This window comes from Amblyraja radiata, chromosome 13 (assembly GCF_010909765.2).
Source record: "Amblyraja radiata isolate CabotCenter1 chromosome 13, sAmbRad1.1.pri, whole genome shotgun sequence".
Classification (NCBI taxonomy): Eukaryota; Metazoa; Chordata; class Chondrichthyes; order Rajiformes; family Rajidae; genus Amblyraja; species Amblyraja radiata.
The window spans coordinates 5,951,609-6,023,697 of record NC_045968.1 but is presented as its reverse complement, the minus strand read 5'-3'; the positions used below and the strand labels follow the sequence as shown (position 1 = coordinate 6,023,697).

The 72,089-nt window shown below is 43.3% G+C and overlaps 2 protein-coding genes across 2 annotated transcripts; both read left to right on the top strand.

The window, feature by feature from the left end:
- Positions 1-1,396: 1,396 nt before the first annotated feature.
- On the top strand, positions 1,397-5,191 carry LOC116980118 (glia-derived nexin-like). The gene is made up of 4 exons (XM_033032228.1): positions 1,397-1,610; positions 2,455-2,650; positions 3,382-3,482; positions 5,046-5,191. The coding sequence occupies exons 1-4, from the start codon at positions 1,397-1,399 to the stop codon at positions 5,189-5,191; spliced, it is 657 nt and encodes a 218-aa protein (XP_032888119.1).
- A 41,669-nt stretch (positions 5,192-46,860) lies between these two features.
- LOC116980116 (glia-derived nexin-like) lies at positions 46,861-59,818 on the top strand. The gene is made up of 6 exons (XM_033032226.1): positions 46,861-47,107; positions 48,640-48,867; positions 49,792-49,986; positions 56,794-56,989; positions 59,042-59,142; positions 59,679-59,818. Exons 1-6 carry the CDS (start codon positions 46,861-46,863, stop codon positions 59,816-59,818), a joined length of 1,107 nt encoding a protein of 368 aa, XP_032888117.1.
- Positions 59,819-72,089: the final 12,271 nt, after the last annotated feature.

The following is a 72,089-nucleotide window of genomic DNA, read 5'->3' as shown; positions in this document are numbered from 1 at the left end:
GGAAGGGGATTGGATAGTGGCATTCAAGAAGTTTTTAGAGACACGCGGATATGGAGGGATATGGATCACTTGTAGGCACATGAGATCAGTTTGGCTAGGCATCATGTTCAGCACAAACATTGTGGGCCAAAGGGGCCGTTTCTGTGCAGTACTGTTCTATGTAAATATTGGACATTTGTTTCTCTTTAGAAAACAAGTGCCTCAGATTTGAATGGTATATGATTTAGAAATGGGTACTGAAGTTTTCCAAGTTAACAGCTTTTCTATATGAATTTTCTTTTCAGGTACTTATACACGGCTCAAAAAGGTACATAAGTCATTAACTGCAGGCAAAAGGAAGAATGTCGTTGCTTTTGCTAATGGAATATTTGTACCACGTGACCTTGTATTAAAAAAAGGCTTTATTAAGCAGTGTTCTGAAACTTATCAAGCTGAGCCGACAAATGTGAATTATGCTGAACCTGAAGCAGCTGCTTCAATAATCAACAAATGGGCTGGTTCTCATACTAAAGGTACATCTTCCATAAATCTAATTATCGTACCAAAAGTGAAGTACTGGTATTTTTTAGTCAAGATCGTGCCGCGTTAAAACAGTCCAATTGGCCCAACTTGTGAATGCCGACCAATATGTCCCATCTAAGCTTGTCCCACTTGCCTGTGTTTGAGCCACACCCCTCAAATCTTAAAGTTCATAAGTGATAGTAGATATAGGCCATTCGGCCCATTGTCTACTCCGCCATTCAATCATGGCTGATCTATCTCTCCCTCCTAACCCCATTCTTCTGCCTTCTCCCCTCAACCCCTGGCACCCATCCTATCTACGTACCTGGCCAACTATAGTAGGAATGTCTGAAGATTGATATTTTTAATATATGGGTGCTTCTCGCCAAGGTTGCATGTATTTTTAATTTCTCAATTTTATCCAAGTTTTATTTGTGTATCTGGGTGCATTATTTTAACAATTATGATGCTGTTTGAAGATTTTCAGTATAATGCAGAGATTCTAAATTTTAGTTTAGAGACACAGCATGGAAAGAGGCCCTTCAGCCCACTGAATCCATGCTGACCATTGTTCACACGAGTTCTGTTATCCCACTTTTGCATCAACTCCAAACTCATGAGGCAATTTAGAGGCCAATTAACCTACAAACCTGCACATCCTTGGGATGTGGGAGGAAACTGGAGCACCCGGAGGAAACACACGCCGTCTTGGGGGAAAATGTGCAAACTCCAGCCAGGAGCCGAGGTCGGGATCAAACCTGGGTCTCTGGTACTGTGGTGCAGCTGGTGGAGCTGCTACCTCACAGTGCCACCTTTTCACCAAGAATATCTTTTGTAATCGTCATTTATTTTTAAAAAGGTGGAAAGCCCTGTGTTACCTGAAGTTCCCTTTACAATGTGGTTTGATTCTTTAGATATGATCACAGAGATAATTTCCCCAGACATTCTGGATGAAGCTACCAAGCTTGTAGTCACCAGCGCGATATATTTTAAGGGTGCGTGGAAATCTCAATTTGACGTAGCAAAGACACACGAAGGGGATTTCACTGGAGCCGATGGAGATGTGTCTCAAGTTCCCATGATGGTCCAAAATTCAAAATTCAAGTTTGGTAAGTCTAACAGAATGGTATAATGTTTAAGCTATCTAACAGAGCAGTACTTTGCCCAAGACATAAAATATACCCTCATGGGTTTTAATTTGCCAATTAAATTATCTTTTGAATTTCTGACTCTAGGATTTTGGTTTGTAACAAACTACAAATATTATTGATCTATAGTTTTCTCATGCTCATTGAAAATTCCAATATTGTTGCTGGCTGTCATTTCAGCACAGACCACCAATTGAACCTGGGGAATCATTTTGGTTTAGTTTAGAGATGCAGTGCGGAAACAGGCCCTTCGGCCAGAGGACATGGGTTTAAGGTGAAGGGGAAAAGATTTATTAGGAATCAGAGAGGTAACTTTTTCGCACAAAGGGTGGTGGGTGTACGGAACATGTTGCCGTAAGAGGAGGTAGATGAGGCTGTGACTATCCCAACGTTTAAGAAACAGTTAGCCAGGTACATGGATAGGACAGTTTTGGAGGGATATGGGCCAAACACAGGCAAATGGGACTAGTGTAGCTGGGACATGTTGGTCGGTGTGGGCAAGTTGGGCCGGTTTCCACGCTGTATCACTCTATGAGGGAATGGGCACTGAATTGTTTACGTAAGTGCAATTTTATTTAAGACTGCGTGTCTGTAGAGTTCTTGGTCTGTATACGCTGTTGTAGTATATGCCAGTATCTTTTTTCTGGGGGTGAGGGACTTATTGGACACTGATATTTAATTTAACCTTTGTTTCTATATTACTAATGATAGCACACAACTGTGTTCCATACTTTGAACAGGGAGATTTACTGCTGTACAAGAAACTGGTCTTCAATTTTTGCGATGATTTGCTTTTGTTTTATAGGTATGGCCAGTACGCCTAATAAAGTGGAATATAATGTTCTCCAGCTACCATACAATGAGGCAGTCAGTATGTTTATTATCCTTCCAGTGGATAGTAGCACCGCACTCACTGAAATAATTCCTCACATCAATGTAAATAGTATAAATGCGTGGAAGAAAATCTTGAAGAGTAATAAACTTGACATTTCTATACCTAGGTGAGCAAGAAATATTTGGCCCTATTTGAAATCTGTTATATATTGAGGCATACTCAAGATGTGCCGGAGAAAGCATTCTATCTGGATGCATCACAGCATGGTTTGGGAACAGCTCCATCCAAGTCCGCAAGCAATTGTGGACACAGCCCAGACCATCACACAAAACAACCTCCCTTCCATTGATTCCATCTACACTTCACACTGCCTCAGCTAGGCCACCAGAATAATCAAGGACGAGACACACCTTGGTCACTCCTTCTTCTCCCCTCTTCCATCAAACATGAGGTACAAAAGTGTGATAACGCACATCAGATTTGGGGACAGTTTCTCTTCGGCTGTTGTCAAACAACTGAACCATCCTATCATCAACTAGAGAGAAGTCCTAACCTACCATTTCCCTCATTGGAGACCCTTGGACTATCTTTAATCAAACGTTACTGGACTTTATCTTGCAGTAAATGTTATTCCCTTTATCCTGTATCTGCACACCGTGTGAACGGCTTGATAGTAATTATGTACAGGATTGTCTTTCCTCTGACTGGATTGCCCACGACAAAAAAGCTTTTCACTGTACATGGGACAATTAACTAAACTACTCTGTGAAATGCAAACCTGTGTAGAAATTGGATACATATAAAATATTTCCAATTGACCTTTCTGCATCCTCCAGTGGATTCAGCTGGCTCCAAATGCTGAACTAACTTTTTTTAATCTGCATGTTTTATTTGTAGATTCACTGCTGAGTCAGAGACTAAATTGGAGGAACTACTTGCGCCTCTTGGAATCACAAATATATTTGATAAAGCCAAAGCGAATTTCAAAAAGCTCTCTAGTAAGTTAATGTGATGGGAGCAGAATTAGGCCATTCGGCCCATCAAGTCTACTCCGTCATTCAATCATGGCTGATCTATCGCTCCCTCCTAACTGCATTCTCCTGCCTTTTCCCCATAACTTGTCCCATCCCCGACACCCGTACTAATCAAGAATGTATCTATTTCTTCCTTAAAAATATCCGTTGACTTCGCCTCTACAGCCTTCTATGGCAATGCATTCCACAGATTCACCACCTTCTGAAGAAATTCCTCATCTCCTTCCTAACGAACGTCCTTTAATTCTGAGGCTGACCACTGGTCCTAGACTCTCCCACTAGTGGAACCATCCTCTCCCCTCTATCCAGGCCTTTCACTATTCCCCCCCACAACCCCCCCCTCTCCCATATCAACTCCTGTTTGTCAGCTATAAAAACCTGGATGCAACATAATTTCCTCAAACTCAACAGCGATAAGACAGAATTCCTCCTCATAGGCTCCAAAGCCACACTCAGCAAAATCAATAACCCCACTCTCACCATCGACGGCACCACTGTCTCCCCATCTCCCCAGGCCCGCAACCTTGGCGTGATCTTTGATTCCACCCTCTCGCTTGAGCCTCACATCCGCCATGTCATTAAAACCTCCTTCTTTCATCTCCGCAACATCGCCAAACTCAGACCCTCTCTCACACCGCCCGCTGCGGAAAGACTCATCCATTGCCTCCATCTCTTCCCGACTGGACTATTGCAACTCACTTCTCCTTGGCATCAGCTCCACCTACATCAACCGACTCCAACTGGTCCAGAACGCAGCGGCCCGACTCATCACCCATACCAAATCCTGGCACCACATCACTCCAGTCCTCAAACAACTTCATTGGCTTCCCATCTCCCACCGGATCACCTACAAAATCCTGATCCTCACCTACAAAGCCCTCCACCATCTGGCCCCCCCATATCTCATTGACCTCCTCTCCCCCTACCAACCCTCACGGTCCCTCAGATCCACATCAGCCGGTCTCCTCTCCATCTACAAGTCCATCCTCCGCAGTTTTGGGGACAGAGCCTTCTCCAGGGCAGCTCCCAGGCTCTGGAACTCACTCCCCCAACTGATCCGCAATTCCGTGTCCCTCACCATCTTCCAGTCCCGCCTCAAGACCCATCTCTTCACCTCTGACAATCCTTAGCCCCACGTCCCCGTCCCTTTTCATCTGTGCATTAATTGCCTCATACTGTGTTTTGTATTGAATTCTGTCTTTACTTTGTGTACTAGTCATGTCTCTACTATTTATTTCATTACCCTTACATGTTTTTCCTCTACATGCTCAATTTTTGTAAGGTGTCCTTGAGACTCTTGAAAGACGCCCATAAATAAAATGTATTATTATTATTATTATTCTGTAAGTTTCAATGAAGTCCGCTCCCTCATCCTTCTAAATTCCAGCGAGTAGAGGCCCAGTGCTGTCAAATACTCATGTTAACCCACTGATTCCTGGAGACATTCCTAGTAAGTAGTATTTATTGTTTGAATAGCTTTGTAAAAACATATTTGCTTTGCAAATAAATTGTGACAATCTCTTGCAGAGGGTCGTGGTCTGTATGTTTCCCAAATCCTGCAGAAGGCTAAAATTGAAGTAAACGAGGAGGGTACGAAGGCCTCTGCAATTTCAGGCAAGTATGCCAGCATTGTAAACTTAGACCAGAGTAAAGTGCTATTCGAACAATTTTAATATATTTTCACATTGAATGATGATGATCAGTTTGGCTAACACCAACTCTCCAGATCAAAGCTGTTTTTTTGGCCAAGTTGATCTAAGATGTATACTATCTTGCAGAAAGAAGCAAGGATAACATTTATGAATGGCATTATATCCATATCACTCTGAATCTTTCCTATCCATGTAGCTGTCCAAATGCCTTTTTGAATTGAATTGAATACAATTTTATTAGCCAAGTATGTATACATACAATGAATTTGTCTTGGTGCTTTGCTCCCAAAAGGATAAAAACACGATATACAGCAGACAATTAAAAAAACATTATAATTTAAACATGTGGAAATAAAGTACCAGAGTAAAAAGAGGCTACGGACTTTTGGCTGTTGAGCAGATCTACTACTCATGGATAAAAGCTGTTTTAAATGTCGCACCTGTACCTACATCACCCACTTCCTCTGATAGTTCGTTCCCTCTGTGGTAAACCTTGCCACTTGGGTCCCTTTATAAATCTTTACCCCCCCCCCCCCCCCCACATCCATCACACCTTAAACTTATGCCCTCTAGTTTTAGACTCTCATATTTCAAGGATTTTTGAGCAGCTATTTGTTTTGACCAGTTGTCTAGGTGACAGCTTTTACTCTGTGATATGGCAGCATTTGGTGAATTGCAAAAGATCACCAGTAAACTACCACATGGGCCAAAAACTAGCACTTGTGAAAGCAGAGTGGGACTCTGTCGACAGCTTGGTTTTAAGTACTAACTGCAGGTATCTTTAAGAATATACAGTACCACAATTTAAGATTGCAATTTTACACATAAAAACAAATTTTAAAGTAAAACTGCAGGTAATATATAGCTTTGATCTGCTTTGCAATATATTATGACAGGATTGCTCCTAACTACTGTGAAACTGTTAATAGTGTTGTTTCTGTTACAGCTGCACTGCTTAAGCTTAAGTCGCGCTCTACTCAATTTGCAGTAAATAGACCCTTTCTTTATATCATCTGGCACCAATCTACAGGTAAAAAAAATCTTTGATTATAAATTGGTAAATATAATTGATTCTTTGGTTTAGTTTAGAGGTACAGCGTGAAAACGGGACATCAGCCCACGCCGACCAGCAATCCCCGCACATTGACGGTACCCTACAATAGGGACAATTTTCATTTATACCAAGCCAATTAACCTAAAAACTTTCACGTCTTTGAACTGTGTGAGGAAACCGAAGATCTCAGAGAAAACCCACGCGGTCACTGGGAGAACATACAAACTCCGTACAGGCAGCACCTGCAGCCGGGATTGAACCCGGGTCTCTGGCACTGTAAGCGCTGTTAGGCAGCAACTCTACTGCTGTGCCACCGTGCCGCCCTTGATTAATCGATTCATAAAAGTAAAATGCTGCATAAGATGGAAATCTAAAATAAAAATGTTATGCTAGAAATTATCAGCAGATGCAACAAAAACAGTGAGAAAAGGTTACTGCTCCTGTTTCTGGCAGATGGGACATTTTCACCGTTTGACTGAAATTTTTTTTAAATGTGCACGTATTCAATGTTAAAAGCAAAATGGTGTAAATACTTAGCCGGTCAGGAAGCATGTGGAAGGAGAAATAAATTAATACTTCAACCCAAAGACCCCAGACTAGGAACAAGTAGTTTTGTGGTGCAGAATATTTGGCGGGGGATGCAAAGGCAAATAAATGAACTTCAAGTGTATGGGTTCAGAGTCATAGAGTGTGGAAACAGGCCTTTTGGCCCAACTTGCCCACATCGGCCAACAATGTCGCAGCTCCACTAGTCCTACTTGCCTGCGCTTAGTCCATATCCCTCCAAACCAGTCTTATCCATGTACTGTCTGTTTCTTAAACGATGGGATAGTTCCAGCCTCAAATACCTCCTCTGGCAGCTTGTTCCATACACCCACCACCCTTTATGTGGAAAACGTTACCCCTATTCCTATTAAATCTTTTCCCCTTCACCTTGAACCTAAATCCTCTGGTCCTCGATTCCCCTACTCTGGGCAAGAGACTCTATTCCTCTCATGATTTTGTACACCTCTATAAGATCACCCCTCATCCTCCTGCGCTCTATGGAATAGAGACCCAGCCTAATCAACCTTTAGTCACATTACAGGGGTGGAAATCCCGGGGAAGGGACAGGGGACACACGTCCACCCCATGTGTTGAGAGGTGGGGGACGATTATCCACCCCATGTTTTGTAATCCGTATTTTAAAACTGTAAAAAAGCTATTAAAAATCTCCGCTTTCCCGAGACAGTGGGGGTGGGACTGATGATCAGGGGCGCCGACTGGACGAGAGAGACGTCAGTCAGCAGGCAATGGGGGGGGGGGGGGGAGCCCATGATGATTCAGTGCGATGATTGGAGGAGGGAGGTGTTGGTCAGAGGCGGAAGTAGGGGGAGCTGGGACTGAGGATAGAGCGCGGTGATTGAAAGAGGGAGACATCCTTGTGGAGCAAAGATCATAAAGCGGAGCTTGAACTGGCCCATTCACAGGGCTTTTCATCGCCCGGACTGACGCGGCCGGCCGCGGAATCTTCCTCCGCCCCGCGGTCAAATTGCTGCGTCGAGGCGATCGAGGCTCCCAATGTTGAAGCCCCGCGAATGGGCCTATTGAAGCCCCACGATTTGGGGCAGACAAAGCTGCTGTTGCTGGAGTTCGGAGTCGGTCTCCAACCAGGTCAGCTCCCGATGTTACCGTCCACAGGGCCCATGGCCAAAGCCTCGTGTGTGTGCGCATGCGAGCGTGGCCGCCAAGAAATTGTGTCCCTCCCATGTTTTGATAGCGATTTCCGTGCCTGGCTCACAACCTCTAGTCCTGGCAACATCCTCGTAAATATTTTCTGATCCATTTCAAGCTTAACAATATCTTTCCTAAAACTTGGTGCCCAGAACTTAACACAATATTCTAAATGTGGTCTCACCAACATCTTATACCACTGCGACATGACCTCCCAACTTCAATACTCAATACTGATGAAGGCCAATGTGCCAAAAGCCTTTTTGACCACCTTATCTACTTCTAGATCCCTCTGCTCTACAATACTACTCAGAGGCTTACCATTTACTGTGTAGGTCTTGTCCTTGTTCGATGTCCCAAAATGCAACACCTCAGACTTCTCTGTATTAAATTTCATCAACCATTCCTCCGCCCACCTGGCCAATCGATCCAGATCCTGCTGCATTCTTTCACAACCATCTTCACTATCTGCAAAACCACTAATGTTAATGTTTTAATCAGAGTTACAATAATGATAGCAGGTTAGTCTTGTGTAGAGATATGGGAGGCCCATGGCCCACCGAGTCCACGCTGACCAATGATCACCCGTGCACTGGTTCTATCCTACACACAAAGGACAACTTACTGAAGCCAATTAACTTACAAACCGGCATGTCTTTGGAATGTGGGATGAAACTGGAGTACCCGCAGAAAACTGACTGGGAGAACATACAAATTCTGCACAGACAGCACCTGTAGTCGGGATAGAATTCGGGTCTGTGTCACTGTGCTGCCATCATGTTGTGATGATGCTATCTGGTTCGCATTAACCTAACAATTGGATACAGTCTGAAGAAGGGTCTCGACCCGACGCATCATAATCATAGTGTGATGCAATGTGGAAATGGGCCCTTCAGCCCAACTTGCCCATGCCGCCCAACATGTCCCATCTGCCTGCGTTTGGGTCCATATCCCTCCAAACCTGTCCTATCCATGTACTTGTCTGTTTCTTAAATGTTGGGATAATTCCTGCCTCAACTACCTCCTCCAATGGCAGCTCGTTCCATATAGCCACACCCAGTATATTCTTGAGGCATTGGAATTACATAATGACCATCTTTAGAAGCACCAGCATTTCCTAACCTACTCTGCACTTAATTAAATGCTTCAAGAAAATTTGCTCATAATTTACATGAAATTCCTAACTAAATCCCAAGAATCTGTTCATACTTGATGGTATTCCAATTGTTATTTTTTAGTGGTTTCTAGCAATCGTTTTTCTGGAATTAATGACACCAATTTTGCTTGATTGTCTAGCAGGCCATATTTGCTATTCAGCCACAAAGTGCTGGAGTAACTCAGTGGGTCTTATAGAAACATATAAAATTATAAACGGATTGGACAGGCTAGAAGGGATGCATGGAAAATGTTCCCCATGTTGGGGGAGTCCAGAACCAGGGGTCACAGTTTAAAAAAAAAGTAGGCCATTTAGGACTGAGATGAAGAAAACCCTGTTTCACCCAGAGAGTTGTGAATCTATGGAATTCTCTACCACAGAAGGCAGTGGAGGCAAACTAACTGGATGTTTTCATGAGAGTTAGATATAGCTCTTGGGGCTAATGAAATCAAGGGATATGGGGAGAAAGCAGGAATGGAGTACTGATTTAGAATGATGAGACATGATCACATTGAATGGCGGTGCTGGCTCAAAGGGCTGAATGACCTCTTCCTGCACCTATTTTCGATGTTTTTATGGATCAGGAGTGTTGCCTATCCATGTTCCCCGGAGATGCTGCCTGACCCGCTGAGTTACTCCAGCATCCTTGTGTCTACATTTTGCTATTTAGATGCTCAATGTTGCCAAATAGTCATGGAGTCTTACAGCATAGAAATGGGCCCTTCGGCCCAACTTGCTTACACCAGCCAACATGTTAATCCCACCTGTTCGTATTTGGCTCGTATCTTTATCTTAAACCATGCTGTATCTTTCGATCAATTCAATAAACGAAGTGCTTTCAGTTGGAAATTATTAATTTTTTATTGACTTGCACCAACAATTAAAGGCAAGCCAATAAATATAGACAATGAGATGCCTGGATATTGTTGGCAGAGCTTATCTGTAACTGTCCCAGATAAAATATGGAATGAAGATCTTCTCACAATCTTGTCATTTGCAATTCAGTCATAAGATCTCCTTAAATCGCTTCAGAAAAGTTGTCAACTAGGACATCTAGTGACAGAGAAGGGCATTGCATGTAGTCAATGAAGCTCTTAAAAATGAATGAGGTGCTGGAAATGAACAGGACCACTGTTGCCCCGGATTGCTAAATTGTCATCAATATAATTTGTAGAATGTTGCATCACTATAATATGTCTCTGAGTTTCTTTCTTAGTCGCATAATCTTTCTTGCACTGCAGAAATTTCCTTCAGAATCTATGTATTTTGCTTCAACATTTGGAATGTTCTCAAACTACTGGAAAGAAGTTTGCAAATATTTCTGGTCTGACTGTCCTAAATTTTCTTCCTCTTGTCTTAATGACCATTGTAAGCAATTGCATAATTGGGTGCGCACAGTGGTAGAGTTGCTGCCTCACAGCGCTAGAGGCCTGGGTTTGATCCTGGGTGTTGTCTTTGCGGAGTGTATGTTCTCCGTGTGACCTTGTGAGATTCCTCCAGGCACTCTGGTTTCCTCCAACATCCCAAACCATACAGGTATGTTGGTTAGTTGGCTTCTGTAAATTGTCCCTAGTGTGTAGGGCATATCTACTTATTATCTTCACTCTTTCAAAGGACTTCCAGTCAATGAGCCTGCTAACTGTGATAAGGCGAAGGAAATGTAAACATTAAATTGGTATAAATAACTACCTAAATCTGGTATATTTTTCTATAAAATGAATTTCCCAAAATATCATGGTCCTTAAACTGCAACTGAATGCTGTATGCAACACTGTTGTGCATGTGCAGATTAGTACAATATGGAAGAATGGTGAGACTTGGCCATTTGAAACACCATCCTCTGAAGGTGCTGGTCGACAAAAACATTTTTACTCATTAAATGTTTTAACCAGAATATATCAGCCAAGATAATGTTAATTTTGACAGGATATGCTTATATATCGTAATTCCAATTTTAATCACTTGGCCCCAGTCTGTTCTCTTGCACTGTTCACCACTTACTAATTTGGATTATCTTGGTTTAATAGTATTTGTACCTATTATTAGACAATAGGTGGAGGAGTAGGCCATACCGCCCTTCGAGCCAGCACCGCCATTCAATGTGATCATGGCTGATCATCCCCAATCAGTACCCCGTTCCTCCCTTCTCCCCATATCCCGACTCCGCAATCTGTAAGAGCCCTATCTAGCTCTCTCTTGAAAGTATCCAGAGAACAGGCGTCCACTGCCCTGAGGCAGAGAATTCCACAGACTCACAACTCTCTGTGAGAAAAAGTATTTCCTCGTCTCCGTTCTAAATGGCCTACCCCTTTTTCTTAAACTGTGGCCCCTGGTTCTGGACTCCCCCAACATCGGGTTCTACATTATCCCAACATTGTAAGGTTCTGCTTCATTGCATGTTTTTGGAACTTCATTCCACATCTAATCTCCTTGGTAGTATTTGTTTGATCCTTTCCTGCTTCTGTGGCTTGAAATCCGTTATTCCCCACAGCTCTGGACAATATCCAGTATATTGTTACAGGATGTGAATCCTTTATATGAAAATTAATTGTTTTTGGTTTGCTCTGATTATCTCCACATTCCCCAGAACTTGTGGGTCCATAAAGGTCATGATTAGATAGAACGTTAATTTAGGAGATTGGTATCCACAAAATGAAAACTTTAATTCTGTTTTGAAGAAGAATGTTCAAACTAAATGATGTTAAAGCAGTGCATTTGTGGTCTGCTTAACTACAATAGTGGGAGAGTCTAGACCAGAAGTCGTAGCCTCAGAATTAAAATGTGTTCCTTTTTGGAAGGAGATGAGGAGGAATTTCTTTAGTCAGAGGGTGGTGAATCTGTGGAATTCATTGCCACAGAAGGTTGTGGAGGCCAAGTCAATTAATCAAGTGAAGTCAACTTGGTCACATACAAGATGTACAGTGGAATTAAAGTGGCAATGCTTGCGGGATTGTGCAAAATAACAAAACAGAACCAGTATTTATATATTTTTTTAAAAGAAGACACAACAGTATTTACGCCCTGGTGAGATCACTTTACTGTCCTGATGGCCTGTGGAAAGAAACCCCGTCTCCTCTCTGTTTTCGCAGCGTGACAGCAGATGCGCTTGCCTGACCGTTGCAGCTGGAACAATCCGTTGCTGGGGTGGTAGGGTTCTTTCATGATCTTGCTGGCTCTGGAACTGCACCTCCTGGTGTATTGGTCCTGCAGGGGTGGGGGAGTGTAGTTCCTGTGGTGCGTTCGGCCGAACGCACTACTCTCTGCAGTGCCTTCCTGTCCTGGGCAGAGCTGTTGCCAAACCAGATAGAGATGTTTCCAGTCAGGATACTTTCTACAACACTTTCTACAGTCTACCCATCTTGACCACCTGGGTCCTGGCGGTCAGAAAGTCCAGGACCCAGGCACACAGGGGAGCGCATCATCCGTGGATCTGTTTGGACGGTATACGAACTGCAGCGGATCCATGGTGCAAGGGAGGAAGGTGCAGATGTAGTTTATGATCAGTCTCTCAAAGCATTTCATGACCATGGAGGTGAGTGGTAGTCATTCAAGCAGGCTGGAGAAGCATTCTTAGGCACAGATACAATAGTAGAACTCTTGAAGCAGGAAGGGACCACGGACTTGGCAGGGAGAGGTTGAATATTGTGGTGAACAGTGGAGCTTCAATTTATATTTTTAAGGCAGAGATAGATAGATTCTTGATTAGTACAGGTTTTGGGGGTTATGGGGAAAAGGCAGCAGAATGGGGTTAGGAGGGAAAGATAGATCAGCCAAGATCGAATGGTGGAGTAGACTTGATGGGCCGAATGGCCTGATTTTGCTTCTATCACATAAACTTATGAACAATGATAACTTGCTATGATGTGGCCTCTAACTGCTTTTCTGTTCTGACTTATTTGTAGGCACCATCCTTTTCACTGGACAAGTTGCAAAACCATAAGAAGGCAAAGTTGAAGGAAAACAATTTAGAAACTTGGTCAAACATTCACGGCAGAAATATCAAATTGCTTTTGAGTAGTTTAGTTGTTAAAAGCTATTTTATTATTTATGACCAGTGAGTTGAAAACTAGTTGAGTAATATGTCTATTTTTGCCTTGCTTACAATGATTAATTGCAATGCTTCCTAACCAACCGCATGCAACTGCTTTATTTAATCCAGTATTGTAATTATTCAAGTCATGATATAATCAAATATTACTTTTGAAATAGAAATATTCCGAGCGTTTCCACACAAAATGCTAATTGTTTGATGGAAAATAGGGGTTGCTCATGGACAGGAAAAGGGTTCTATTGAAGTAAATGGGCTCTACTTGAAGCAAATGTGATATTAACTAAAGGTGTTGGATGTTATTTTGAGTAGTCCAAGATAACTTTGGAATATCCTTATTTGCACTATCCCCTTAAGTGCCATTAGCTGTATTTAATCCATCTCAAACTTCTACACACAAGGCAAGTTTATCAAGTTTAATGTCAACCTGGGGAGAATCTCTCTTTCGGGAATAACTATCAGAAATACCAGTTGATTTCCATGACTAAACCCTGAGGTAATGATTGAAACAGGATATGAAGATCAAATACAGATATGAAAAACAAATTGTAAAGATATATTTGAATTTACACCTTTAACTAAATCCATATTTTAATAACTTTTTCTGCAGACTTAAATTTTATTTGTTATGTTAGGAAAATGTTTGCTTCCTCTCTCAGTCCCCAAAGTGCATAAAATGTGAAATGTAGTGGGGAGTTTTATTAAATGTCCTTCAAAATATGGTTGATTAATTCTATTTAATCGATCAAGACATGGCTTGTTTTTCGATAACGTGCAACTTGGTACTTCAAAAATGAGAGGTTTTTGCGTAAACAATGGAAAACTCGCAGGATATCCGTCAATAAAATAATTTGATCTGCCATATGTGTTTCAATGCTTTTGTCAGATAAAGATAGTTAATATAAGTTTTAGCCAATTTGCGTAGCAAGGAACTGCAGATCATAAGTGACTGCAGGATTAGGCCATTCGGCCCATCAAGTCTACTCTGCCATTTAATGATGGCTAATCTATCTCTCCTTTCTAACCCCATTCTCCTGCCTTCTCCCCATAACCTCTGACACCCGTATTAATCAAGAATCTATCTATCTCTGCCTTAAACATATCCATTGACGGCCTCCACAGATTCACCACCCTCTCACTAAAGAAATTCCTCCATCTCCTTAAACCCTCCCACGCAGTTAATGCTACAAGGGGGGTTTAAACTAGATTGGCAGGGGGGATGAGATATTGTGCAGGACAGAGGCACAGGAGAGGCCCAATGTTGGTATGTAGGGTGGTGTGGGAAAGGTTAATGGACAGAATTGGCAAGAAGCCAGAGAGCGAGGAGGGAGGGTTGGTTAAAACTGCACCTATTTTAATGCAAGGGGCTTGACGGGTAAGGTAGATGAGCTTAGGGCGTAGGTACGTACGAGCAACTGGGACGTTATCGCCATGACTGAAACCTGGTTAAGGGAGGGGCAGGACTAGAAACTCAATGTTGCGGGGTACAGGAGCTTCAGGGGAGACAGGGTTGATGAAAAAAGAGGCGGGGGAGTGGCATTGTTAGGCAAGGAGGATGTCACGGCTGTGTTCAGAGGTGACATTACAGACGGTTCATCTAGTGAGGCTATAAGGGTGGAGCTGAGGAACAAGAAAGGTGTGATCACATTGTTGGGGGTGTACTACAGACCCCCAATTAGTCAACGGGAATCAGAAGAGCAAATGTGCCGGGAGATTGCAGACAGCTGCAGGTCAAATAAGGTTGTTGTAGTCAGGGGCGGAAATCCCAGGGGGGCACGTCCCCCCCCCCCCCCGTTTTGAGAGGTGGGGGACGATCCCGCCCATTTTTTGTAATCCAGATTTTAAAACGGTGATAAAAAAGCTGTTAAAAATCTCGGGGGGGGGGGGGGCACTCAGCAGGCAGTGGGGGGCCCATAATGATTCAGCGCAATGATTGGAGGAGTGAGGTGTCGGTCAGAGGTGGAAGTAGGGGGGTGGGACTGAGGATAGAGCGTGGTGATTGGAGGAGGTAGACATCATGGTGGAGCAAAGATCAGGGCGGATCTTGAATCGGCCCATTCGCGGGGCTTTTCATCGCCCGGCGCAGCTTAAAATCGACCTCGGGATCTTCCACCCCCCTCCCGCAGTCAAATTGCTGCGTCGAGGCGATCGAGGCTCCCGATGTTGGGGGGGGGGGGGGGGGGGACTGCGGCATCACACTCACATTTACCACCTCCCAAACACACAGGTGGGGGGAGGGGGGGTGAGAAGAGGGGAGGGAGGGGGAGAGGGGTGGGGGGAGAGAGGGGAAAGGGTGGGGGGAGAGATGGGAAAGAGTGGGGAGGGAGACTGGAGGGGGAAGGGGGGAGAGGTGGAAGAGTGGGGAGGGAGGAGCAGAGGGGTTGGGGGAGTGATGGAAGAGGGACAGAGGGGTAGGAGGAAGGGGGCGGGAGGAGAGAGGGAAGGGGGTGCGGTAGAGGGGGAAGGGGGGTGGGGGAGAGAGGGATGGGTGGCAGAGGGAGAGGGGTGAGGAGAGTGAAACATAGAAATTAAGTGCAGGAGTGGGCCATTCGGCCCTTCGAGCCTGCACCACCATTCAATATGATCATGGCTGATCATCCAACTCAGTATCCTGTACCTGCCTTCTCTCCATACCCTCTGATCCCTTTAGCCACAAGGGCCACATCTAACTCCCTCTTAAATATAGCCAATGAACTGCCCTCAACTACCTTCTGTGCCAGTGAATTCCAGAGATTCACCACTCTCTGTGTGAAAAATGTTTTTCTCATCCCGGTCCTAAAAGATTTACCCCTTATCCTTAAACTGTGACCCCTTGTTCTGGACTTCCCCAACATTGGGAACAATCTTCCTGCATCTAGCCTGTCCAACCCCTTAAGAATTTTGTAAGTTTCTATAAGATACCCCCTCAATCTTCTAAAATCTAGCGAGTACAAGCCGAGTCTATCCAGTCTTTATTCATATGAAAGTTCTGACATCCCAGGAATCAGTCTGGTGAACCGTCTCTGTACTCCCTCTATGGCAAGAATGGCCTGCGGCTTTACATGCACACTAACCACCTCCCACACACACGGGGGGGGGGGGGGGGGGGAAGGGGGAGAGAGAGGGGATGGGGAGGAGGGGGGCAGAAAGTAGAGGGGAGAGAGGAGGTGGGGAGAGAGGAGGGGGGAGAGGAGTAGAAAGAGAGGGGGGAAGGGAGGGGGGTAGAGGGGGTTGTAGAAGGGGAGGGGGGATGGCGGGGGGTGGAGGAGGGGAGAGGAGTTTTGGGGAGGGTGGAGGAGGGGAGAGGGGTGGAGGAGGGGAGGGGAGGAGTGGGGGGGTGGCAAAGGAAGGAAGGGAGTGGGGAGGGGAAGGGAGTGGAGAGATAGAGAGAGAGTGAGAGAGGGGGAGAGATAGGGAGTGAGGGTGGGAGAGGGAGAGAGGAGGAGAGAGAGATAGTGAGGGGAGAGAGAGGGTGAGAGAGAGGGGTAAAGAGAGAGGGGGAGAGAGAGGGGGAGGAGTAGAGAGAGGATGGAGAGGGGGGAGAGAGGGAGAGAGGAGTGAGGAAGAGGGGGGAGAGGGAGAGAGAGCGAGAGAGGGGGGGAGGGAGAGGGGTGAGGGTGAGGGGAGAGGGGAAAGAGAGGGGGGAGAGAGAGGGGGATGGAGAAGGGGAGAGAGAGGGGGGGAGAGAGATGGGGAGAGAGATGGGGGAGAGAGATGGGGGAGAGAGGAGGAAGAGGAGAGCAAGGGGGGAGAGCAAGGGGGGAGAGAGAGAGGGGTGAGAGGGAGAGAGAGAAGAGGGAGTGGGGGAGAGGGAGTGGGGGAGAGGGAAGGGGGAGAGAGGGAGGTGGGGGCTAGAGGGGGGGAGGGAGAGGGGGAGGGGGAGGGAATGGGTGAGGGATATGTAAATGAGATCCATTGTGATTGGACATCTGAGGGATGGCATTGTGACATCACACAATAGAACGTGCTGCAAGATTCTATGGGTGAGATGCAGTTGGATTTTTTTATCATTTTGAAATTTTTAGTTTTTTACTGAAAAAGCGGGGAAATAATCAACCAAATGATCTAATTTTCAAAGCACCGTCTTCACGAGGGGGTGGGCAGGGCCATGAGGCAGTTGGGGGGGGGGGGGGCAGGGCCAGGTGAGGCCAGGAGGCAGTTGGACCAGGTGCAAAGACATTGTGAGATCAGCAGCTGGGCAACCTTAATATTTTTTTTAAATGTCAGTTTGGTTATAAATTTTAGTAAATATCTCGGGAAATAATCGACCAAATTTATAGAGGTTTGGATTTTTGAAATCATAAGGAAATTTTCTACCAGAAGATGTAAAAAATTCAGTTATTGTAACGTCAGCAGATGGGCAGCGGTCAGATTTAAAAATAGGTCAGATTGGTCAATTTTAATTTAAAAATGTCAGGAAAATAATGTACCAAATGTACAGAGGAGTGGATTTCTAAAATCACAAGGAAAATCTCTACTGAAATATGTAAAAATGTTCCAGTTTCGGCATCTGGTTTTCGAGGAAATACGTTTCAAAGTACAACAGCTGGTCATTACTCACAATTGCTCAATCAGTGAAGTTTTCAACCTTCAGATAAGTCGAGTGGCTGTGTTGATTAACCTACCGGTGGGTAGGCTCTAAAAGGGGTCAAGCTATAATCTCTGGCAGAGATTTAGCTTCTTCAGTTCCAATTCCACGGAACCAATCTTCAGTTCCACTTCTATGGAACCAGTTCTTCAGGCAGTAATCTCTCACAGAGATTCAGCCCAATCTTCTGTCCCTCTTCTATGGGACCAATCTTCTACTTCCTGGACGTAAAGTAGTTTTCGACTCTAATTATAGTGACAATGTTAAAGTAAATTTTTTACAATGTCTCAAGGATTTAGTCTTCGATAGTCACTAATGTGCTGACTATGGGTCAGAAGGTAATCTTGCGCATTCCACGAGCTCTCCACAAGATTTTCATGCTGTCGAAAGATAAGTATTCCAGAAACATGATTGATAGTTTCTTTATTATGGTAGTACAAACAGTAAAATCGCTCCTAAAACTTCTTCTAGTAAATCATCTTCCAGCATATATACGTTTGAATCATACTCGTGATCATGTCGTGATCATACTCGTGTGATGATATTACTTCATTGTATATTTACTTAATTGTACCCATGCATGTTACTGTCAACCTTATGGATTTTCTCAATTTCTTGGGATATGTGGGTAGCAAGGTCAGTGATATTGGTAGTCTCATCGGGGATACAAGTGCATCACTGGCCATTATTAAGTGCAATGCCCATAAAAGTGGCCACAACAAAGTCTCCCGGGGGAATGTCCCAACTGACATTATTGCCCACACAGCAGTTTACGAATTCTGCACATTAGAACCAGAGATTCTAGTAGACATAACGGCTCTTTCAGACAAAGGAATATAAAGTTAATTAATTATGTTGTGAGGATTGTTGAGAATTGTAAAGAAACACAAACAATGTGCTTCAATTTGGTTTCTGTGTAAAACAAAAATCAAGAATAAATCATACAAATATAGAAAATGTAAATCAAGAGTAAATCATACAAATATAAATAATAGGATTAATATTATCTATGAGCGCCTATCCAACTCCCCAGCTAAGACAATATTAGATTCATGCCAATTTATCATAGTTCAATGTGACAATGTAAAACAGTTCATAATGGTAACCTCTACCGACACAAAGCAATATTACCCTTCAAGATGGATGATGCAAAAGATGGCACCTATTGTTGAGATAACAATCACAAAATATAAATTCCTCCTTTAATAATCTCTCCTGTATTCATTTAAGTTGCTTATCAAATTCCATGCGTGCCTCATTATCAGCCTCCCTTTGTTCTCTCCCCCCTCCCCCCAATGTTGTTTGTCATACTTTGTAGCAGCACCTAGTGGTGGGGCTGGTCAGTCAGAACCCTCATCATTGATCGGCACTGTCACATGACTGCGGGGCTTCGTTCACGGACTTTTAGTTATTTATTAGCACTCCTCCCCATCGACAGGAGCTGTGTCTGTTAGCAGGCCTAGGGACGAAATTTTACGAGTTTATGTTTGTATTTGTCAATAAAAAAACATTTCATTCAACCTGCCTGGTCTCACTGCAGTGGTGACCCCGATGATCTGAACGTTTTTCGGGTCTGAAAATGAACGCCGCTGAAAACCTTGACGCCAACCCCTCCCAGCAGAATGCGTTTTCCCCTAAATTGCCCATTTTCTGGGCGGTCCTGACTCATGTGTGGTTTCAACACATTCAGGCCCGATCGCCAAATCCGCCAGATCGTCACGGATTCCACCCAGTATTTCTACGTGGTTGGAGCGCTCAAACAGGAAACAGCCACCTATTTGCTCCCTTACCTCCAGAATCCGCCCGCTAATAACAAATACAAGGGCCTCAAGGCGCTGCTGCTGCATACTTCCGGGCTCAGCCGCCGCGATCGCCTGCACATGGACGGCCTCGGTGACCATAAGCCGTCGGTGCTGATGAGCAAAATGATGTCGCTCATGGACGGTCATAGTCTCCTGTTCGAGAAGGCTTTCCTGGAGCAGATGCCAGATGACATCCGCCTGTTCCTCGCCGGGTGCGACTTCACTGACCCCCTGCAACTCGCCAAGCGGGTGGACAAACTGTGACTCGCTAAGCAGCAGGATGGCGCTTCCATCAGCCGGGTGTCCGCGGCTCCACAACGGCCCCGACGGTCCGTTCTACCATCAACCGACAGAGCCGCGCCGCAACCGACCACCGCGGATCACAGGGATGCGGAGGCCCGACGATGCCACACTCCCTGCTCGCATCCGGGAAAGGCCTTGTGGAGGCTATCGCAGTCGGCCAGAAACACTGACTCTACATCTGGGACCGCCATTTCGGGCTCAGATTCCTAGTGGACACTGGTGCCAGGCTCAGCAACTTACCTCCATCCGAGGTTGATACCTGTTCTGGTAACCAAGGCCACACCCTGACCACCGTCAAAGGCAGCACCATCCACACGTATGGCACTCGCACCGTTCCTTTATTAATTTTATATCGCTCATAACATATAATCAGATCCTTATGACTAGAGCTGAAACACAACATCCACTTAATTTGGGAATACGAGTTCCCTGTCAACTCTTGACTGTCAGTCACAACGAATCCTCAGCCTACTTCCTCAGAGTGGAAAATAGCATAATGCAACCCTGAACCAGGAATTGCTCCGCAGTCCTCTGAGTGAAACCACCTGTCTCAGTTGCCAGTGTGCGCAACACACTCTCTTCGACTAGCCACTCAATCAGGAATACTGGTATTGAGAGCCTATAGATTATTACATATATATATATTTTCTATTCACAACATGAACCTGCAGGTCAGCTAAAAAATGCTACATGCCAGACCGGCTTTCTGCTGGTAGCTACCTATCCCAGAGAGGATGGCAATGATGTTTCCAACTAACTGGCAACTCTACGAACTGAGCTGAAAGAATTAAGCATGTGTTGAGGGAAACCTCAAACTACCTCACTCTACTGAGCAGCCAGATAACCTCAATCACAGATGTTGAGGCAGTGCTTCCCTGGTCAATATGTTCCATATGGCCAGCCAGTTCCAAGATGGTCTACCCTGAATCAGGGTAGCCAAGCTGTTCCTACTTGGGACTTACAGAGGTTGCTATGCAAGGCACCCTGCCAATGTCTCTGCATCAACCTGATCTTCTCCAGAGACAGTGAAAGGTACTAGACAGCCCATGCTGCCAGTAAATCCAAACCCGGGCCAACAGACTGCTCCATTTCGGGGTTCTATGGAGGTTAATAAGAGACCTTACCTGCAGCGTCTCTGAGCCAAGGTTGACCTGCTTGTTGGAGCTTCAGCAAAGTTCCATTGCAGACCCTGTCTGACCACATCTTCAGCCCCACGCTTGCCAAACAGCTTGTTTCCGGTGCTCAAAAGCGATATTGCTGTGCAAGGCACGCCTGCCAGCATTTCTTAGCCCAATGGGACAGACTACTTCTTCGGCCTACAGCCTCTTTAGAGTCTTGCTGGAGCTTTACTGTGCAGGTCACGCTACCAGTTATTCCCAACCTGGTTTGACAGGCCGCTCCTTCGACTCCTTCTGCTCCTTCGGATCCCAGCAGAGCTCACTGAACAGCCCACACCTTCCATAACTCCTAGCCTGCCTCGACAGCTACTCCTGTGGCCTTCTGCCTTTTTTTGAAGCCTTTGCTGGAGCTGACTGTGCAGAACGTGCTGCCAGTATCCCCCAGTCTGGATTGACATACTGTTCCTTTGCCCAGCTGCTCCTTCGGAACCTCAGCAGCTCAGTGGACAAGTCACGCCTGCCATTACTGCAAACCTGGTTCAACAAGCTGTTCTTGCGAGGCCAGCTAATGACTCCCGACTGCTCCTTATCTCATGCCTTATAACATCTTGCGAAGGCAATAGCCCAACTGTGTATTACAGAGAATATAACCCGTTTGATTCATAACGCTTGGTTTACTACAACATAACACTGATTAGTCCAAAGTAACCCAACCTGTAACCAACTAGTTTGTGTAATAAAAGTTGGTTATGACCCTGTCCTTGGCTGAAAATTCAAGACATATTCATGAAGTCTATGATTAACACTTTAGTGTGTACAGAGGAACAGGGGTGATTCACTGAGTTTTTGAAAGACAGGTGATCATAGCTACTCCATGCATTAAATAGATTTACTCAATTTTGCTTTGTATTTCCAGTTGCCCTTATCTGAAAAAATCTATCATGGCCTTGAAAGTTTCAATTCACCTTGAATTGACAATCCCATGGTACACCAGATTTTATGAAGCAGAAACAGGACTTTGCCCTGGGTTGGTCCATGCTTTTGATTTAATGTGATGGTGTACCCGTTACAATACTCTATTAGCAAGTGAAATGGAGGCAGGGTGGAGTGTGTTACTGAGTGTACAGCAAATGGCATATTCTACTGCAATGAAAGTCAATTTACTCAGAAGGTAGTGTTTATTTGAAGGACAAGTAAACACACTTGCTATCAAACCTTCACCAATCCCTCAAGAGTCAAGAGTATTTAAATGTCATGTTCTGAAATAGAACAATGAGATTTGTACTTGCAGCAGAATAACAGATCTTTAAACACAGTAGTCAATAGTCAATATAATAAAAACAAACAAAAAAAGTTCCATAAATTAAAGAAAAGACAATATTAATGCAAAATATTATCCTGTTAGAAGCAGGTTAATTTCTCCATTCAGGGCATCAGCAGAAATACGACTTTGATTCACATGGAGAGTTGCTTTAAACAGACACACATTATATACACATACTCAAAAAGGCACAACAGAGTATGTACTTCCTACAGCAGTTGAGGAAGCACAATCTGCCACAAGCAATTATGGTCCAATTCTACACAGCCATCGTAGAGTCTGTTTCACCTTCTCCATCATGGTCTGGTTTGGCTTAGCCACCAAGCACGACACCTGGAGGCTGCAGCGAATCATCCGATCAGCAGAGTAGATTATTGGCTGCAACCTTCCCTCCATTGATGAACTGTACACTGCAAGGGCCAGGAAGCGAGCGGGCAAGATCATCTCTGACCCCTCTCACTCTGGCCACAAACTCTTTGAGTCATTTCCCTCTGGAAGGCAACTCCGGATTGTCAAAGCTGCCACAACCAGACATAAAAACAGTTTTTATCCACAGGTAGTTGCTGTACCCAACAGCCAAAAATCTGTAGCCTCCCTTTGATCTGATATTTTGTTGGTTCACATGCTTGATCAATGGTGTTTTATCATTAATGTTTTATTATTATTAATGTTTAGTGTTTTCTGAGCCATTCGTAACTGTAACTGTATGTCATGTTGTTACTTGTGGACGGAGCACCAAGGAAAATTCCTTGTATGTGAATACTTGGCCAATAAACTTACTTACTTACATATTTCCAAAAGACACAAAGTGCTGGAGTAAATCAGTGGGTCAGGCAGCATCCTTGGAGAACATGGATAGGTGACATTTCAGGTTTGGACCCTTCTTCAGACACGACACAAAATCTATCCACGTTCTCCAGAGATGCTGCCTTAACCGCTGAGTTACTCCAGTACTTTGTGTGCTTTTCGTAAATCAGCATCTGCGCTTCCTTGTATTTACACATATCTGCATTGTACTTAATGATTATTGAGTGCTCAGTCAACACTACCACCAGCCTGTGCATGCTCCTATTCCCAGAAGATTTCAGTAAATTGAGAATACTTGCCTCTAAACTATATCCATTAATTCACTTATACAATTACAGTAACATAGCCATTGGGCTTGATTAATAGTTAAATTAACTAATCACTCTAATCTGTCTGGACTATGTGCAGTATCAGACTTCCAATCCCTTTAACAATGGGAATGTTTTTTTTTACTTTATCTATCTGATCAACACCTTTTATAATTGTAAACATCTGCATTTATTCACTGGGATATTCTGTACTCACTGGAGCCAATGCAGCCATTCCTTAAAATGTAATTGCAAGAAACCTCTACCTACTACGTTACTACATTACGGTTGCAATGTTTATGAAACGTTTAGACAGGTACACGAATTGGACAGGTTTAGAGGGATATGTGCCAAACACAGGTAGGTAGGACTAGTGTAGCCGGGACATGTTGGTCGGTATGGGCAAGTTTGGCCTTAGGGCCAGTTTCCATGCTGTAAGACTCTATGACTAAACAAAAGGCTGGAGTAACTCAGGCAACATCGCTGGAGCGAATGGATAACATTTAAAGTGGAGGAGGATCCCAACCTAAAACATTGTCTCCATAGATGCTGTCTGACCTACTGACCTACTTTTGTCTTTAGCCAAGGATTCCAGCATCTGCATTAACTTGTTTCTCACAATGTAGCCATTTAAATCCAGGTATGATTCTGTTGAATCAGCACCATATCCCTTTCATGGGAATACCCAGTTGAGCAGTGCCTGGATAAGAACACTTATTCCTTGTGCATTATTATTTAAGGTCATAAGGTTAGAAGAACAGAATTAGGTCATCCGGCTCATCAAGTTTACTCCGCCATTCAATCATGGCTGGTCGATCTCTTTCTCCAAACCCTATTCTCCTGCCTTTTCCCCATACCCCTCACACCCGCACTAATCAAGAATCTATCTAATTATGCCTTAAAAATATGATTTGGCCTGCACAGCCTTTTGTGGCAATGAATTCCACAGGTTCACCACCCAATGATGAAATACATTCCTCATCATCTCCTTCCGAAAGGAAGGTTCATTTCTGCACATTCACTCTATATAGGCATTTCACTATTTGTATTGCTCCCTTCCCGTTGAATTCCCCAGACTATTTGAAATGAAAATAACATTTCATTAGTCTTTTTCATTATTATGTTTTATATCCACTTTCTTTAGGAAATGTTTGCAGAGGCACTTAAATCTCTAAGCTCATCTACAGATCTTAGGTTGTGCACTGCGATACAGCTGCCTCACACTGCCAGAGACCGAGGTTTGAACCTGACCTGGAGTGCTGTCTCTGTGGAGTTTGCACGGTCTTCTGTGACTGAGTGGGTTTCCTCCAGGTGATCCGATTTCCTCCCACATCCAGAAGATGGTTCAATGATTCAATGATATTCTATTGTCACGTGTACCTGGGTACTGTAAATTCTTTGTTTTTTAGTTTCTCAAACTTAAACTATTTGCATACAATGCGATAAAAGCACACAGCAGACCTCACCTAAACAGTACACAAAACGTCGCCGCATTGCTGGTAAGGACGAAGTTTCAAAAAAATTCTGAGTAGTCTTATCTTCACGAAGCGATGAATCAGTCCTGATGCTGCACATAGTTATTTGCGGCCCGCCTGGTGCCTCTCTTTTCTGGGCAAACACCGCCGGGTCCCTCTTAGCGGCCCCCCTCTCCGGGTCATTCTCTATTCTCGTCGACCCCCCCCCCCCCCCCTCCTGGGTCCCTCTTTGCTTTCGGCAGCTCATCAGTGGGCTCAAAGAATCGACTGAATCCCGGGTCTATGTTTATTTAATATTCCACGTCATTACAATTTCTCACCATTGAGAAGCAACTTAGAGCTAAATCGCAGAAACAGGCCCTTCTGCCCGCCGAGTCCGCCTCAACCTGCGACCCCCGTACAATAGCACTATCCTGCACAACAGGGCAATTTTACCGAACCCAATTAACCTGGAATTTAGGATGAGAGGGAATCTTATCCACTAGGGATGCCGCTTTGATGGCAGCCTCTGCCTATTTCCTTCGCTCCATAGATGCTGCTGCACCCGCTGAGTTTCCCCAGCAATTGTGTGTACCTTCTGCCTACAGTCTGTCTGTTTTTCTGTCTATTTTTTTTAGTCAGTTTTAAAAGTTTGTTTTGGAGATTTCTTTAGCTTTTCTATGTGGGGGAGGGGGGGTCGGGTAAGGGGGAAACCGTTTCCCAGTCACTTCCTGGCGAGGACGCGACTATTCTCCGAGTCGCGTCCTCGCCCCCCTCCTCACGGCCTACCACCTGGATTGGAGCTGTCTTTCCAGCCGGGGACCCGGACCAGAACTTCAGCAGCAGAGGCGCAGTGCTGGATACATCGCAGAGCGGGCGATTGCTTACCTGGATCGCCGTTGAAGCTCCGGAGTGTTGGGCCTGTTGCTTTAACATCGGAGCTGTGGTTTGTAGAGCTTCCAGCGCGGGCGGCGCTGACTTGTGTTAAAGTCTATCGTGTTCTGTGCTCTTTATTATTCGTATGGCTGTGTGGTGACCACACATTTCACTGTACCAATCGGTACATGTGACAAATAAATGTATCTTGTATCGTGTTATAGAAATATATAAAGGACTGGACAAGCAAGATGCAGGAAAAATGTTCCCAATGTTGGGGGAGTCCAGAACCAGGGGTCACAGTTTAAGAATAAGGGGTAGGCCATTTAGGACTGAGATGCGGAAAAACCTCTTCACCCAGAGTTGTGAATCTGTGGAATTCTCTGCCACAGATGGCAGTGGAATCCAATTCCCTGGATGTTTTCAAGAGAGTTAGATTTAGCTCTTAGTGCTAAAGTAATCAAGGGATAGCGGGGAAAAAGCAGGTACGGGGTACTGATTTTAGATGATCAGCCATGATCATATTGAATGGCGGTGCCTGCTCAAAAAGTCGAATAGCCTACTCCTGCACCTACTTTTCTATTTCTAATCTGCAAACCTGTGTCTTCGTAATGTGGGAGGAAATCGGAACACCCGGTGAAAACCCATGCGGTTATGGGGAGAACGTACAAACTCCGTACAGACAGCACCCATGGTCAGAATCAAACCCAGGTCTCTAGTGCTGTCAGGAGGCAACTCTACCGCTGTACCTTTGTGCCACCCCTTCTTCATCTCATTTGGCTTCCAATTTAGTATTGTTCACCAACTAAGATTTATTCTCACTAGGTTTAGTTCATCATGCAAGGTCTTGGCTTATGGTCCCAGCATAAAGTATTCATAGTACAATTCTGGTTTTATGGTCCAATTTCCACATCCTACCAATTTACTGTCAGTGTAACAAGACCATTGTCAAATTTGTGAAGCTATAATTTATGGAAAAAAAATCAAACCACAAACTGTATTCAGTAACGTTTCAAGAACATGCACATATTATACCATCTCCCAAGTAATCAACTCTTTACTTTCATTCTTTTTCCCCAGCATCTTATCAGCAAAGTGACTCACTCACCTTTGTGTATTTCGGCTAGCTGTGATATCAGCAAACAAATCTATGGAATATGATTCAATAGTGATAAATTTACATGCAGTTGAAATTATTAAAAATTGACACTTCAAGGTGGTGAGTTAGTGTTGGACGTGCCCAAGTCCACTCTTCAGTTGGCAATGAAGATAGACACAAAATGCTGGAGCAACTCAGCAGGACAGGCAACATCTCTGGAGAGACAGAATGGATGACGTTTTGGATTGAGACCCTTCATCAGACTGAGCGTCAGGGGAGAGGGGAACTGTAGATATGGAAAGGTACACGGTGAATGTAAGATGTGAAAATGACAGGTCAAAGCAGACGATGATCAAGGAATAGGTCATTGTTAGCTGCGGGGAAGTAGTTAATGAGGCATACAAACAGTAAAATTATTCAGGACAGTGAAACTAGTCATGGAGCTAGGGTGCTCTGGGAGGGATGTGTAGAGAGAGGGATGCTGCCTGCCCCGCTGAGTTACTCCAGCATTTTGTGTCTATCTTCGGTGTACACCAGCATCTGCAGTTCCTTCCTACACAACTTTTGTCAGATTTGGCAGCAGCTTAATATTCAGTATGGACTATCAAAGGATTCGGTTTGTGCCGATAGTTTTGCCAATAAATAGTTCAGCATGTTTGTGGAACCGCCATCTACCGGAGGTGTTGGGAGGAGCATGGAGGGAGGAGACCAACGCTATTAAAGTGCGCTGAGGTTGCAAACTGATCCATTTGGAAAGGTAGCTGTGGAGGAAGAGAAGTCGCTTGAGCAGCTGACAACTGCATTTTATCGAAGGATTACAAACTGTAAGTCAGCGTTTTTTATAGTTTTTTTTAATGAGAAGCAATGTACATACATCTTAATCATAATATGCGACATACTACATTTCTTGTACAACTTCTTTTTTTTTTAAACTTTAACCAATAATAGAAAGAGAAAAGAAAAAAGAGAAAGAAAAAAAGAGTGAGGATAGTAGTGAAGTGTAGTCCGCAGTAGTTGGCGTTAAGTGAATGATAATGGTTAAGTAGACTGCGTGCTTGAAAATGTGAAAAGAAAAGAAGAAAACAAAGGCCCCACAGAAAAGGGAGGCCTTAAGAAAAGAAAAAGAAAATAAGTAAAGAATCTAAAAAAGGTAAGGCTAAGGAAGAAGGAAAGGGAATGTGCCTAATTCCTAACGATTCACACTCATCACCTAGTTCTAAAAGAGTTACTTTCCAGGGTTGTGTTGCACCATATTACACCTGTAACAAATCAATGAAATCAATGAAAGGTGACCATATTCTTAAGAATTGCTCTTGTTTGCTGATGTAGTATTTCCGACATATTTGTAATCCACTAAATCCATCTGGTCCTGGTGTTTTACCGTTCTTCAAAGACTTTATTGACTCATTAATTGTAATTTGAGCTCCTAATTCTTCCTGTTCCATCACATTAAGTTTTGGGAGATTATATTTTTCCAAAAAGTTTGTGATTTTGACATTATCTATTGATGCTTTTGATGTATATAAATGTTGGTAGAATTGAGCAAATCTTTTGTTAATCTCTTTGGGTAGTGTTATCAATTCCCCTTTATCTGACCTAATTTTAGAAATCGTATGTTCCTTTTCCCGTTTTTTCATTTGTCGTGCCAAGAGTTTATGTGGCTTGTCGCCGAATTCAAAATGTTCCTGTTTTGTAATTTAGAATAGTCTAATGATTCTTTCAGATAAGATTCTATTTAATTTAAATTTCAATATTAATATCTTATTATGTTTATCCCTAGTTGGGTCTTTGGCGTTGTCCAAGTCAAATTGTCTAATTGTTTCTTCCCGATTCAGTTGTTCCATTTTATTTTTTTTATTTTGAAACGCTTGTTATGAAATTATCGATCCTCTGATAAATGCCTTAAACGATTCTCATAATAATGAGGGTGATATACCTGGTGTATCATTAGTCTCAAAGAAAAATTCCATCTGTTTTCTTAGATATGCACAACCCTGCCGGTTGTTTCCAATATAGGGATTAAATCTCCAGAACAAATTTTTATTGGTCATTCCTTCTATTATTAAGAAGAAAGTTAACGGCGCATGATCTGAAATGATACTACTATGGTATTTTGGATTTGATGTAAATGGAATTAATTTTGTATCTACTAAAAAGTAATCAATTCGTGAGTAGGTTTTATGAGTAGAAAGAATATTCCCGTCCAGCTGGATTTGCAATCCTCCATACATCTATTATATTTGTGTTTTTTATTTATGTATTTAAGAGTTCTCTAGATTTAAATTTAATGTTTAATCTTTTTTGTTGTGTTGATTTATCCAAATAATTGTCAAGAACGCAATTGAAATCTCCTCCAAATATTACACTTTGATAATTAAGCTCTGAGATTAAGTTCAAAATTTTGTTAAAGAATTGAGGTTTATCAAAGTTTGGCGCATATTTACTAAGGTAACTGCGGTCGAGTTTATCTCTCCCGTAACTGACATACCTCCCATCTTTGTCTATTATTTTATTCTTTAGTTTAAATGGTGTTCCTTTTCGAATTATGATTGCTGTACCTCTAGATTTAGTACTATACTAGACTAAGTGGGACCCGTTGGGTCCCATGTTCACACGGGAGGGCTGGTCCCCCGACGCAATATTCCACCTCTCCACCAATTCCAATATTGGTGGCCAGTGGGGGGGGCTTTCTGGAGCGTTGGTATGTTTTCTTGGGGTGGCAGCTCAGTCCCTCAAGCCTGATCTGCTGGCATCTCGCTCACGGCTGGTGGGCTGGCAGTTGACTCATGGCTATTCCTTGAAATTCCATCTCAAGCAGGGTGCAAGGCCACCAAATTCAAGTGCAGTTTCTTACCACTTCAAGCAGGGTGCAAGGCCTCCAAATTCAAGTGCAGTTTCCAACCACTTCAAGCTGGGTGCAAGGCCTCCGAATTCAAGTGCAGTTTCATTCCATTTCAAGCAGGGTGCAAGACCACCAAATTCAAATGCAGTTTCATACCATTTCATGCAAGGTGAAACCACCATAAAACCACACAAAACGCCAAACTCAGTTCAGTAGACATTCAGTGTGTTCAGTTGATTCATAGCTCAGAGTCGTGATCTCTCCCTCCCCCATCATGCAGAGACTGAGCCACACCCACACTTCCGGGATTTATAACCGCTCCCCCTCCCGCCAGAAAAGGTGTGGCCTTCATGGCGTGATTGACAGGAGAGAGATTCTCAACAAAGCACCCAAGCCACCATTTGCAGTAAGTAGTGCCTTTAAACTTCAAGCCAAAGCACCCAAGACACCATTTGCAGTAAGTAGTGCCTTTTAACTTCAAGCCAAAGCACCCAAGCCACCATTTGCAGTAAGTAGTGCCTTTCAACTTCAAGCCAAAGCACCCAAGCCACCATTTGCAGTAGGTAGTGCCTTTTAACTTCAAGCCAAAGCACCCAAACAACCATTTGCATGCAGTGCATTTTTACTTCAAACAAACCATATTTTCATTTTCAAACCACATTAAGGGGACACAGTTGAGTAGACATGTGTTCAGAGTTATTCAGAGCTCAGAGAGACGTGACCCTTTGGCTTCATCTATCTTGCAGAGACTGAGTGAGGCACACCACTTCCTGGTTTTATAGTTCCTCCCCCTAGCAGGGGCAGCAGAGATAATGGTACATTTTTAAAAAACATTAATATCTCTCTGATTTGTCATAGATGGGGAAAATCCTCCAGTCCAGGAAGGCGGAGGGAGGCTCTGAGCGAGGTGACCAAAGATGACGGCCGTAGGTGGCGGCGTTCTCTCGGAAATCGCAGCAGTGGGCCAAAAGCGGTCAAGATCAGACTTTTAGTAATATAGATGAGGATTGGTATGTCTGACCGATCCAATTAGTCCTCAGCCTTATCTGCACTTGTAATTTCAAGTGTGTTTCCGGTAAAAAAATTATATCAGCAGTGAATGACTTTAATTGTGACAAGATCTTACCCCTTTTGATTGGGTCATTCATGCCCCTTACGTTCCAGCAGCAAAAAGTAATTCCACCTATTTTATTTTGTGTGGAGTCTTGCATTTTCAATTAATTTAATACATTTATGTCATATGGTTCAACACGATACCTTGATCTTCCAGGTGCAAAGTGTATACTTATCTCTTCTTGGTATTCTAGGCACAACCCTTTAAAGAATATCCTTAAAAAATAAATCAGAAAAGTAAAAAGTGCTAATAAAAAAGAAGTGGCATTAAAGAAAACCCACCAAAAGGTGGTAGAAATGATTTTTACGACTTCCGTCGTTGTTAATAATAAACATTTACCTCCACTCCCTTTGCCATCTAGTATCAGAAGGGGGGGGGGGTCTATGCAAAGGTATATAGAAATACATCCAACATCTAAATCTGATTAATTCTTTTTGTGAATTTATATTTACTATGTAATAACAATTGTTATATTAAACTTCATTGAGGCCCTTGTCTTGCAATAAAATACTCCTTCAGATTGGAAGGGGTTAACCAAGAGTACATTTTTGGCTGTCTGCCAATTACCTCATGTTTAAATCAATTCCCTTCCATCTAATTTCAACTTTGTATAGAGCATTTCATAAATTACGTTTCCAAATCAGTTACACCCATATTAGTATATTATTATAGAATTTACTTAAATCGATATAATTAAATCACCGGACTGATCCACCAGCTGATACTCTGTTCTTTATACTAATACTAATTAAAACTTGATTAATAAAACTATATTAAAATTATATTAATCTGTAATAAAGTTGTGTTCTTTTATTATTTTATATGTAAGTCTATAATCAAACAGGTCTTTTTATTAGTAGTTGTTAATTCAGGCTCCCTTTAATTAGACTGTTACATGTTCCACGACTCCCTTTTTTTCTCATCGAAGTACAGCTCCGACCTTGGCTAAACATTCCAACAAAGATTAGTGTCTAGACTTTGCCGCATGTGAGAATTACGCCATCTTAAACAAAGGCTTTTTTTAAATCAGTTACTTCAAAAGTCAAAATTAATCAGCTTCTTCTCAACCAAAGTTTGTAGCCAAAGTGTTTCTTGACAGCCGTGTGATTTATTTATCTCTTAAACTCCTTTACGAGGTCTTCTGCATATATAAATGCCTTGTCTGGGTCAATGAAGACACACACTCCGTATTCTTATAAGTGATCTTCTTTTTAGCCGGGTACATAATACCATATCTTAAGCCCGGAATTCCTTTCAGAATCTGTCTGGTGTTTGAAAACAGATCTCGTTTCTTCGCCACCTCTGAAGGATAGTCCCCGAAAAGTCTCACTATCTCATCCTTAAATTTCAGAGTTGTTCCTTGAGGTATTCTCTTCATAATATCTTCCAGTATAGAGATATCGTGAAATTTTACTCTGATCTGTCTCGGGGGGGTCTCCTGACCTCAATTGTGCCCTTCGGACCCGGTGTGCCATATCTATCTTTGGTTTATCAGGCAGGTTGAATACCGTAAATTGGAGGTGAATTCCCGGGTATCCAGTCCAGTCTCTCTTCCTTCTTTCACACCCACTATCCTTAAATTCTGATTACGTGATCTGGCTTCCAAGTCCACGCATTTCTCCGTCATTTTGTCGTTTCCCCAAGGTATTCTGCTGTTCTTTTTTCATCCTCTTCATCTCATCAGACATTTCCTTCATCATGGTTTCCATTTCTTTCATAGCTGTGCTGAATGATTTCGTAGTGTCTTTCAGCCTTTGCTTGAATTCTTTTTCCACCCTTGCAATTTCTGCCGATAAATCAGTCTCAACTTTATCAATACGTTTTTTAAAAGTACTGATTTCTTCGATAATCTCGAGCTTCCAACACTGCGTATTCAGGGTCAAGCTTTCATCTAGGGTGTTATCCTCAACGTGTAGGAAGCTAGCAAATTAATTTATTATCGATTTTTTTTATAGATTCTTCCATTTCTTTTTCTCTTATTTTTGCAGCTTTTTCAGCCCTTTCTGCAACTCCTTTTAGAGCTTGTAGGTCTTCCTCAGAACTTTCTGGTTGTTAGATGCGTTTTCTCCAGCTCTATGGTACGTTGTTTTATTTGCGATCTTGTAGCAGGTCTCTTGGGATTCTTCTTGTGCATTTAAGAGTATCAGTAAGCCCCGTTATCAGCGGGAATTCTGATAATTCCTCTTACACGATAAGAAGAACAGCTCCAGTAATTATTTACTGTCTTCCAGCTCGTCTTTTTTATCGCTTTAAAGCATTCTTCGGGAGCTTGACGTGGCTTGTCTTCTCCTTTCGTAAGTTGTCGCCAGGATGACACAGGTTGTCGCCAAGTGACGTTGGTTGTCGCCAGGTGCTGACCGGTAAATTCGATTGGCGACTACCTACGTCAACTGGCGACAGGTACTGGCTACTGAATTATCTTCAGTTGTCTTCATTTGGCGCCGACAGGGTCGTTGCTTGTCGTAGCTTGTTGCAAGTGGACGTAGGTTGTTTTTGGTTGTCTTAGGTTGTCGCCTGTGTGGTCATAGGTTGTCATTGGTGTGGTCGTAGGTGGATGTCCTAATGGGTCACCGGTTATCAGTAGCTTGCTGTATCTTGACATCGACTAGGTGGTAGGTTGGCGTAGCTTGTAGGCATTGTCGTGGGGGGTGTCCAGTCACCGCTTTCTTGGCGACCTGCTTCGACTGTGATAGTCGCCAGCAGCGCCAAAATAATCGCCTAAATGGGACAGGCCCTTTAATAAACCATTTGAAATCGAACATTAGCAGACACAAATTAACACCTAACTAAACAAATTGTAAATGTATACGACACAACTGCACCTAATTTTTTATTAGCCTGCTTCCAGCAATCAAACTCAGACAATAACCATACAACAATTACAGCACGGAAACAGGCCATCTCGGCCCTACAAGTCCGTGCCGAACAACTTTTTTCCCTTAGTCCCACCTGCCTGCACTCATGCCATAACCCTCCATTCCCTTCTCATCCATATGCCTATCCAATTTATTTTTAAATGATACCAACGAACCTGCCTCCACCACTTCCACTGTAAGCTCATTCCACACCGCTACCACTCTCTGAGTAAAGAAGTTCCCCCTCATATTACCCCTAAACTTCTGTCCCTTAATTCTGAAGTCATGTCCTCTTGTTTGAATCTTCCCTTTTCTCAAAGGGAAAAGCTGATCCACATCAACTCTGTCTATCCCTCTCATCATTTTAAAGACCTCTAAGTCCCCCCTTAACCTTCTGCGCTCCAGAGAATAAAGACCTAACTTATTCAACCTTTCTCTGTAACTTAGTTGTTGAAACCCAGGCAACATTCTAGTAAATCTCCTCTGTACTCTCTCTATTTTGTTGACATCCTTCCTATAATTGGGCGACCAAAATTGTACACCATACTCCAGATTTGGTCTCACCAATGCCTTGTACAATTTTAACATTACATCCCAGCTTCTATACTCAATGCTCTGATTTATAAAGGCTAGCATACCAAAAGCTTTCTTTACCACCCTATCTATATGAGATTCCACCTTCAATGAACTATGCACGGTTATTCCCAGATCCCTCTGTTCAACTGTATTCTTCAATTCCCTACCATTTACCATGTACGTCCAATTTTGATTTGTCCTGCCAAGGTGTAGCACCTCACATTTATCAACATTAAACTCCATCTGCCATCGTTCAGCCCATTCTTCCAAATGGCCTAAATCACTCTGTAGACTTTGGAAATCCTCTTCGTTATCCACAACACCCCCTATCTTGGTATCATCTGCATACTTACTAATCCAATTTACCACCACCTTCATCCAGATCATTGATGTACATGACAAACAACAAAGGACCCAACACCGATCCGAGGCACCCCACTAGTCACCTGCCTCCAACAATGAACACAGTTAGCCTCTTAATTTTTATTGAAGTGATCACATTTCCAATAATAGAAAAGGGGGTTCCACGGAAGGTCATAAGGTCAAAGGGCGTGACACATGGAGTCGTTCTAGCCTTCTGGAGTACATTGCAGCTTCAGGCATACCCTAGTAACACACGCAACACGTACGTTCTTACCTGGTAAAAACCGCCAGAATGGTCAATTTTGATCTGTAAAAAATTGTGGAAATACGGATAACCGTGAGATATTTATCGTACTTCAGAATTCCAAAAGTGAGGAGAAATTATGGTAGAGAGAAACGAAAGCTGAAGGGACAACAACTAGAGTGGTTGACGAACATTGGCCATGCAGACATTAAGATTGAAAATATTGTGAATTATCGCATTTGCTCACTGCATTTTATCAACAGTAAGGCATTCTTTGTGTTTTTTCCTGATTCCTTTGGTATCTAAAAAGTTTTAGAAATGATAAATCTGGCTGTAAAATTGCCTATGGTTCTCAAGTGAATTTTTATATGCAAAAGGAAAATGCTTCTGAAGCTAAATTTAACATAATTTTTTTTTTTTTTTTAAATCGCAAACCATATGTGGATTTTGAATTACTTTTTACTGAGATACAAGCCAAGAAATGGAATAATTGTTAGTAGTTAATTGCACATAATCCAGCTTAGTAAATTGACAACATCTTTAAAAGGGAGTAGGTGTTTAGAGCTGTCAGGACATTTTACTATTTGCCTAATTATACATTTCAATTTTTCTTGCACAATTATTTACAAGGACAACAAAAAGGTTAAGTTCTACACGGGTTTACCAACGTTTGACATTTTGATGCTGGTCTTCAATTATGTTAAGGCCAAGTTCCCCACTAAACATTGACTAACACATTTTCAGTAGTTGCTGATCATCTTGATGAAGCTCAGCATTGCAATGCCTCATGAAGACCTTGCGTATTGATTCCTTGTTAGTGATTCCACAATATCGCGCGTATTCAATACTGGGATTGATGTCCTTTACGGCATATCCAATTCTGGATATATTGGATATGTCAAAAGAGAAGTTCTGTGGAAGACCATGCCCATGCAATTTCGGCAGACATTTGGAAAGCGTGTGGTAGTGATTATAGATTGCTTTGAAGTATTTTGTGATAGATACTACGACAATTGAACAGATGCTCGGACAGAAGACACGCCCGCTGTACTGGCAGTCATAGTAAGTGCTTACCTGAAGTTCACCTCTTGTACTCCAGAAGGCGTTGCGTGACTGCAGTATGGGTCAGGGGTCGTGACCTCGCCTGCCGTGCAAGGGCCCTATAGTCAGAAAATGAATGAATCACAATATTATGACACTCAATATTTCATAATGCATTTTGCTTACATCTGGCAGTGCATCGAACAGTGTAATTCATTTTTCACTTGCTGCTTGCGGACACCTGACATCTCTTGGCTTTAACCAGCCTGTCAGCATCAGGGACCAGTTTCTGGGCAGTTGTGATTTTCATGTCATTTAGATGTCTGTGTGGCAGCTGCGAGCGCAGTTTGGATTTGTTAATGTTCTTTATGGAGAGGTGTCTGGTCTGGGGAGGTGTCTGGTCGGGATGAGTGTCTGGAATGGGGGTTGGATGGTGTCTGGCCTGGGGGGGGAGGGGGTGGCTGGGGAGGTATTCGGTCTGAGTGATGTCTGGTCTGGGGGATGTCTAGTCTGGGGGGGGGGAGGTGTGTCTGGAATGGGGGGGGGGTCTGGTCTGGGGGATGTCTAGTCTGGGGGGGGAGGTGTCTGGAATGGGGTATGGGAGTATCTGGAATGGGACGGGGTGTCTGGTCGGGGGGGGGAGGTGTGTCTGGAATTGGGGGGGGGGGTCTGGTCTTGAAGGGGGATGTCTGGTCTGAGGGGCAGCACATCGGGTGGTTGCCAAACCTAAGCGGCGCCTCACCTACCGGCAGGCGGTGTCCGGAGGGACACTGCGCTCCGCCCTGAAGATGGGGAGCGGCCACCATCAGCGCACTAAGGAGACAGCCGTCGATGGGAGCGTCCATGGCGGGGCGGGGCGCGCGCCCAACTGCCAGCGCGATTCAAACGGCGCGACGCGGCCTCGCGCTCCCCCTCCCACCCCGGGCATGCGCAGTGGTCCCCGCCCAGCGCCACCTCGCGCACGCGCAGTGGTTGCCACCCGCGGGAACGCGCCCCGGGGGCCGCTCGAGGCGCCGCTGCCCGCATCAAGTGAACGGTTTAATTAATTGTCAAATGCCCATTCTCACCTCTGGCATGCTGCCTGGCCCGCTGATTTGCGTCTATCTTCGGTGTACAGTGTACGATGTACAGTGTACAGATAGAAACATAGAAATTAGGTGCAGGAGTAGGCCATTCGGCCCTTGGAGCCTGCACCGCCATTCAATATGATCATGGCTGATCATCCAACTCTATCCCGCACCTGCCTTCTCTCCATATAGCAATGTTACAAAATTTTGAGATTTTAAAAATCAAGTCTGTAATTTATCCCATCAGATAAAGCATAAAAATAAGTTTAATTTGACACCTAATTCACTTTCATATCTCAAGTATTTAAAAAGTTATGGCCATTTTCATACTGGGAAATGAGCATCTTGTTCCCTATTGATTTTCTATGGACATAACAAAAAAGCTGTGATCGTGAACAGTCAAAAGCCCATAACTTTCTTAAAAATTAAGAGAACTGAATGAAATTTTCAGTTATCATAGATTGAAGCATTCTGAAACAAATATAAAATAATCTTACTTGGATGACCTGAAATTAAAGCATATAATTAGTTAGTTACCTAATTGTAGCTAATTTCAGACTTCAATTACTAGATCTAAACATCTATCCATTTCTTAATAAATGATTAACATTTTTAAATAGCCTAAATGTCCAAATAATATTCACAAATAATTCACAATAAAACATGATTTTTAAATCTCATTTACATTAATTTATAGGCCAAATGGAAGGAATTTAGTGTTTAATTGCTGTAAATAAATGTCCATTTAAATCAGCTTTCCAGTGGGTCCCTGTGGAACGCGCTGGTTTAGAACGTTCACATTGCGGTAGATTTGTGCCCCAAATGCCGAGAAGCATACTGCGGGATATAATGGGGCCAAATTGAGCTACTCGCAATAGTAAACTTTGTATAACGGGATCTTTAGAAGCCCTTTTGAATGTAAAAATATACAACCTAACTTCTGCTATTTGCTTTATGAGACCCAGCGGTTGGTGACGGTCGCGGGTTTAAAGATTGATTTTTAAACTACTATAACTATTATACGAGGCCTTTAAACCTAATAATAGCTTTTGCGACGGGGTCTTCCAGCGATTTTTCGTTAATAATTAACTAGGCTGAACATTTTCGATTGGAACAGCTTAGAGAAAATCGCGTTTTAAACCCGCCCCCTCTAAACGGCGCCAAAATCGCGCACACCCACAACGGAAGATTTTCAAGGACGCTTCAGGTAGGCTTTGCAACATACCTACTCCATACCCTCTGATCCCCTTAGCCACAAGGGCCACATCTAACTCCCTCTTAAATATAGCCAATGAACTGGCCTCGACTACCTTCTGTGGCAGAGAGTTCCAGAGATTCACCACCCTCTGTGTGAAAAAAGTTCTTCTCATCTCGGTTTTAAAGTATTTCCCCCTTATCCTTAAGCTGTGACCCCTTGTCCTGGACTTCCCCAACATCGGGAGCAATCTTCCTGCATCTAGCCTGTCCAACCCCTTAAGAATTTTATAAGTTTCTATAAGATCCCCTCTCAATCTCCTAAATTCTAGAGAGTATAAACCAAGTCTATCCAGTCTTTCTTCATAAGACAGTCCTGACATCCCAGGAATCAGTCTGGTGAACCTTCTCTGCACTACCTCTATGGCAATAATGTCCTTCCTCAGATTTGGAGACCAAAACTGTACGCAATACTCCAGGTGTGGTCTCACCAAGACCCTGTTCAACTGCAGTAGAACCTCCCTGCTCCTATACTCAAATCCTTTTGCTATGAAAGCTAACATACCATTCGCTTTCTTCACTGCCTGCTGCACCTGCATGCCTACTTTCAATGACTGGTGTACCATGACACCCAGGTCTCGCTGCATCTCCCCTTTTATCTAAATGGTGGCCGACTAGGAATAGTCTGCTTTCCTGTTTTTGCCACCAAAATGGATAACCTCACATTTATCCACATTATACTGCATCTGCCAAACATTTGCCCACTCACCCAGCCTATCCAAGTCACCTTGCAGTCTCCTAGCATCCTCCTCACAGCTAACACTGACCCCCAGCTTAGTGTCATCCGCAAACTTGGAGATATTGCCTTCAATTCCCTCATCCAGATCATTAATATATATTGTAAATTGCTGGGGTCCCAGCACTGAGCCTTGCGGTACCCCACTAGTCACTGCCTGCCATTGTGAAAAGGACCCGTTTACTCCTACTCTTTGCTGTTTGCCAGACAGTTCTCTATCCACATCAATACTGAACCCCCAATGCCGTGTGCTTTAAGTTTGTATACTATTCTCTTATGTGGGACCTTGTCGAAAGCCTTCTGGAAGTCCAGATACACCACATCCACTGGTTCTCCCCTATCCACGCTACTAGTTACATCCTCGAAAAATTCTATAAGATTCGTCAGACATGATTTACCTTTTGTAAATCCATGCTGACTTTGTCCAATGATTTCACCACTTTCCAAATGTGCTGCTATCCCATCTTTACTAACTGACTCTAGCAGTTTCCCCACTACTGATGTTAGACTAACTGGTCTGTAATTCCCCGTTTTCTCTCTCCCTCCCTTCTTAAAAAGTGGGGTTACGTTTGCTACCCGCCAATCCTCAGGAACTACTCCAGAATCTAAAGAGTTTTGAAAGATTATTACTAAAGATTATTAATAAAGATTATTACTATATTACCCACACCAAATCCTGGCATCACATCACTCCAGTCCTCAAAAAATTTCACTGGCTTCCCATCTCCAACCGGATCACCTACAAAATCCTGGTCCTCACCTACAAAGCCCTCCACCATCTGGCCCCCCCATATCTCACTGACCTCCTCTCCCCCTACCAACCCTCACGGTCCCTCAGATCCACATCAGCCGGTCTCCTCTCCATCCACAAGTCCAACCTCCGCAGTTTTGGGGACAGAGCCTTCTCCAGGGCAGCTCCCAGGCTCTGGAACTCCCTCCCCCAAATGATCCGCAATTCCGTATCCCTCACCATCTTCCAGTCCCGCCTCAAGACCCATCTCTTCACCTCTGCCTATCCTTAGCCCCACGTCCCCGTCCCTTTTCATCTGTGCATTAATTGCCTCACACTGTGTTTTGTATTGAATTATGTCTTTACTTTGTGTACTAGTCATGTCTCTACTATTTATTTCATTCCCCTTACATGTTTTTCCTCTACATGCTCAATTTTTGTAAGGTGTCCTTGAGACTCTTGAAAGGCGCCCATAAATAAAATTTATTATTATTATTATTATTAATGCATCCACTATTTCTGGAGCTACTTCCTTAAGTACTCTGGGATGCAGCCTATCTGGCCCTGGGGATTTATCGGCCTTTAATCCATTCAATTTACCCAACACCACTTACCGGCTAACCTGGATTTCACTCAATTCCTCCAACTCCTTTGACCCGCGGTCCCCTGCTATTTCCGGCAGATTATTTATGTCTTCCTTAGTGAAGACGGAACCAAAGTAGTTATTCAATTGGTCCGCCATATCCTTGTTCCCCATGATCAACTCACCTGTTTCTGACTGCAAGGGACCTACATTTGTTTTAACTAATCTCTTTCTTTTCATATATCTATAAAAACTTTTGCAGTCAGTTTTTTATGTTCCCTGCCAGTTTTCTTTCATAATCTATTTTTCCTTTCCTAATTAAGCCCTTTGTCCTCCTCTGCTGGCCTCTGAATTTCTCCCAGTCCTCCGGTATGCTGCTTTTTCTGGCTAATTTGTACGCATCATCCTTCGCTTTGATACTATCCCTGATTTCCCTTGTTATCCACGGATGTACTACCTTCCCTGATTTATTCTTTTGCCAAACTGGGATGAACAATTTTTGTAGTTCATCCATGCAGTCTTTAAATGTCTTCCATTGCATATCCACCGTCAACCCTTTTAGAATTAATTGCCAGTCAATCTTGGCCAATTCACGTCTCATACCCTCAAAGTTACCTTTCTTTAAGTTCAGAACCATTGTTTCTGAATTAACAATGTCACTCTCCATCCTAATGAAGAACTCAACCATATTATGGTCACTCTTGCCCAAGGGGGCACGTACAACAAGACTATTAACAAACCCTTCCTCATTACTCAATACCCAGTCTAAAATAGCCTGCTCTCTCGTTGGTTCCTCTACATGTTGATTTAGATAACTATCCCGCATACATTCCAAGAAATCCTCTTCCTCAGCACCCCTGCCAATTTGATTCACCCAATCTATATGTAGATTGAAGTCACCCATAATAACGTTTTTGCCTTTGTCGCACGCATTTCTAATTTCCTGTTTGATACCATCTCCAACTTCACTACTACTGTTAGGTGGCCTGTACACAACACCCACCAGCGTTTTCTGCCCCTTAGTGTTTCGCAGCTCTACCCATACCGATTCCACATCCTCCAAACTAATGTCCTTCCTTTCCATTGCGTTAATCTCCTCTCTAATCAGCAATGCTACCCCACCTCCTTTTCCTTTCTCTCTATCCCTCCTGAATATTGAATATCCCTGGATGTTCAGCTCCCAGCCTTGGTCACCCTGGAGCCATGTCTCCGTGATCCCAACTATATCATAGTCATTAATAGCTATCTGCACATTCAACTCATCCACCTTATTACGAATGCTCCTTGCATTGAGACACAAAGCCTTCAGGCTTGTTTTTACAACACTCTTACCCCTTATACAATTATGTTGAAAAGTGGCCCTTTTTGATTTTTGCCCTGGTTTTGTCTGCCTGCCACTTTTACTTTTCACCTTGCTACCTATTGCTTCTACCCTCATTTTACACCCCTCTGTCTCTACGCTCACACATTTAAGAAAGCCTTTCCCTTTAACTCCATCCTCCACTATCCCATTCGACACCCCACCCCCCTTATTCAGTTTAAAACCACCCGTGGAGCAGTGGCAAACCTGCCTGCCAGAATGCTGGTCCCACACCTGCCTTGGTCACCCTGGGGCCTTGCAATCCGTCCCTTTTGTACAGTTCCCCCTTACCCCAAAACAGATCCCAGTGATCTAAGAATCTAAATCCCTGCCCCGTGCACCAGTTCCTCAGCCACACGTTCAGGTCCTGTATCTCCCTGTTCCTGCTCTCGCCAGCACGAGGAACTGGAAGCAAACCGGAGATAACAACCCTGGAGGTCCTGCTTTTCAGCATTTTTCCGAGCTCTCTAAAGTCACGCTGCAGAATATTCATCCCCTTCTTTCCGACATCATTTGTGCCGACATGAACTACCACTTCCGGATGTTCACCTTCGCCCTTGAGGATTTTCTGCACTCTGTCTGTGACATCCTGGACCCTGGCACCAGGAAGGCAGCACACCATCCTCGCATCTCGTCTGTTGCTGCAGAAACCCCTGTCCGTACCTCTCACAATGGAGTCTCCCACTACAATGGCGTTGCCTGCCTTAGGCCTTTTTGGTTTTGGCTCAACAGCCCTATTCGCATCACAAGCCAGTCCGCCGCCCAGTGTAAACACCTCTTCTGTCCCGACAGCTTCTAAGTGGGTGAACCTGTTCACAAGAGGTACAACACCCGGGGACGTTGGCATTCCATGCTTCCCTCCCATTCTCACTGTCTCCCACCTTCTCTCTTCCAGTACCTTAGGTGTAAGAATCGTACTGTAGGACTTGTCGAGGAACGACTCCGTTTCTCGGACGAACCGGAGGTCATCCACTTGCTTCTCAAGTTCCCCAACACGGCCCTTCAGGAGCTCTACCTGGATGCACTTCTCCCATTTGTAGCAGCCAGAGGCACCAGCGGTGTCCTTGACCTCCCACATACTGCAAGCATCGCACTGAATCAGCTTGCCTGACATCTCCTTCTTTCGTCTCTACCTCTCAAGCGTATTGCGTGGTCTCCTCTCCGAAGACTCTCGAGCCAAAGACTCACACTTTTCTCACAAGGCCGCTCACTCACTGCCGCTCGCTAAGAGCCGTCTTGCTTAAATTGACTGATAAATTGCCTGATTTACCAATTTACAAACCAAATTCCTGTTTTCAACTGTTTTCCCAGCACTGACTCACTTCTCTCCTCCCACTTGGGCTAGAGCCAATCAGTCGTATCACTTGCTAAACTCCTGCTGCTGTTGCTCCCAAAGCTACAGCAGTTCTGAGTCAAGTCTGCCTGTCCTTGGCCTCTACTTTAACTGTTTTCACTTCTCTCCTCCCACTTGGGCTAGAGCCAATCAGTCGTATCTCTTGTTAACTCCTGCTGCTGTTGCTCCCAAACCTACAGCAGTTCTGAGTCAAGTCTGCCTGTCCTTGGCCTCTACTTTAACTGTTTTCACTTCTCTCCTCCCACTTGGGCTAGAGCCAATCAGTCGTATCTCTTGCTAAACTCCTGCTGCTGCTGTTGCTCCCAAAACTACAGCAGTTCTGAGTCAAGTCTGCCTGTCCTTGGCCTCTACTTGAACTGTTTTCACTTCTCTCCTCCCACTTGGGCTAGAGCCAATCAGTCGTATCTCTTGCAAATCTCCTGCTGCTGTTGCTCCCAAAGCTACAGCAGTTCTGAGTCAAGTCTGCCTGTCCTTGGCCTCTACTTTAACTGTTTTCACTTCTCTCCTCCCACTTGGGCTAGAGCCAATCAGTCGTATCTCTTGCTAACCTCCTGCTGCTGTTGCTCCCAAATCTACAGCAGTTCTGAGTCCTATAAATGGTCGTGAATATATATATATATTTCCCCAAATCATCCCGCTGGCCGGATTGGACCCCTTTTCACAGATGCTGCCTAATTTTTCCAGTTTGAAGAAGGGTCCCGACCCGAAGCATCGCCTATCCAACTTCAGAGATACTGCCTGACCAGCTGAGTTACTCCAGCACTTTGTGTCTTTTTTTAAACCAGCATCTGCAGCTCCTTGGATCTGCAGATGCTGGAAAATCTAAGGTAGACAACAGTGCTGGTGAAACTCAGCGGGTGCGGCAGCATCTATGTAGCAATGTTACAAAATTTTGAGATTTTAAAAATCAAGTCTGCAATTTATCCCATCAGATAAAGCATAAAAAGAAGTTTAATTTGACCCCTAATTCACTTTCATATCTTCAGTATTAAAAAAGTTATGGCCTTTTTCATACTCGGAAATTGGCATCTTGTTCCCTATTAATTTTCCATTGACTTAACACAAAAGCTGTGATCGAGGACAGTATTAGGCCCATAACTTTATTAAAAATAAAGAGAACTGAAATAAATTTTCAGTTATTATAGATTGAAGCATTCTGAAACAAATATTAAACAATCTTACTTGGATTACAGTATAATGTGGATAAATGTGAGGTTATCCACTTTGGTGGCAAAAACAGGAAACCAGACTATTATCTAAATGGTGGCCGATTAGGAAAAGGGAAGATGCAACGAGACCTGGGTGTCATGGTACACCAGTCATTGAAAGTAGGCATGCAGGTGCAGCAGGCAGTGGAGAAAGCGAATGGTATGTTAGCTTTCATAGCAAAAGGATTTGAGTATAGGAGTAGGGAGGTTCTACTGCAGTTGTACAGGGTCTTGGTGAGACCACACCTGGAGTATTGCGTACAGTTTTGTCTCCAAATCTGAGGAAGGACATTATTGCCATAGAGGGAGTGCAGAGAAGGTTCACCAGACTGATTCCTGGGATGTCAGGACTTTCATATGAAGAAAGACTGGATAGACTTGGCTTGTACTCGCTAGAATTTAGGAGATTGAGGGGGGATCTTATAGAAACTTACAAAATTCTTAAGGGGTTGGACAGGCTAGATGCAGGAAGATTGTTCCCGATGTTGGGGAAGTCCAGGACAAGGGGTCACAGCTTAAGGATAAGGGGGAAATCCTTTAAGACCAAGATGAGAAAAACATTTTTCACACAGAGTGGTGAATCTCTGGAGGAACTCTCTGCCACAGAGGATAGTTGAGGCCAGTTCATTGGCTATATTTAAGAGGGAGTTAGATGTGGACCTTGTGGCTAAAGGGATCAGGGGGTATGGAGAGAAGGCAGGTACGGGATACTGAGTTGGATGATCAGCCATGATCATATTGAATGGCGGTGCAGGCTCGAAGGGCCGAATGGCCTACTCCTGCACCTATTTTCTATGTATCTATGTATCTATGGATGACCTGAAATTAAAGCATATAATTAGTTAGTTACCCAATTGTAGCTAATTCCAAAATTCAATTAACATTTTTAAATAGCCTAAGTGTCCAAAGAACATTCAGACAAGAATTCACAATAAAACATGATTTTTAAATCTCATTTACATTAATTTATAGGCCAAATGGAAGGAATTTAGTGTTCAATTGCTGTAAATTAATGGCCATTTAAATCAGCTTTCGAGTGGGATCCTGTGGAACTCTGTGGAACGCGCTGGTTTGGAACGTTTCCATTGCAGTGGATTTGTACCCCATATGCCCAGAAAAATACTGCGGGATTTAATGGGCCCCCAAATTAGCTACTCGCAACATAACATTTTGTATAAAGGGATCTTAAGAAGCGCTTTTTAATGTAAAAATAAACAACCTACCTTCTGTTGTCCCCTGCATGAGATCCGTCCCGTTGTCGGCAGTCGCGGGTTTAGAGGATGATTTTTAACCTGCTATAACAATTAAATTAACCAATTAAGTTTATAAATAGCTGCAGCGAATGAACCTCGCAGCGATTTTTCATCAGCAACTAAGTAGGCTGAACAACCTCGATTTGAATAGCCGAGAGAAAATCGCGTTTTAAACCCGCCCCCTTCTCAAAGGCGCCAATATTGCGCACACGGGCAGCGACAGATCTGCAGCGCCGCTGAAGGTAGGTTTTGCAACATACCTAATCTATGGCACGAAGGAAATAGGCAACATTTCAGGCCGAAACCCTTCTTTAGTCTGAAAAAGGGTTTCATAGAAACATAGAAAATAGATGCAGGAGGAGGCCATTCGGCCCTTCGAGCCAGCACCGCCATTCATTGTGATCATGGCTGATCGTCCCCTATCAATAACCCGTGCCTGCCTTATCCCCATATCCCTTGACTCCACTAGCCCCTAGAGCTCTATCTAACTCTCTGAAATCCATCCAGTGACCTGGCCTCCACTGCCCTCTATGGCAGGGAATTCCATAAATTCATAACTCTCTGGGTGAAAAGGTTTTTTCTCACCTCAGTCTTAAATAACCTCTCCTTTATTCTAAGACTGTGGTCCCTGGTTCTGGACTCGCCCAACATTGGGACCATTTTTCCTGCATCTAGCTTGTCCAGTCCTTTTATAATTTTATATGACTGGACTGCGAGAGAAGAACAAAGGGAAGAGATAAAGACTTTGCCTTCCATCACAGTGAGGAGGTGTTGGAGATTTACTGTAATTGATGATTATGTAAACGGTGTTAAGTGTGGGTCTTGGGTTTTTTTGTAATGTAAAAAACTGTAGAAATGAAATTTCGTTCAAACCTAGGTTTGAATGACAATAAATAGCATTCCATTCCAGTTGAAATACACCTGGACCATTTCCGACACTTCCCTACCATTTCTTGACCTCACTATCTCCATCGCAGGTGATAGACTTCTGACTGACATCCACTATAAATCCACTGACTTCCATGACTATCTAGACTACTCTTCTTCCCACCCTGCTTTCTGTAAGGACTCCATCCCCTACTCCCAATTCCTCTGTCGACGCCGCATCTGCTCCCAGGATGAGGTGTTCCACACCAGGGCATTCCTCCAGCCTATTGTATCTATCCTAACATGAACCTGTTTTGATCATTGTTGACGACTGCATATTGCTTTTACTACATGACCAGTTTCAAAAGTAAATCATGAGTGCTAACACTTTAGGACCAGTTGGATTTATGTTGAATATGCTCTTTTTTTTTTAAATCAGTAAACTGTGCCAGATGACTCTTTATTTATCCAGTAAGTTCTGAACTTTGTTCCAATACTCATTTTTTGAAATCATTATAAAATAATGATAGAATAATTACAGCTTTACATGTGTAAAAACCCAGACTTTCTTTTTGCAGATACTGTTCTGGTTGAGAATTGGAATTGCAATGAGGAACATGAATATTTTGATTGTCCTGTGTGTGGCTGTGGGGTCTGTTCACTGCCTATTGGGAGAGTCGAAAACATCGGAGGTTGAGTCCGATTTGGGGATGAAGATTTTCAATCAGGTTGCTACGTCCCAACCAACAGAAAACATTGTCATGTCACCACATGGAATGGTATCATTGCTTTGGATACTGCAATTCGGAGCTGATGGAATAACAAAAAAGGAATTGAGCGGTGCTTTGAAATACAGCCGATTTGGTTTGTTTAACTAGTGTCTTATACCAACCGTAACCTTCCTTCTTCCCATCTGAACATGTTCAATATGACTTTGCAATTTGAGATCTTATTCCATTTTGCGTTGATGTCTGTGCAATATATTTCTTTGCAGTTGTTGATTTTTATTTTTGTAAACTATCCACCAGGAATACTATCTTCTTTGGGCATTGCTCTCAAATTGTTTATTGGAGAAGGTTCTTTGCAACATTTTTCTGATGTTTCCAGTAGTGGGAGAGTCTAGGACTGGGGGCACAGCGTCAGAATAAAGGAATGTGCCTTCTTAGAACTGAGATGAGGAGGAATTTCTTTAGCCAGAGGGTGGTGAATCTTTGGAAATCATTGCCACAGATTGCTGTAGAGGCTAAGCCATTGGGTATTTTTAAAGCAGAGATTGATTGATTCTTGATTAGTAAGGGTGACAAAGGTTATGGGGGGAGGGGGAGTTGAGAGGGGAGGCAGGAGATAGGCTATTTGGCCCATCAAGTCTACTCTACCATTCAATAATAGCTGATCTATCTTTCCCTCTTAACCCCATTTTCTTGCCTTCTCCGCATAACCACTGACACCTGTACTAATCAAGAATCTAGCTCTCTGCCTTAAAAATATCCATTGACTTGGCCTCCACTATCTTCTGTGGCAATAAATTCCACAGATTCACCACCTTCTGACTAAAGAAATTTCTCCTAGTCTCCTTCCTAAAGAAACATCCTTTTATTCTGAGGATATGACCTAGTCCTAGGTTCTCACACCAGTGGAACTACGTCATGATCTTATGAACATTTCAAATGCCTGTTACGTGACAATGATGGACTGTTGTTATTCAGTGAGAAAACAATTGGCTGCTTTTCTTTCATTTCCAAAATACTTCATTATTTTTCCTTTGCTTTTCTTGGACATGTTCTTTCAAAATCGGTGTTTCTAGCTTGGTGGCTTTAAAAATATGGCTGTTTCAATGCAACTTCTATCTTCCTCATTTATGATAATCACATTTCCTATCGTTTGGTATATTGGGTCCTGCCTAACATTGATTCTTCATCAATTACTACTTTAAGTTTCCAAAACATTATTTAGCAAATGGACAAGATGGTGACTTCATTTGCATAGTATTGGATTCAATTGATAATGTACTTGATAAAATATTTTAATTCATAGATGTCTTTGCCATGTGTAATTAATGAATTATTTTGGATACTTAGACGTATATAAAATTATAGACAATAGCAGTAGAGGAAAATCTCTAGGGTGAGAGATGGAAACTATAATGGAGATGTGCAGAGCAAGTGCTTTTTAGAGGGTGGAGGGGGACTGGAACGCATTGTCAGGAATGGGGGTGAAAGGGGATAGGATAGTGGCATTCAAGAAGTTTTTAGAGACACGCGGATATGGAGGGATATGGATCACTTGTATGTTTCTCTTTAGTAACCAAGTGCCTCAGATTTGAATGGTATACGATTTAGAAATGGGTACTGAAGTTTTCCAAGTTAACAGCCTTTCTATATTGATTTTCTTTTCAGGTACTCATTCACGGCTCAAAAAGGTACACGAGTCATTAACTAAATACAAAAGTAAGGATGTCGTTACTTTTGGTAATGGAATATTTATACCACGTGACCTTGTATTACGAAAAAGCTTTATTAAGCGGTGTTCTAAAACTTATCAAACTGGACCGACAAATGTGGATTATTCTGATTCTGAAGCAGCTGCATCAACAATCAACAAATGGGCTGAGTACAAGACTAAAGGTACATCTTCCATAAATCTGACTATCATACCAATGGTGCTGCATTCGGCCCATCGTCTACTCTGCCATTTAATCATGGCTGATCTATCTCTCCCTCCTAACCCCATTCTTCTGCCTTCTCCCCTTAACCCCTGACACCCATCCTATCTACGTACATGTCCTACTATAGTAGGAATGTCTGAAGATTGATATTTTTTATATATGGGTGTTTCTCGTCAAGGTTGCATGCATTTTTAGTTTCCCAATTTTATCCAAGTTTTATTTGTGTATCTGGGTGCATTATTTTAACAATTATGATGCTGTTTAAAGATTTTCAGTATAATGTAGAGATTCTAAATTTTAGTTTAGAGACACAGCATGGAAAGAGGCCCTTCAGCCCACTGAATCCATGCTGATCATTGTTCACCCATTCACACTAGTTCTGTTATCCCACTTTTGCATCAAATCTAAACTCATAGAAACATAGAAATTAGGTGCAGGAGTAGGCCATTCGGCCCTTCGAGCCTGCACCGCCATTCAATATGATCATGGCTGATCATCCAACTCAGTATCCTGTACCTGCCTTCTCTCCATACCCCCTGATCCCTTTAGCCACAAGGGCCACATCTAACTCCCTCTTAAATATCGCATGAGGCAATTTAGAGGCCAATTAACCTACAAACCTGCACGTCCTTGGGATGTGGGAGGAAACTGGAGCACCCGGAGGAAACCCACGCCGCCTTGGGAGAAAATGTGCAAACTCCAGCCAGGAGCCGAGGTCGTGATCAAACCTGGGTCTCTGGCACTGTGAGGCAGCAGCTCTACCAGCTGCACCACTGTGCCACCTTTTTATCTCAAAAACCTTTTGTAATCTCATTTATTTTTATAAAGGTGGAAAGCCCTGTGTTACCTGAAGTTCCCTTTACAATGTGGTTTGATTCTTTAGGTATGATCACAGAGATAATTTCCCCAGACATTCTGGATGAAGCTACCAAGCTTGTAGTCGCCAACGCAATATATTTTAAGGGTGCGTGGAAATCTAAATTTAACGTAGCAAATACACACGAAGAGGGTTTCACTGGAGCCGATGGAGATGTGTCTCAAGTTCCTATGATGTTTCAAACGTCAATGTTCAAGTTTGGTAAGTCTAACAGAATGGTATCATGTTTAAGCTAGCTAACAGAGCAGTACCACTGAGAGTAGGGAAGATTCAAACAAGGGGACATGACTTGAGAATTAAGGGACTGAAGTTTAGGGGTAACATGAGGGGGAACTTCTTTACTCAGAGAGTGGTAGCTGTGTGGAATGAGCTTCCAGTGAAGGTGGTGGAGGCAGGTTCGTTTTTATCATTTAAAAATAAATTGGATAGTTATATGGATGGGAAAGGAATGGAGGGTTATGGTCTGAGCGCAGGTATATGGGACTAGGGGAGATTATGTGTTCAGCACGGACTAGAAGGGTCGAGATGGCCTGTTTCCGTGCTGTAATTGTTATATGGTTATATGGTTATATGGTTACTTTGCCCAATACATAAAATATACCCTCATGGATTTTAATTTGCCAATTAAATTATCTTTTCAATTTCTGACTCTAGGATTTTGGTTTGTAACAAACTACAAGTATTATTGATCTATAGTTTTCTCATGCTCATTGAAAATTCCAATATTGTTGCTGGCTGTTTCTATGAGATCTTCGAGCCTGCACCATTCAATATGATCATGGCTGATCATCCAACTCAGTATCCCGTACCTGCCTTCTCTCCATACCCTCTGATCCCCTTAGCCACAAGGGCCACATCTAACTCCCTCTTAAATATAGCCAATGAACTGGCCTCGACTACCCTCTGTGGCAGAGAGTTCCAGAGATTCACCACTCTCTGTGTGAAAAATGTTCTTCTCATCTCGGTTTTAAAGGATTTCCCCCTTATCCTTAAGCTGTGACCCAAAAGGATATAGATAAGCTAGGTGAGTGGGCAACAACTTGGCAGATGAAATTTAATACTAATAAATGTGAAGTCATTCACTTTGGGGAAAAAAATGATAGGGCAAGTTATTTTCTAAATGAGGAGGAGCTGCGTTGTAATGCAACGCAAAGGGATCTAGGGGTATTAGTACATGAATCACTAAAAGTTAGTATGCAGGTGCAGCAAGCAATCAGGAAGGCCAATGGAGTTTTGGCCTTTATTGCTAGGGGGATTGAGTATAAAAACACGGAGGTCTTGCTGCAGCTGTACACAGTATTAGTGAGACCACATTTGGAATACTGTGTACAGTTCTGGGGTCCATACTTAAGAAAGGATGTACTAGCCCTGGAGGCAGTGCAGCGAAGGTTTACAAGATTAATTCCTGCAATGAGGGGATTGACATATGAGGAAAGGTTAAGTAGGCTGGAACTCTACTCTTTGGAGTTTAGAAGAATGAGAGGCGATCTCATTGAAACATATAAGATCGTGAGGGGCCTTGATCGGGTGGATGCACCGAGGGTGTTCCCAATGATCGGGGAAACTAGAACTAGAGGACATAGTTGCAGAATAAGGGGGGGCTCTTTTAAAACTGAGATGAGGAAGAACTTCTTCACCCAGAGGGTGGTTAATTTATGGAATTCACTGCCCCAGGGAGCAGTGGAAGCAGAAACTTTAAATATATTTAAGACTAAAATAGATGGTTTTTTAGCTGCCAAGGGGATAAGGGGCTACGGGGAGAGGGCAGGGATATGGACCTAGGTATGGTTAGTATAGTAAGACCTGAGTGATCTCCTGGACAAGTGTCGATCGCCTGGATTGGGGTCGGAGAGGAATTTCCCGGATTTTTTTCCCGAATTGGACCTGGGTTTTTATCCGGTTTTTTGCCTCCCCCAGGAGATCACGAGGTTCTTGGGGTGGAGAGGGGTGATAGCGGTATAAAGGGGAGGGTAGTGTCTTGTGTTCTGTGTCTTGTGTCTACTGTTTGTGGGTAAGTGTGTCTGTTTAGTGTTCAGCCATGAGCGAATGGCGGTGCGGGCTCGACGGACCTGGTGGTCTACTCTCGCACCTACTTTCTATGTTTCTATGTTTGTCCTGGACTTCCCCAACATCGGGAGCAATCTTCCTGCATCTAGCCTGTCCAACCCCTTAAGAATTTTGTAAGTTTCTATAAGATCCCCTCTCAATCTCCTAAATTCTAGAGAATATAAACCAAGTCTATCCAGTCATTCTTCATAAGACAGTCCTGACATCCCAGGAATCAGTCTGGTGAATCTTCTCTGCACTCCCTCTATGACAATAATGTCCTTCCTCAGATTTGGAGACCAAAACTGTCATATTTATTGGTTCAGCACAGACCACCAATTGAACCTGGGGAATAATTTTGGCTTAGTTTAGAGATGCAGTGCGGAAACAGGCCCTTCTGCCCACCGAGTCCACGCCGACCAGCAATCCCCGCACATTAACACTATTATACACACACTAGGGACAATTTACAATTTTAGCAAGCCAATTAACGTACACACCTGCACTTCCTTGGAGTGTTGAAGGAAACCGGAGCTCCCGGGGAAAACCCACGCAGGGCACGGGGAGAACGTACAAACTTTGTGCAGACAGCAGCTGTAGTCAGGATTGAACCAGAGTCCCTGGCGCTGTAAAGCAGCAACTCTATCACTGCATTTCTGTGCTGCCCTTATCTGTGTCACTTAGTGAGTAATTGCTTTAACTAATCAAGCAGAGGAATTCTGGAGATAGGCACAAAAAGCTGGAGTAACTCAGCAGGACAGGCAGCATATCTTGAGAGAAGGAATAGGGTGATTTCACGAAAGATCACTGGAGCGTAGATCCGCACCCACGTGACCGAAAATTTTAACTGGAGTACAGGCGTCACTTCCGGTACATGTTAGTGAATGGGAAAACACGCACTTTCACACCCGTTAAAAACATCGAAAACGGCCCGTTTTTGAGCTGCAATTAACTGTGCCAGTCGGGGTGACCGTGAGGAACAGCTACCTAAATTTACAGTCCAAAAAAAAGATAGAAACTAAGGTAAATTCAAGAGGGAGCTGAAGGTGTCAAAACAGCGGAAGTGCTAGCGGACATTTGCCGTGGAGATTTAAAGATCGAAAATATCGGGAATTATCGCGTTTGCTAGCTGCATTTCATCAAAAGTAAGGCATTATTGACTTTTTATCTTTATTCATTTGTTATATGAAAAGTATTAAAAGTTAAAAATCCGTCAGTAAAATTGCAAAATCGCCCATGGTTCTCAGGTGGGTTTTAACATGCAAAATGAAAACGCTTCTGAAGCTCCATTTACCATTTAAATAATCGTAAACTATCAATGCGTTTTGAAATAAATTTTACTGAGATGCAAGCTAAGGAATGGGAACGCCATGCACGTGCAACAAGAAGAGAGTATTAAAGCAGATTTGGTTGCAGCTCAAGCATCTATAGCTCTGCAAGTTGATGGCGTTCTTGTGCACATTGTCTATCCTGCTCACAGTGGGTGCCCAATCAGGATTGTTGACATCATTCCATGCTGCAGGCTTGTCTGTTATTAGATGATAAATAAATAAATAAGTAGTTTGGGTGATTGTGCAGGCTTTAAACAAGAAACATTGAGAAATATATTTTGGCAAATAATAAAATGTCCTGCTTTTGTCCAACTAACAGCTGACAATTATCCCATTTATCAATTTATTTCAAAACGCATTGATAGTTTACGATTATTTAAATGGTAAATGGAGCTTCAGAAGCATTTTCATTTTGCATGTTAAAACCCACCTGAGAACCATGGGCGATTTTGCAATTTTACTGACGGATTTTTAACTTTTAATACTTTTCATATAACAAATGAATAAAGATAAAAAGTCAATAATGCCACTTTTGATGAAATGCAGCGAGCAAACGCGATAATTCCCGATATTTTCGATCTTTAAATCTCCACGGCAAATGTCCGCTATCACTTCCGCTGTTTTGACACCTTCAGCTCCCTCTTGAATTTACCTTAGTTTCTATCTTTTTTTTGGACTGTAAATTTAGGTAGCTGTTCCTCACGGTCACCCCGACCGGTACAGTTAATTGCAGCTCAAAAACGGGCCGTTTTCGATGTTTTTAACAGGTGTGAAAGTGCGTGTTTTCCCATTCACTAACATGTACCGGAAGTGACGCATGTACTCCAGTTAAAATTTTCGGTCACGTGGGTGCGGATCTACGCTCCAGTGACCTTTCGTGAAATCACCCTATAGGGACATTTCAGGTCAAGACCCTTCTTCATACTGGTTAGGGATAAGGGCAATGAGAGTTAAGGCCCTGTCCCACTTGCGTGTCCTTGGCACGCATATTACGCGACCTCGTCGTTGCGTTGAGGCGCACGGGCGTAGGTCCCACTGAGAAGTGCGGAGGGGTATGGAGTTGTGCGCGGTATTGCACGACGCTCCGAAATTTTGTAGTTAACGAAATCTTCGCGTGGCACCAGACCTGCGGTCGATTATCTTGGCCATGTGACTGTGGGAGGGGTTTTGTTTTCGCGCGTTTTCTGGGCTAGCCCCATTCATTACTTTGACCACCGTTGTGGTAAGATCATTTTTGTATTAGCTGTCGTTTGATGCTTGTCATTTTCACTGCTTTGACAATAAAGCTCGTTTGTGAAAACAACTGACGTCTCAACTCGCTAAAGTAGCAAGCAGCTCATTTTCTCTCATTTAAGTCTTGCTGTGGTGGAGTGCAATTGTGGGCGGCGCGACTTTCGTCAGCAGCGGCCTCTGCAGTCCGTCTGCGTTTTTATTATTTTATGTCTATGTTTTTATGTAGTTTTTGTTATTTTTTGTTGGGGTATGTGTGTGGGGGGGTGGGGGTGGTGTGGGGGGGAGGGGGTAACTTTTAAATCTCTCCCTGCACGGGAGACCCGACCTTTTCTTTGTCGGGTCTCCGTTGTCGTTGGGGCTGCAACGAGGAGCGGCCTCCAACAGGAAGACCAGGGGCTGTGGTGCCGACTACTCACCTCACCGTCGCGGAGCTGGCCGAGTCCAGACCGGGTGGAGCTGTGGTGGACGCTGCTGCGGCCCGACCTCCGGAGATTCGGTGGCTGCAACTGCGGGTTTGGCGGACAGTGACACCGGGAGCCCGCGGGTCCCTGGAGGGAGACCGCTTTCGGGGCTTCAGCAACGGCGACTTCTCCCGCCCGAGTTGCAGGGTTGAAGAGCTCCTGGAGCGGGGCCTTACAGCACCGCCCCGCGCGGCTTGGAATGGCCACGGAACTGCGAGCGCAGGCCGGGGGCTGTAACATCAAGAACCCGGTGTGCGACCTTGCATCACCCGGCGTGGCTTTAATGGCCACGGGACAATCGCCATCGCCCGCCGGGGGCTTTGACTTTGACTTTGACTCTGACATCGGGGGGGGGGGGGGGAGTGCAGGGGAGAGATAAGTTTTTTTGACCTTCCATCACAGCAATGTGATGGATGTTTATATAAATTATGTTGTGTCTTGGGTCTATTTGTTTGTAATGTATGGCTGCAGAAACGGCATTTCGTTTGGACCTCAAGGGGTCCAAATGACAATAAATTGAATTGTATTGTTAATTGTATTGTTAAACTGGCGCTCTCTGACTTACACAAGGGTTACGTTTCGTGAGCCCTTAGGTGAGTGAGTTTTTGGGTATTAGATTAGATTAGATAGCCTTTATTGTCATTCAGACCGAAGTCTGAACGAAATTGCAGCAGTCATACATACAATACAATACAATAAAAAACAACAATAAACACATATTAACATCCACCACAGTGAGTCCACCCAGCATCTCCTCACTGTGATGGAGGCAAAGTCTTAGGTCTGCAGTCTCTTCCCTCCTCTTCTCCCTCTGCGCTGAGGTGATACCCCACCGGGCGATGTTAAAAACTGTCCCGCGGCTCAATCACCGCGCCCCGGGGTGGTTGAAGCTGCCGCCCACCAGTCCTGCTGACGCAGCCGCTGGCCCGCGGCCGAACCCCGGACTCAGGCCACCACCGCCAGAACACCGTCCCAGCCACCCTCACGTGAGTATCGTGCCGTCTTCAGCCTCGGGCTGGGCCTCCCCCGACATGGGCGCCGTACCTCCCTCGGGCTGGGCCGCCCCGACATGGGCGCTGTACCTCCCTCGGGCTGGGCCGCCCCGACATGGGCGCTGTACCTCCCTCGGGCTGGGCCGCCCCGACATGGGCGCTGTACCTCCCTCGGGCTGGGCCGCCCCGACATGGGTATGTCGGAGTCACCATCCCATGTCCAAAGTAACTTGAGTATTCACTGTCTCAACTTCATCCAGGATACGTTCTACGGCGTATGGCCTTCTGAGAAGAACTGCCGTCACTGTCGACTTGTTTCCCATGTAAACTTGAACGATCGTATGGGGTCGTGGAAATTGCAAACTCCCTCAATTGTACCAGGGGAATCAAAGGCCAGAGGACATGGGTTTAAGGTGAAGGGGAAAAGATTTAATAGGAATGTGAGGGGTAACTTTTTCACACAAAGGGTGGTGGGTGTATGGAACAAGCTGCCGTAGGAGGAGGTAGTTGAGGCAGGGACTATCTCAACGTTTAAGAAACAGTTAGCCAGGTACATGGATAGGACAGGTTTGGAGGGATATGGGCCACACGCAGGCAAGTGTGACTAGTGTAGCTGGGACAAGTTGGTCGGTGTGGGCAAGATGGGTCGGTATCCACACTGTATCACTCTATTATGGAATGGGCACTCAATTGTTTACATAAGTGCAAGGTTATTTAAGAATGCATATCTGTAGAGTTCTTGGTCTGTATACATGTTTGTGGTATATGCCACTATCTTTTTCTGGTAGTGAGGGACATATTGGACACTAATATTTAATCTAACCTTTGTTTCTATATTGCTAATGATAGCACACAACTCTGTGTTCCATACTTTGAACAGGGAGATTTCCTGCTGTACAAGAAAATAGTCTTCAAATTTTAAGATGATTTGCTTTTGTTTTATAGGTATGGCCAGTACGCCGAAGAATGTGGAATATAATGTTCTCCAGCTATCATACATTGGGGAACTCAGTATGTTTATTATCCTTCCAGTGGATAGTAGCACCGCACTCACTGAAATAATCCCTCACATCAATATAAATAGTATAAATGCGTGGAAGAAAATCTTGAAGAGTAATAAACTTGACATTTCTATACCTAGGTGAGCAAGAAATATTTGGCCCTATTTGAAATCTGTTATATATTGAGGCATACTCAAGATGTGCCAGAGAAAGCATTCTATCTGGATGCATCACAGCATGGTTTGGGAACAGCTCCATCCAGGTCCGCAAGAAATTGTGGACGCAGCCCAGACCATCACACAAAACAACCTCCCTTCCATTGATTCCATCTACACTTCACACTGCCTCAGCTAGACCACCAGAATAATCAAGGACGAGACATACCTTGGTCACTCCTTCTTCTCCCCTCTTCCATCAGACAAGAGGTACAAAAGTGTGAAAACGCAGACCTCCAGGTTCAGGGACAGTTTTTTCTCAGCTGTTATAGAAAGATAGAAAATAAGTGCAGGAGGAGGCCATTCGGCCCTTCGAGCCAGCACCGCCATTCATTGCTATCATGGCTGATCATTCCCAATCAATAACCCGTGCCTGCCTTCTCCCCATATCCCTTGATTTCACTAGCCCCTAGAGCTCCATCTAACTCTCTCTTAAATCCATCCAGTGATTTGGCCTCTACTGCCCTCTGTGGCAGGGAATTCCACAATTTCACAACTCTCTGGGTAAAAATGTTTCTTCTCACCTCACTTAAATGGCCTCCCCTTTATTCTAAGACTGTGGCCCCTGGTTCTGGACTCGCTGAACATTGGGAACATTTTTCCTGCATCTAGCTTGTCCAGTCCTTTTATAATTTTATATGTTTCTATAAGATAACCCCTCATCCTTCTAAACTCCAGTGAATACAAGCCTAGTCTTTTCAATCGTTCCTCATATGACAGTCCTGCCATCCCAGGGATCAATCTTGTGAACCTACGCTGCACTGCCTCAATCACAAGGATGTCCTTCTTCAAATTAGGAGACCAAAACTGTACGCAATACTCCAGATGTGGTCTTACCAGAGCCCTATTCAACTGCAGTAGAACCTCTCTGCTCCTATACTAAATTCCTCTTGTTATGAAAGCCAACATTCCATTAGCTTTCTTCCCTGCCTGCTGTACCTGCACGCCAATTTTCAGTGACGGGTGTACAAAGACCCCAGGCCTCGCTATACCTCCCCCTTACCTAACCTAACCCCATTGAGATAATAATCTGCCCCCTTGTTTTTGCCACCAAAGTGGATAACCTCACATTTATCTATATTATACTGCATCTGCCGCACATCTGCCCACTCAACCTGTCCAGGTCACCCTGCAACCTCCTAACATCCTCTTCACAGTTCACACTGCCACCCAGCTTTATGTTATCCACAAACTTGCTAGTGTTGCTCCTAATTCACTCTTCCAAATCATTAATATATATGGTAACCTGTTGCGGCCCCAACATCGAGCCTTGCGGCATTCCACTCGCCACTGCCTGCCATTCTGAAAATAACCCGTTCACTTCTAACCTTTGCTTCCTGTCTGCCAACCAATTTTCTATCCACGTCAACACCCTACCCCCAATACCGTGTGGTCTAATTTTAGTCACCAGTCTTCCATGCGGGACCTTATCAAAGGCTTTCTGAAAATCTAGATACACTACATCCACTGGCTCACCTTCATCCATTTTACTTGTCACATCTTCAAAAACTTCAAGAACGTTAGTCAAGCATGATTTTCCTTTCATAAATCCATGCTGATTTGGACTAATCCTTTTACTGCTATCCAAAAGCCCCATTATTACCTCTTTAATAATTGACCCCAGCATCTTTCCCACCACCAAAGTCAGGCTAACTGGTCTGTAATTCCCCGTTTTCTCTCTCGCTCCTTTCTTGAAAAGTGGGATAACATTAGCTATCCTCCAATCCACAGGAACTGATCCTGAATCTATTGAACATTGGAAAATAATCACCAATATGTCCACTATTTCTGGAGCCACCTCCCTGAGGACCCTGGGATGCAGTCCATCAGGCCCCGGAGATTTATCATCCTTCAGTCCCATTAGTCTACCCAATATTGGATACATATAAAATATTTCCAATTGACCTTTCTGCATCCTCCAGTAGCTGGCTCCAAATGCTGAACTAACTTTTTTCAATCTGCATGTTTTATTTGTAGATTCACTGCTAAGTCAGAGACGAACATGCAGGAACTACTTGCACCTCTTGGAATCACAAATATATTTGATAAAGACAATGCGAATTTCAGAAAGCTCTCTAGTAAGTTAATGTGATGGGAGCAGAATTAGGCCATTCGGCCCATCAAGTCTACTCCGTCATTCAATCATGGCTGATCTATCGCTCCCTCCTAACTGCATTCTCCTGCCTTTTCCCCATAACCTGTCCCACCCCGACACCTGTACTAATTAAGAATTTATCCATCTCTTCCTCGAAAATATCTATTGCCTTCGCCTCTACAGCCTTCCATGGCGATGCATTCCACAGATTCATCACCTGAAGAAATTCCTCCTCATCTCTTTCCTAACGGACGTCCTTTAATTCTGAGGGTATGACCTCTGGTCCTAGAGTCTCCCACTAGTGAAAACATCCTCTCCACTCTATCCAGGTCTTTCACTATCCTAATGAAGTCCCCCCCCTCACCCTTCTAAATTCCAGCGAGTAGAGGCCCAGTGCTGTCAAACATTCATGTTAACCCACTCATTCCTGGAGACATTCCTGGTAAGTAGTATTTATTGTTTGAATAGCTTTGTAAAAACATATTTGCCTTGCAAATAAATTGTGACAATCTCTTGCAGAGTTTAGTCAACTGTATGTTTCCCAAATGCTGCAAGCGGTTAAAATTGAAGTAAACGAGGAGGGTAAGAAGGCTTCTAAAATGACAGGCAAGTATGCCAGCATTGTAAACTCAGGCCAGAGTAAAGTGCTATTCGAATAATTTTAATATATTTTGTCATTGAATGATGATGATCAGTTTGGCTAAAACCAACTCTCCAGATGGAAGTAGTTTTTTTGGCTAAGTTGATCTAAGATGTATACTATAAGCAAAGTGCTTTGAGCGGCTGATCTTGGTTCACCTCAAAGCCAGCCTACCCCCCCCCCCCCCCCCCACACTGGACCCCCATCAGTTTGCCTACCGGACCAACAGGTCAACAGAGGACGCCATATCGGCAGCCCTACACTCAGCCCTGACCCACCTGGACAGCAATAACACCTACATCAGGTTGCTGTTCATTGATTTCAGCTCCGCCTTTAACACTGTCATCCCCGCTAGCTTGATCACCAAACTCAGCGGACTTGGCATCTCCACCTCCCTCTGCAACTGGACACTGGATTTCCTCACCAACAGACCACAGTCTGTTAGGGTCAACAACCTCACCTCCTCCACTATAACACTGAACACCGGCATGCCACAGGGCTGTGTGCTCAGCCCTCTCCTCTACTCCTTCTTCACCCATGACTGCATCCCTAAGTATGGCTCCAACGCCATCATTAAATTTGCCGACGACACCACGGTGGTAGGGCTGATCAGTGACAACGATGAGTCAGCCTACAGGGAGGAGGTCCAGCACCTGACAACCTGGTGTGCCAACAATAACCTCGTCCTCAACTCCAAGAAGACAAAGGAAATTATTGTTGACTTCAGGAAGAACAGAGGGGGCAGACATACCCCCATCCATATAAACGGGACTGAGGTGGAGCACGTCTCCAACTACAAATTCCTCGGGGTACACATCTCAGAGGATCTGTCCTGGTAACTCAATACCACCAAACTGATCAAAAAGGCGCAGCAGCGCCTTTACTTCCTGAGGAGGCTCAAGAAAGCTCACCTGTCCCCCCAGATCCTGACCAACTTTTACCGCTGTACCATCGAAAGCATCCTGACCACCTGCTTCACGGTATGGTACAGCAGTTGCACCACAGCGGATAGGAAGGCACTACAACGGGTGGTGAAAACCGCTCAGCACATCATCAGTGCCCCGCTCCCTGCCATGGATGCCCTCCACCGAAAACGGTGTCTGAGACGGGCCAGGAAGATCATCAAGGACCCCTTTCACCCTAACCATGGACTGTTTGCCCTCCTCCCATCAGGGAGGCGGTACAGGAGCCTCAGGTCTCGCACAAGCAGGCTGAGGAACAGTTTTTTCAACAACACACTTACATTGCTGAACTCGGAGTCCCGTCGCTAGATATCTTTGGTCTCTCCATCCACATTGTTAACCAGTACTCTTCTTACCCTAATGTATGCTTGTTCTGTACTTTTTTAAAATTCCTATCTTGCACTATGACTATGACCAGACGCTAAACTGCATTTCGTTGTACCTATACTTGTATCTGTGCAATGACAATAAAGTTGAATTGAATTGAATCTTGCAGAAAGAAGCAAGGATATCATTTATACATTTATGAATAGCATTATATCCATATCACTCTGAATCTTTCCTATCCATGTAGCTGTCCAAGTGTCTTTTTGAATTGAATTGAATACAATTTTATTAGCCAAGTATGTATACATACAATGAATTTGTCTTGGTGCTTTGCTCACAAAAGGATAAAAACACGATATACAGCAGACAATTAAAAATAAAACATTATATTTTAAACATGTGGAAATAAAGTACCAGAGGAAAAAGAGGCTACGGACTTTTGGCTGTTGAGCAGATCTACTGCTCGTGGATAAAAGCTGTTTTAATTGTCGCTCCTGTACCTGCATCACCCACTTCCTCTGATAGTTCGTTCCATATGTGCACTTCCCTCTGTGGTAAACCTTGCCACTTGAGTCCCTTTATAAATCTTTATCCCTCCACCTTCTCTCCCCCCCCCCCCCCCCCCCCCCCCCCCCCCCCACTTCTTCCACACATTAAATCTATGCCTTGTTCTAGGCTCTCATACCCTAGAGAACAACTGCATGCATTCAAATTGTCTGCCAAATTGTTGGAAAACTGGGCCTCCCTCCTTTATTTCAAGGTTTATTGAGCAGCTATTTGTTTTGACCAGTTGTCTAGGTGACAGCTTTTACTCTGTGATATGGCAGCATTTGGTGAATTGCAAAATATCACCAGTAAACTTCCACATGGGCCAAAAACTAGCACTTGTGAGAGCAGAGTGGGACTAATCAAGTGCTAACTGAAGGTATCTAAGAATATACAGTACCACCATTTAAGATTGCAATTTTACATATAAAATCAAATTTTAAATTTAAAACTGCAAGTAATATATAGCTTTGATCTGCTTTGCACAATGCATACATTATGGTCGGATTGCTCCCAACTACTGTGAAACTGTTAATAGTGTTGTTTCCGTTACAGCTGCAAAGCTTCTGTTTAAGTCGCGCTCTACTCGATTTGCAGTAAATAGACCCTTTCTTTATATCATCTGGCACAAATCTACAGGTAAAAAAATCTTTGATTTTAAATTGCTAAAAATAATTGTTTAATTGGTTTAGTTTAGTCTGGAGGTTCAGCGTTGAAACGGGCCCTTCAGCCCACCGTGTCTACGCCGACCAACAATCCCCGCGCATTGACTCTACCCTACAGTAGGGCCAATTTTCATTTATACCAAGCCAATTAACCTTAAAAACCTTCACGAAAATTTGCTCATAGTTTTAGGACTGAGATGAGGAAAAACCTTTTTCACACAGAGAGTTGTGAATCTGTGGAATTCTCTGCCACAGAAGGCCAATTCACTGGATGTTTTCAAGAGGGAGTTAGATATAGCTCTTCAGTCTAATGAAATCAAAGGATATGGGGAGAAAGTGGGAACGGTGTGCTGATTTAGAATGATCAGCCATGATCATATTGAATGGCGGTGTTGGCCTAAAGGGCCGAATGGCCTACTTCTGCACCTATTTTCTATGTTTCTACGGATCAGCAATGTTGCCTCTCCGTGTTTCCCAGAGGTGCTGCCTGACCGGCTGAGTTACTCCAGCACCTTGTCCTTTTGTGTAAGCCAGCATCTTTGTTTCTACATTTTGTTGTTTGAATGCTCAATGTTGCCAAATAGTCACGGGATCTTACAGTGTAGAAATGGGCCCTTCGGCACAACTTGCCGACACCAAACAACATGTCCCATCTACACTAGTCCCACCTGTTTGTATTTGTCTCGTATCCCTCTAAACCATGCTGTATCTTTCGATCAATTCAAGATAAAATATGGAATGAAGATTTTCACAGATTTCTTTCAAGAACTGGATGCAAATATGTCATTTGTAATTCTGTCATAAGATCTCCTTAAACCACTTCCGAAACGTGGTCAACTAGGACATGTAGTGACAGAGAAGGGCATTGCATATAGTGAATGCTCTAAAAATGAGTGAGGTGCTAGAAATGAACAAGACTACTGTCCCCCCGGATGGCTAATTTGTCATCAATAATATAATTTGTAGAATGTTGCATCACTATAACATGTCTCTGAGTTTCTTTCATAAGGGCCTGTCCCACTTATGCGGCCTTGGCTCGCAAATTACGCGACCTCGTGGTTGCTTTAGGCGTACGCGCAGGGCCAGTCCCACTTAGAAGCGCGGAGTTGTGCGGGGCTCCGAAATTCTGGCTGTGGCCGAAATCTTCGCGTGCCAACGGACTGTCGGCACGTAGGCGCATTGCGGTCGTACGCAGCGGCTTGACGGCGTACTCCTAGCGCGTGGCGTTGCGTGATGACGTCACCGCCCAACGCCGTGCGACGCCCAAATTCAGTCGGCCCGCCTCCTGCCCAGCTGATTGGTAAGCATGACGCAAATGACGTCACGCGCGAACTTCGCGTGAACACCACTTCCGTTTGGTCGCGCCAAACACACGCATTTGCATGCAAGTGGGACAGGCCCTTTAGTCGCATAATCCTTCTTGCACTGCAGAGTTTTCCTTCAGAAATTATTTCATTCACTCTATGTATTTAGCTTCAACATTTGCTTCAACATTTGGCAAGCATTTCTATGTTCTCAACCTACTGGAAAGTGTGTAGGGCATAGAACCTCCAGTTTAAATTCCATTTGGAATATTTTGGAGGACCAAGAAACCAAGAACTAGTGTACGGGTGAATAATGGTTGGGCTGAGGGGGCCTGTTTCCGTGCTGTGTCTCCAGGCTCTACTTGTTATCTTCACTCTTTCCAAGGACTTCCAGTCCATGACCCTGCTAACTGTGATAAGGCGAAGGAAGTGTAAACATTAAATTGGTATAAATAACTACCTATTTCTGGTATATTTTTCTATAAAATGAATTTACCAAAATATCATGATCCTTAAACTGCAACTGAATGCTGTATGCAACACTGTTGTGCATGTGCAGATTAGTACAATATGGAAAAATGGTGAGACTTGGCCATTTGAAACACCATCCTCTGAAGGTGCTGGTCGACAAAAACATTTTAAACTATTAAATGTTTTAACCAGAGTATATCAGCCAAGATAATGTTAATTTTGACAGGATATGCTTAAATATCGTAATTCCAATTGTAATCGCTTGGCCCCAGTCTATTCTCTTGCACAGTTCACCACTTACTAATTTGGATTTAATAGTTTTATATACTTGGTTCTACTTCATTGCATGTTCTTCGAACTCCCTTCCACATCCAATCTCCTGGGTAGTATTTGTTTGATCTTTTCCTGCTTTGTGGTTTGAAATCCGTTATTCCCCACAGCTCTGGACAATATCCAGTATTTTGTTGCAGGATGTGAATCCTTTATTGAATTGATTTTATTTGAATTGATTTTATTAGGGACAGTGCATATTAATAAAACATTTGCATGTAATACGCAAGATTTTAGCCAGTAGCTAATTTCCAACTTTAGTCCCACACAAGGTAAACACATCCCAAACAAGGTAAAAACAAAAGAGAAGAGAATTAATTGTTTTTAGTTTGCTCCGAATATCTGCACATGCCCCAGAACCTGTGGGTCCATAAAGGTCATGATTAGATAGAACATTATTTTAGGAGATTGGTATCCATCAAACAAAAACTTTAATTCTGTTTAGAAGCAGAATGTTCAAACTAAATAACCTTAAATCCATGCATTTGTGGTCTGCTTAACTACAATCGTGGGAGAGTCTAGATCAGGGGTCGTAGCCTCAGAATTAAAGGACAGTCCTTTCAGGAGGAGAAATTTCTTTAATCAGAGGGTGGTGAATCTGTGAAATTCATTGCCACAGAAGGTTGTGGAGGCCAAGTCAATGGATATTTTTGAGGCAGAGATAGATAGATTCTTGATTAGTACAGGTATTGGGGGTTATGGGGAGAAGGCAGCAGAATGGGGTTAAGAGGGAAAGATGATCAGCCAAGATCGAATGGCAGAGTAATAGAATTGATGGGCCGAATGGTATTATTTTGCTCCTATCACATAAACTTATGAACAATGATAACTTGCTATGATGTGGCCTCTAACTGCTTTTCTGTTCTGACTTATTTATAGAAACCATCCTTTCCACTGGACAATTTGCAAAACCATAAGAAGGCAAAGTTGAAGGAAAACAATTTAGAAACTTGGTCAAACATTCATGGAAGAAATATCAAATTGCTTTTGAGTAGTTTATGTTGTTAAAAGCTATTTTATTATTCATGATGAGTGAGTTGAAAACTAGTTGAATAATATGCCTATTTTTGCCTTGCTTAGAATGATTAATTGCAATGTTTCCTGATCATCTGTATGCAACTGCTTTATTTAATCCAGTATTGTAATTATTCAAGATGATATAATCAATTACTTTTGACCTAGAAACATTCCGAGCGTTTCCACACAAAATGCCAATTGTTTGATGGCAAATAGGGGTTGTTCATGGACAGTTAAAGGGTTCTACTTGAAGGAAATGTGATATTAACTAAAGGTGTTGGATGTTATTTTGAGTAGTCCAAGATAACTTTGGAATATCCTTTTTTGCAGAGCTATCCCCATAGGTGCCATTAGCTGTATTAAATCCATCTCAAACTTCTACACACAAGGCCAGTTTATCAAGTTTAATGTCAACCTGGGGAGAATCTCTCTTTTGGCAAATAACTGAGAAATACCAGTTGATTTCCTTGACTAAACCCTGCATTAATGATTGAAACAGGATATGAGGATCAAATACAGATATGAAAATCAAATGGTAAAGATATATTTGAATTGAGAGAACACTTTTAACTAAATCCATATTTTAATACATTTTTCTCCAGGTGTAAATTTTATTGGTTATGTTTGGAAAATGTTTGCTTTATTAATACCTCCTCTCTCAGTCCCCAAAGTGCATAAAATGTGAAATGTAGTGGGAAGTTTTTTTAAATGTCCTTCAAAATTTGGTTGATTAATTATATTTAATGGCTTGTTTTTCAATGACGTGCAACTTGGTACTTCAAAAATGAGAGGTTTTGCGTCAACAATGGAGAACTTGCAGCATTTCTATCAATAAAATAAGTTGATCTGCCATTTGTGTATCAATGCTTTTGTCAGATAAAGATAGTTAATCTAAGAGCAAGGAACTGCAGATCATCAGTTCATAAGTAAGAGCAGGATTAGGCCATTCGGCCCATCAAGTCTTCTCTGCCATTCAATGATGACTGATCTATCTCTCCCTTCCAACCCCATTATCCTGCCTTCTCCCCATAACCTCTGACACCAGCATTAATCAAGAATCTACCCATCTCTGCCTTAAAAATATCCATTGATAGCCTACACAGCGTTCTGAGGCAAATAATTCCACAGATTCACCACCCTCTTACTAGAGAAATTCCTCCATCTCCTTAACAGAAGGTCCTTTAATTCCGAGGCTATGACCTCTAGTCCTCGACTAGTGGAAACATCCTCTCCACATCCGTTCCACCTAAGCCTTTCACTATTCGATAAGTTTCAATTTGGTCCCTCCTCATCCTTCTAAACTTCTGTGACAACAGGCCCAGTGCTCTCAGATGCTCCAAAGATAGACAGACACCAAGTGCTGGAGTAACTCGGCAGGTCAGGCAGCATCTCTGGGGGAAGAGGGATGGGGGACGCTTTGGGTCTGAACCCCCTTTTTGTTGCAGACTTTAGACGGTTTCCAACCAGAAATGTCATCCATCCTTTTTTTCCAGTTATGCAGCCTGACCTGTTTATTTACCCCAGGACTTTGTCTATCTTTAGCCAATTTGCAGTCTGGAGACTCGTGTCCAAATTGCAATGCATAATGACTTCCAAATTGAAACCACCTTTATGGACACATATATTGTTTGAAGACAATGTATATAGCAACATGAACATGTTTGAAAATTTGTGGTATATGGATGATCCAGTATTGGAGTTCCTCAGTTTTATAATTTTTGTAAGAATAATGAATAGCTTTGTCAGCACAACTTTAAAATGCCACTTAAATCACCAATTGCATTGCAAGAACATTATTGCAAAACCATGCTCACTTGCCAACATCTGCTGAACAAGTTGCAAATATTTGATCATTGGTTCTCCAGAATAATAGTGTAACTGTGGGCAGATTTAACCAAGCTTGCTGCTTGCATGGACTCAATTTAGATTTATTTTGGAATATTTCAGAAATACCTTAAATTACATGATCCTATTTTTGCATTTGGATAACTAACCAATACTTGGACATCAATTGAAGAGATGATATGTTTTTATTAGCCACTGTACACAGTTCTGGTTCCATAGTGCAAGACCTATAAATAGGAATGTTACAACATTTTAAGATTTTAAAAATCAAGCTTGTAATTTATCCCATCAGATAAAGCATAAAAAAAACTTTAATTTGACACCTAATTCACTTTCATATCTTCAGTATTAAAAAAGTTATGGTCATTTTCATACTTGGAAATTAGCAGCTTGTTCCCTATTGCTTTTCATTGACTTATCACAAAAGCTGTGACCAAGGACAGTCAAAAGCCCATAATTTTCTTAAAAATTAAGAGAATTGAATGATTTTTTTAGTTATTATAGATTGAAGCATTCAGCAACAAATATAAAACATCTTACTTGGATGACCTGAAATTAAAACATCTAATTAGTTAGTTACCTAATTGTAGTTAATTACAAAATTTACCGTTGTGACGGAAATAGTAATAAACACCCAGACTGCCTTGAAAATTCAAAAATATGATATTCTCAAGATCAGAACTTTAATATTATTGTATTATATGCTGTAAGTGCGTAACAGATAGGCAAATAAATTACATTTTCTAGCAATAGACCAAGTCTTTATGGAGAAGATCAGTTGCTAGCTGGTGCATTGGCATATCATAATCAGTAGCATCATCATACTCCTCAGATTGTAACCAATAAGCAACTCTGTACACCTTGTTTTTCCTCAACTTTTCAATTTTGGCTTTGTAAACTATAAGTTTTTACTCTTCAAACCATGCATGACACGCCTTTCTGCCCACTACTTTCCCATTAAGAATGTCCTGTAGATCATCACATTTGGAGGAGTCGAAATTCGGATAATCTCTGCGAATGCTGTGTAAATCAGTCTCTTTTGCTGGGCATTTGGATTGACAATTTTGCATTTCGTCTTCGGAGACATCTGTTTAAAATGTAGAGGGGAAAAAAACACTGAACAGCATTAACAGAAGCAAGTTAATATTTGCAGTTTTAGATAAAAGGTAGAAATTATAAAGTTAAACGCTAAAACAAATAGTAAATACCCAACAAAACATTCATATTCATCAGTTTCATCAAATGAATTAAATTCATCTAATCAATTAAATTCATATAAATTCAATTACTAGATCTAAACATCTATCCATTTCTTAAGAAAAGGCTTTTTTTTTTAAATAGCCTAAATATCTGAATAACAAACTAATCCCATTCACACAAGAATTCACCATATAATATGATTTTTAAATCTCACTGTCATGAACTTATATGCCAAATGGAAGGAATTTAATGTTTAATTCCCATAAATTAATCTAGAAACATCCACTCTCAATATAATCAAAATTATTATTTTTTGCACAATACATGTGACTAAAACTGTTGTGAATATTTAGTCTAAAAATATGGATTATGGATAGGCAATTACACAATATATAGACGATTTAGATGCTCTTGTGACATGATTGTCCAAAAAAAAGAGAATTTTAATCATCTTGCGAGTGGGTATTTCTGGAATGCGATTGATTGGAACGTTGCCGTTGCCGTGAATTTTAACCCCATATCGGCAGGGAAGACATGGCCAAATCGTTTGGGGACTAAATAACATTTTTGTATCGTAAAATTAGACTAAAGCCACCCCAAGAAGCAAGATTAAATGTGAAATAGACCACTTACCCTTTGTTTTGTCCTGATATTACGATCTGTCAAGTTGAAGGCGTTGAGTTCGAAGTCACTTTTTACTTTAATCCAACTATTAAATTGTCCAGCAATTTAAATTTTTTTAAAAAGGGGAACAAAATGGATTGATTTTTCTTCATCGACTAGCAGCCCGCGGGAATCCCTCTCCGACAAGCGATACAAACCTGCATTTTAATCACCCCCCCCCACCCCCCTCAAAAGCGCCGGAGTCGCACACACAACCAGTGGCAGATCTGCAGTGCCGCTGAAGGTAGGTTTTGTAACATCGCTACTATAAATGTTTTGGAATAAACACGGTGGCGACCGGAGGGATGATAGAGGCAAATGAACAAGCTTCTCCAGATGAGTAAAAATCTGCAGTGTGATATTTGACATCTTCATCATGAGGGTGTTTGAAAGGATAGATCAAGAAGGTTCCACTTGGAATCCAAAACTATGAAACATTGGTTTAAAACGGCCAATGTCCAAAGTTTGGTCCACATGCTCAACGTGCTGGAGTGCCCCTGATCCAGGTAATCCCAGGCTGTTCAGGGCTTCTGCCACTGCCCTCAACCAGCTCAGCCCGACAGCCAACATCCCTCTCCTCACCTGACTGCCTCTGCATCCCGAGGGTGGCACCACTTGAAGGCAATACCCAGGATCCTCTCCTGCCGGCCCACCCCTTGTGTCTGTCGCACCTGTGACCCCCCCTCCTCCTCGACTCTCCAGTCTTTGGGACAAGCTTGACAGCTTCTGAGCTTCCCCTGTAGGGTCTTTCTTCATGGTGGCAAACCAGGCCAATAGCCTTTGGCGGCCCACCAGGTCCGTCTTTGTTTTCCACTGGAATCTTCAATGGTGTCTAGTTTGTTACTGGTCATAGACCTTGTGATGATCATCATTTTCTCCCCAGACCTGAGTTGTTGGAGCAATGCTTCCTCAACATCAAATCAGTCTGAAGAAGGACCCCAACCCAAAAAGTCAGCTGCCTATTTGCTCCACAGATGCTGCCTGATCCACACAGTTCCTCCAGCACTTTGTGTTTTGCTCAGGTTTCCGCATACTGGTGTGGATTACTGTATATGAAATAAAGAAATATAGAAAAGAGGAGGCTATTTGGCCCTTCGAGCCCATCGAGCCTGCGATCATTGCGATCATCAATCAATGTGGCTGATCATCCACAATCAGTGACCTGCACCAGCCTTCTCCCCATATCCCTTGATTCCGCAAGCCCTTAGAGCTCTATATAACTCTCTTTTAAATTCATCCAGTGAATTGGCCTCTACTGCCTTCTATGGCAGAGAATTCCACAAATTCTCAACTCTATGGGTGAAAACGTTTTTTTCCCCCCATCTCAGTTTTAAATGGCCTTCCCTTTATTCTTAGACTGCATCCACTGGTTCTGAACTCCACCATCATTGAGAACAGTTTTCCTGCATTATTTCCTGCATCCCGCAAGGCTCGGTGCTGGGACCGCAGCTATTTACAATATCAATGATTTGGATGAAGTGATTCAAAGTAACATTAGCAAATTTGCAGATGACACAAAGCTGAGTGGCAGTGTGAACTGTGAGGATGAGAATGCAGGGTGACTTGGATAGGTTGGGGGAGTGGGCAGATGCATGGCAGATGAAGTTTAATGGGGATAAATATGAGGTTATCCACTTCGGTAGCAAAAACAGGAAGGCAGATTACTATCAAAATGGCATCAAGTTGGGAAAAGGGGAACTACAATGGGATCTGGGGGTCCTTGTTCATCAGTCTATGAAAGTAAGCATGCAGGTACCGCAGGCAGTGAAGAGAGCGAATGGCATGTTGGGCTTTATAACAAGAGGAGTCGAGTATAGGAGCAAAGAGGTCCTTCTGCAGTTGTAGAGAACCCTAGTGAGATCACACCTGGAGTATTGTGTGCAGTTTTGGTCCCCTAATTTGAGGAAGGACATTCTTGCTATTGAGGGAGTGTAGCGTAGATTTACAAGGTTAATTCCCCACATGGCGGAACTGTCATATTCTGAGAGAATGGAACAGCTGGGCTTGTGCACTCTGGAGTTTTAAAGGATGGGAGGGGATCTCATTGAAACATATAAGATTGTTAAGGGTTTGGACACGCTAGAGGTAGGAAACATGTTCCCGATGTTGGGGGAGTCCAGAACCAGGGGCCACAGTTTAAGAATGAGGAGTAAGCCATTTAAAACGTAGATGAGGAAACACTTTATCTCACAGAGAGTTGTGAGTCTGTGGAATTTCTGCCTCAGAGGGTGGTGGAAGCCGGTTCTCTGGATACTTTCTAGAGAGAGCTAGATAGGGCTCTTAAAAATTGCGGAGTCAGGGGATATGGTGAGAAGGCAGGAACGGGGTACTGAATGGGGATGATCAGCCATGATCACATTGAATGGCGGTGCTGGCTCGAAGGGCCGAATGGCCTACTCCTGCACCTATTGTCTATTGTCTATAGTAACAATTTAAAACCGTTAAAAGCAATATTACTCTTGAAGATGGGTGATGCAAAAGATGGCAACAAAAGATATTATAACAACCACAAAATTCCTCCTAATAATCCCTCCTGTATTTATTTACGTTGCTAATCAAATTTCATGCATGCCTCAGTATCTGTGCCCCTTTGTTCCTCCCCCCCCCTCCCCTCCCCCATGCTGTTTGTTATACTTACACATATTTCTTGTATGCCAACCCATATCCTAAATCCATCCTTTCCATGTACCTGTCTAAATGTTGCTTAAAAATTGCAATCGTGCCTACCTCACTATCTCCGCCAGCAGCTCATTCCATACACCCACCACTCTTTGTGTGAAAAGTTACCCCTCAGATTCCTATTAAATCTTGCCCCGCTCACCTTAAACCAATATCCTCTGGTTCTTGATTCCCCTACTCTGGGCAAAAGACTGCGTCTACCCAATCTATTCATCTCATGATTCTCTACACCTCTCTAAAGTTTTTCTAAAGTGCATTTCTAAAGTTAAAATTGCATAATA

Bases quoted from the DNA above. Each gene is read 5' to 3' on its own strand.
- LOC116980118 (XM_033032228.1), top strand. From the start codon at position 1,397: ATGTGGTTTGATTCTTTAGATATGATCACAGAGATAATTTCCCCAGAC. The intron at 1,611-2,454 runs GTAAGTCTAACA...TTTGTTTTATAG, and splicing joins AAATTCAAAATTCAAGTTTG to GTATGGCCAGTACGCCTAAT. The intron at 3,483-5,045 runs GTAAGTTAATGT...AATCTCTTGCAG, and splicing joins GAATTTCAAAAAGCTCTCTA to AGGGTCGTGGTCTGTATGTT.
- LOC116980116 (XM_033032226.1), top strand. From the start codon at position 46,861: ATGAATATTTTGATTGTCCTGTGTGTGGCTGTGGGGTCTGTTCACTGC. The intron at 48,868-49,791 runs GTACATCTTCCA...TTGATTCTTTAG, and splicing joins GGCTGAGTACAAGACTAAAG to GTATGATCACAGAGATAATT. The intron at 59,143-59,678 runs GTAAGTTAATGT...AATCTCTTGCAG, and splicing joins GAATTTCAGAAAGCTCTCTA to AGTTTAGTCAACTGTATGTT.